The sequence below is a fragment of the Rhinolophus hipposideros genome (assembly GCF_964194185.1).
Source record: "Rhinolophus hipposideros genome assembly, chromosome: 21".
NCBI lineage: Eukaryota > Metazoa > Chordata > Mammalia > Chiroptera > Rhinolophidae > Rhinolophus > Rhinolophus hipposideros.
This window is the reverse complement of record NC_138067.1, coordinates 46,928,761-47,000,849: the sequence shown is the minus strand read 5'-3', so window position 1 is coordinate 47,000,849 and position 72,089 is coordinate 46,928,761. Positions and strand designations below refer to the sequence as shown.

The window sequence follows — 72,089 nt, the reverse complement described above, 5'->3', positions numbered from 1 at the left end:
GGCCTTTATTATGTTAAGGTATTTTTGGACGAGGTCTTTCTTTTGTTTTCCAGTACGTGTTGGTAGAATGTTTTATTTTGTCTCCGACTGCAGCCTTTTATTCTCTCTCAGGCTGTAGTGTTATATTTTCTCTGCACTATTCCAGCTTCTCACACAGAGGGGGGATTCCTTGGAAGGAGGGCTTCTCCTCTGTGAACAGTTCGCCGGGATCATAAGGCACCGCCTCCTTGGTGTGATGTGGAGAGATTCTGAAGTTTCAAAGCTCTTCCAGCACCAGATTCAGAGACAATGTGTTTCAGCAGCTCTGTTTATTCCTGCAGGGATTCGCCCAGATAGGTGGGACAGGGGCGTGGTGGGTTGTGAAATGTGGCCCAGAGCAATGGTAGCGACCACCACCACAGCCAGTCCTGTTTCCACAGCTCCCTCCCCTTTGCCCGAACTAGTTGGGCTGTGAATCTGTGTCTGTGGACCACAGTTCTCAGAACTGGAAATAATCTGTTCTTTTGATCTGACACTGCTTCTAGTACCGGGCAGGTGGTGGCGGGGTGAGCTCTGGGAGGGTGGGAGGGGTTGGCTAGGCTCAGTACCTAAGGCTTCCATTCTCTGCTTGGCAGTGAGGGCTTAAACCACCATTTTCAGCCTTCTTCCCTCAGTTTTGCTCCAAGGTCTCTGCCATGAGTGTTGGGTTCAGCCATGTTATATGCTGTCCCCTCAGACCTGTGGCCCATAAGTGAAGCACTAGCAGTCTGAATTCTTCCCTCTCCCACAGCTGCGGTAATTCCAGAATGCAGCGAGCATGGAGCCCCGAGCTAGGTCTGCATCCTGTGTCCACACCCCCAGTCTGTGCATTTTTTCCTTTCCTCCTCCCACACTCGGGCAATTTGCCCACCTTTAGGTGATTTCAGTAATGTGCCTCTTAGTCTTGCCTGTCTGCTGTGAGGGAGTTCTTTGTGGAGTTATAGTTGTTCAATTTGTCGTAAATTTCAAGAGGCTCACCTCACGACACTATTTTTATGTCGCTTCTTATTTATATTTTTTTATTGTAGGACTTTTGTTCAGCTAGACTTCAGATAGTTCTCTAGATTGATTGTTTTAAAATTTAGTTGTAATTTTAATGTGTTCACAGAAAGGTGCAGGCACCGTGTTTATCTACTCTGACACATTGGAATCTCTTGGAATGCATTTTTGTTTTGTTTTTAATTTTTGTTTGGAATGCATTTCTACTGTGTTCATTCTGTTGGATTTTTCATCTCTAATATTTCTAAATCACTTCAATAACTGCCTATTTTTCTGTAATTTAATCCATAGTCTTGTCTCCAAAATTCAGTATCCCCCTTTATTTTTTCAGATATTTAAACATGCTTAATTCTAAGTAATTCTCATATCTTCCTATTGATTATATTTTGTTGGATATGATGATCCCCATTATCAGTAGCTTGTTGTCTATAGCACTGTTTGTCATTATTAGGATTACTCTCTATGGTCCATTCTTTTTTTTAATTTATTGGGCTGACAATTGTTAGTAAAATTACATAGATTTCAGGTGTACAATTCTGTATTACATCATCTATAAATCCCATTGTATGTTCACCACCCAGAGTCAGTTCTCCTTCCATCACCATATATTTGATCCCCCTTACCCTCATCTCCCTCGCCCCAACCCCCTTACCCTCTGGTAACCACTAAAGTATTGTCCATTCTTATTGGAAGGCACTCCTCCCACACAACTGATCTTCCAAGAAAGGTTTCTTCCAGGGCTGTCCTGGAAGTCAGGCTGGCCAGGAGGGATAATTGCAGCTTCTCCTGCTCCGTGATGTCCACTCTCTCAGACTTAGCGCCTGCTCAGGGCTAGACAGGGATGTGTCACTGCTGGCCTCATGCTCACGTGTCAGCAGAAGTCACAATGAATCTGTTCCACACACACTCACAGAGAGGTGACTCAGTGCTGACCATGAGCCTGGAAGAGTGAGCAGAGATATTCCTGTGCCCACCCACAAACAGTAGGTAGGGGGTACCACAGCTTCCAACCTTCACTTGAGCCCTGACCCTCCTTTCCTGTGAGGATCTGAGGTCCCTCTCTGTGTCCACACAGCTGGAAACCTCCATTCTATGGCCCTTTGATGGTCCCGGGTACAGGCAGTTACTCAGCTTTTTGCTCTATTCTTTCTTGTGGTTTCCTGTCTATTTGGGGAAATTTCATTTCTCTTTTTCTGCAAATGACTATTTCTACATATTTCAGAAATACTGAGTAGCGTTTATTGGTATTTGAAGCAGACAAAAGCTCTGGAGTGAACACAACAAGCATCCATCTTGATTGAAGTCTGACACCATGACCTGGTCTAAAAGTCAACAGTGATTGAACCCCTGTCATGAACCAGGAACCAGTGACACCTGGAGTTGCTGAGGAATGGGATTTATGACGATGTGATCCAAGCAAGGAAACAGACAATGAAGTAAATAATGTGTTATTGTCCAGGTCACATAGGCAGTGGGTGACAGATAAATACTGACATGAAGACCATCTTTCTCTTTAAAATTAAAACTCTAAGCCAAATATAAGTCCCCTAAAGCTTACCTGTGGGACCACAGGATGAGGGGACAGCTCTGCCAAGGAACAAGGGACACTGAGGAGCAGGAATGACTCAGGGGTTTGTTCCAGGAAGGCAGGGTACATGCCGTCACTAAGAGAAGGGAGAAGTCCAGACGGGGTCTGTGATAGAAAGAGAGCCACACTCTGGGCCAGAAGAAAGGTCACGTTTCCTCCCATTATCTCCCTGTGTTTCCCTTTGTGCTCATTGTCACAGGGATGCTCCCTGCACTGCACAGTGAGATGTTTAATGTGTGTGTCTGCTGATCTGACTCCGCAGCAGGAACCCATGTCTTCTCAAAGCTTCTCCAGGGCCTGGGTGACCACGGTCCATGGTGAGGACCCACAGGGCGGTGCTGGTGGACAAGCTGAGGATGAAGGAGACCCCATGGGAGAGGCTATAACAAGAAAGGGACGTGCCCTGGGTTAGCTCACCTGGGAGAGGTGGCTCAGGAGCTCACTCGGTCTATTTGCTGTTCCATCCTAGAAATGGTAAAAGGCTCCTGAGGAGGGGTTGTTCCTCTTTCTGTGGAGCTGTTGCTGTGACAACCCCATGAGAGGGAGGGACAGCCTCTGAGTGATCACACCCTGTGCGTCTGTCTGTCCTGAGGGCTCTGTGCTTTCCTCCATCTGCACAGCCCAGACCAGAGGAAGAAGAGGCCATGATCCCCACCCTCACAGTGCTGCTTTGCCTAGGTGAGATTAACAAGGGGGAAGGAAGCCCTGGTCTGGGAGAAACTTGCCCCACAACCAGACCCTGCTCAGTAGGGGACCCCAGGGCTCAGGAGGCTCACAGGGAGGAGGGCTCTGCTCAGGACTCAGGGGTAAATCTCTCACAGGGACTCTCTTCCAGGACTGAGTGTGGGGCCGAGGACCCGAGTGCAGGCAGGTAAGTCTGTCCCCAGGTGTCGCAGGTCCCATCTTTTCACTGGGTACAAGGGGCCATCCCATGGGCAGCTGGAGATGGAGAACAGATCTGGGTTGACAGATGGGGAATATCTGGGAGGTTTGGGGTGGAGAGCTGGTAAAGTGGGATTAGGGAGTGTCTCTGACCCAGCCTCTGATTCCTTCCAGGGACCCTCTCCAAGCCCACCATCTGGGCTGAGCCAGGCTCTGTGATCCCCTGGGGGAGCCCTGTGACTATCTGGTGTCAGGGGAACCTGAAGGCCCAGGAATTCTGTGTAGATAAAGAGGGAAGCAGAGCACCCTGGTATACACGGAAGCCACTGGAGCCTGTGGACAAGGCCACACTCCCCATCACACACATGACAGAGCACACTGCAGGGAGATATCAGTGTTACTATTTCAGCTCCACCAGCTGGTCAGAGCGCAGTGACCCCCTGGAGCTGGTGGTGACAGGTGAGAGGATATTCAGGGTCCCAGTCTCAGCCTCTGCCCTCAGGAAGGGGGTCTGCTCTCAGTGTGTCTCCCCCTCACATCTAGCCGTGGGGGTGTGAGGAAGGGAGGTGTGAGCCCCATTTAATATGCTGCCTCCTCTTCTTCTAGGATTCTACAGCAAACCCTACCTCTCAGCCTTGCCGAGCCCTGTTGTGACCTCAGGAGGGAATGTGACCCTCCTGTGTGGCTCACAGCAGGGATTTGGCAGGTTCATTCTGACTAAGGAAGGAGAACATGGGCCCCCCTGGACACTGGACTCACAGCGACACCCCAGTGGGGATTCCCAGGCCCTGTTCCCTGTGGGCCCAGTGACCCCCAGCCACAGGTGGACATTCAGATGTTATGGCTATTACAGGAACACCCTCCAGGTGTGGTCACACCCTAGTGACACGCTGGAGCTCCTGGTCTCAGGTGGAGAAAACCTGTTTTCTTTGTGTTTGTACAGTCAGCTCAGGACCCTACCCAGATCAGCCCCCATCTAAGAAGAGAATGAGGGGGTGCTAAGGGGGTGTCATCCCAATGGGAATCTGCCCCTGAGAGGGATGGAGAACAACAGGGCCCTCCCACTCCTGCCCCTTCCACATACCTGTCACCAGAATTCTCCAGGTCTTGAAGTGATGGCCTCGTGGAGGCCACAGTGCAGGAGAAGAGTGTGAATAAATACAGGGTCTCTGTGGGAAGAGCCAGGCTCTCATCCTTCTCTTGTTCTTTGTCCAGGACCCTCAGGGGACCCCAATCCCTCATTCACTGGACCCACCTCCCCAGCTGCTGAGTCCATGGGTCCTCTTTACTCAGAGGGAGCACAGACCACCCCAGGTTAGTTCTGAGTCTCTCAGAAGATATAATGTCTCTCAGATATTCAAGGACCGGGTTGTCTCCTGGGAGGCTGCGAGTTGGGGAGAGATCCAGGGCAGGTGGCACCACAAGAGTCCAGGGGCTTTGAGGCTGACAGACGATGGGTGGGGCGGTCAAGGCAGAGGGAGCTATATGGGGTGACATCCACAGGGAGAGGGGATCTCAGTGCTCCCAGAAGTGGTGACGTTGCACAGGTCCCTTCTTATCTGGGTCTCAGTTTCTCCCTGTGTAGTGCAGTATATCTCAAAGGACATCTAGTCCAGTCCATGCAGGACACCACCTCAGCTGTGCAGAAGTGAAGAACGGGCAACGTTGGGTGTTTGAGGCGACAGGGCAGACCAGAGCAATGACACAGGTGATGTCCCAAGCACTTTCCTATCAGCCCTCTGGTGCTCAGCCTGTTCTTATCCAAGGAGAAACATCAAAATCAAACAAAAATAAACAAGGGCTTGGAGACCAGGCTCTACGGGATATTAAATCCCAGCTCTGCTGATTTCCGGCTGTGGGACTATGGACAGGCCACATTCTCTCTCTGAGTCCTAGTTTCATTGTCTGTGGAACGTGTCTCCTACCATCTCCCTCACAGGTTTGCTAAAAGATTTAGGTGAGACCCCAGAAGCGGAAGCCCTCAGCATGGTGCTCAAGAAATGGCAGATCCATCCTTGTGTCCCCTCCCAGATAAGCACATGGAAAAGCAGGTCCCATGTGGAAGTGTGAGGACAGCAGGACCGAGGAGAGATCCTGGCAAGACATGAGGTTTGGGAATGGCACAGTGTCCATCCCACACAGACCGCGGCTCTGAGTGGTCCTATTTAGGTCCCCAAAGTCTCTGATGGCTTACTGAGTGGGATTGACAGTGCAGAAGTGCATTCAGCTCTAGCTAAAGGAGAGAGCTGGAGCACACAGGGACCAGGGAACAGGCCATTACAGTCAGAGAAAAAGCCACCAGAGTATGAAGCTGGTGTCTGCCTGGTGGAGCAGCATGAGGAGAGCACAGTCCTGGGTTCAAATCCCAGCTCTGCCACTTCCAGGCTGGGTGACTTGGTCATCAGATTTATCTCTCTGAGCCTCAGTTTCCTCACCTGTGAAATTGGTGGAGGTTGGGGTGGCATTCCCATGTTGCTTGATTGTTGTGAGGTTTAGAAATGAATTCACTGACCCCAGAATGTGCCTGGCACACAGTAGGTGCTCAGTTAAATGGCATCGTTGGTTCATTCATGACATAACTTGTCCAAGGTCTTCAAATGTACCAGAAAGTTCTGATCGGGGTCTCGGTGACCTTCATCCTGCTGCTCTTCCTCCTCCTCTTCCTCTTCCTTCTCAAGCACCAACACAAATGCAGCAAGTCAGGTGAGTCGATGGGGACACCTGCTCTAACCGAGAGGTGACACCTTCTTGTAAAGACACATGAAGTGGCCTCTTGGGCACCAGCCAAAATATGGCACCAAAAAGATAGAAAAAAATGTTTGCTTTTGAAAATTCTCATCATTAAACAATTAAAATTTCTAGAAAACTCTTTCCATCCCAACTTGCACCTCAAATCTTGAGGTGGAGATGTGGGATTCCCATGGATTCCCTGCCTTGAGGGGCAGGGTCCTACATGGAGATAGCAGGGGTGGACTAAGCACTTGATGATGGGTGATGGGGAGGGGTGCCACGTGAAGGCATCATTGTCACAGGCAGTGGGGAGTGGGCATGGTGGTGAGTGGTGGGGGAAGAGGTGGAAGTGGTTGGGAGTTTAGTAGCTTTGAGAAAATATGTAAATATCTTGGGGATAAATGTCTGTGTAGGATTTATAAATGTGCAAAGGCAGTTGGCTAGAAAGAAGTGAGGTGTTTTATTGGAATTAGAAATGTCAGTATAACCTCATTAAAAAATTAATGTGTATAAATCAATTGACATAGAAATGTTTACAGGTGTAAGTGTTTGTACCGTGTCCCAGCTATGTCTACTACACAAAGTGACAGCCCAGTAGAAATAAGCACACTCATCATCTAGATCTTGGCTTCTAAGTACCATCCTCTATTAGAATAAAGAGGTTTAATAAGGACAGACTTAGACTTTTAAAACTTTTCTTTCCGTTTCATAAAAATTTATTGAAATCATCTATGCAAGTCTTGTGTGTTAACGTTTAGTCTTGTTTACATTGAATTCCAAATGGACCTGGGTGGGGATCAGAGTATCTGAGATCTTACTGCAGCCCTGGGGGCTAGGTTCTGGGGTATTTTAGAAGCTTATCTCTAACTTTGTGCAGATGTTTCACACCCTGGAGATCAGGCCAGAGCACTGCAGAAAAGGTAACTTCTCCCCAGAGACACTCCCCCAGCCTCCCTCCCCCACCTCTGGCTCTATCGCCACTGCCTAATGCCCTTCTGTTTCTCCCCTCAGTTCCAGGTCCAGCTCCATGGCTTGTGTCCAGGAGGAGAACCAGTGTCATAGGGGAGGAGGTGAGGTCCTGCTGGGAGACAAGGGCAGATGAGGGGTTGGGAGGAGTTAAGGTCTTAGGGGCGAGGAAACATGAAAATTTCCAAATCTGTGTGATGCTAGGCACATTCCTGCACCTTGATGGGCCTCAGTTTCCCCACCTAAGATCGGGAGGGGTGTGTGGGATAGCAGGATTGCAGCAATCTTGGCACGAGATAGAATCTTCTTGTTCTCCAGATGCTCCCATAAGAGACCCCCAGCCTGAAGAGGACAAAGAGATGGACAGTTGGGTAAGAATCCTGGCCTGTCCGGGACCCTGCACACGCTTGTTACTAAGCTATATCCATAGGACGCTTCTCTCTCTTCCTGGCACTCAACTCTCAACAGCATCTGACCTGGCCTTTCCTCCTGAGAGAGGGTACATTCAGGCTGCTAGGACACCACTTCTCAGCAGGTTTTACTGACACTACATGGGCCGCTCCTTCTGGGTTCTCCTACTTGGAGATATATTATATATATATATATAATCACTTTCATCAAGTTTATTGATATCTTACGCTGGGGAATTAGTTTCACTGAATGTTGCTTCATGGCATAGAAAACCCTTTTCCCCAAAACTCCCCAAATGCAATATATGGATTTAGTTCGTTATTATCGACTTGGGTCCTTTTTAATTGTTGTCCTTGTACTGGCAGTGCTGCCATGGAGAGTTGTATAGTTTGCGCACTGCACAATAAGACTCGTAGGGTTTGAGTCCCTAGCAGTGGGGTCTGAGTGGTGTGCTGTTTCTTGTTCACACAAAGGTCCCCTATAGACTAGCCCATTGATGCACATGGATCCTCTGCCTGCCTTTTTCTCTGTTTATGCTCCTGCCTCTGGTCCCATGGATTTAGACGCAGTGGAGCCTCACAATAATGTACCCTGGGTGTAGTAATTAGCATCTGGCTCCTACCCCCATGGGAAGTCCACCCAGCTGACCTCACAGTGAGAAAACACTATTTTCTGTTGTCAAATTTAATTAACCGCAGGTGTAGCAAGGCCCTCTCCATGCTCATGAATCCACAATTAATTCCAGCCCTGACCTCTTGCCTGAGCGCCAGCCTCATCCAGCCAGCTACCTGTGAGCCGTCTCTATTGTCCATCCAGCAGGCTTTGTAACATCACACGTGCAATTCTTAAATCCCCCCAAAGACTTGTTTCTCCCGCAATGCTCACTACCTCCATAAATGCAGAAGTCTTTCTCAGTTCTTTCCTTTGCCTTGTCCCCACACCGATGTCAAGAGACATTTTGTTTGTCACAGCTGGGAGTGGGTGCCAACAGCATCTAGTGGCCAAGGGGGCTGCTAAACCCCCTACACTTCACAGGACAGCCCCACCAGCAAACACTCGCCTGGCCAAACGTGTCCATTCTTCTGAGTGGAGGACACTGTCACAACTAAAGTACTTCTTTCAGTCACTCTTTATGGTATCACTATTTCATTTTCTCCCGAACACTTATCACCATCCCAAATTATCTGTTTCCTTGTTTATGAACTTTTCCCAACCCAGAGACTATGACTTCCTAGAGCACAGGGCCCTTGTCTGTCTTCTTTGATCCCTGGCAAGTGCCCTGTCTCTCCATCTTTTTCTATGTCTCTCTCTATAGATAGATAGATGTACATAGCATACAGCATATATGTATATAACATATATGTATATATACAGCATATATATATACATATATATATATATATATATATATATATATTTCCTCTATATATTCAGTGAGTCAACAAACACTTACTAGGAATCTATCTTTGCAAGGCTCTGTCACAGACTAGCTAACATAAACAAGAATGAAGATGCATCTGAATAAGCGATTCACATGATCTGATGTATGTTTTAAAGTCAGCTCTCTGGCTTCTGGGTAGAAACTTAACTAAAGAGGGATAAGTGAAAGCAAAGAGAGGAGTTTTACTCCCTTATTGTCTCCGCCTAGCAGAGGCCCGACCACAAAGACCCCCAGGGAATACTGTACACTCAGCTGAACCTCCCAGGGCTCAGGCAGGGGGTGGCCACTGTGCCTTCTGATCTGTCAGAGGAATTGCTGGACATAAATGCCAGACAAGTAGGAGAGGACAGGCAGAGGGACAGTCGGGTGGACCTTTTCTGCTCCCAGCGCCCGGCTTCTCCCCAATCCAGTTATGCACCTGACTCTCACTCTCACCCCTCCAGGATACTCCGTCTGATGCCCCCCAGGATGTGACCTACGCCCAGCTGAACCGCTTGACGCTCAGACGGGGGACAAGTGCACCCCCTTCCTCTCCATCAGAGGAGACCTTAGATGAGCCCAGCGTGTACGCTGCTCTGGCCATCCACTAGCCCAGGAAGGGCCCAGACCCCACTCCAGGGAGGGAGCCTGCAGGGACCCTGGAAAGCACAGGACCTGCCACCATGGAGATACAGCTCGTGACCCCAAGCCTGGGGACCTTGTGAAAGCAAACAGGATATCCCAAGACCTTAGGAGTGACCTAATTCTGCAAATTAAGATAATTATGAGTGCTACATTTTTAGAAATAGAGCAATACACTTCTACATAACCAATGGTAGAGAGAAGAAAACCCAAATGAAGATATAACTTTTTTTTTACTTAAAGATAAAGTGAATCTTTTAGATCAACACATATTTTTACCTACTGCTAATGCAAATGTTACATATCAAGGTCAAATGGGAGAATTAAGTGCCCAAACAAAATGATTAGAAAGAGAAAAAAGCCAGTCATGCCCATCCGGATGAGATTTCCCATTGTGTAGTCTGGGGGTGGGAGGCTGGGAATTGTGGACTCAGAAGTGAGCACAGACCAAAATCACCCCAGGTCCCCTGGATGTCCCCAGGGCACCTGCATTTCATAGACAGGACATGACCCTCAGAGCCCAGCCCCATGACTGAGGATTTCTCCCACTCACCACTTTTGGGGTCTGATGTGTTTTGTGATGGGCTGATGGTGTCAGCTGCTCCCGAGAATCACGAAATGAGAGTATGAGTGAGCTCTTGGGGAGACATGAGTTTCCCTTCTGTGTCTGTGCTCCCGGATGCCCTGGTTCTCTTATCATCTGTGACACAGTTCCTAATGAGCCCTGTCTCTACTCTGCCATGTTCCCTCTGCTTCCTCATTGGATTTTCATGCCATTCCAAGTCTTCATTTCGGAGCATGCAGTCTATTTTAATAAATCTGTAAGTTGGCATAACAAAGAGCTAGCCTGAGAGAGAGAAATCCAAAATGATGTCCTAACATTCTCTCGGAACTGCAAGCCTGTCATTTTCCTCAGATGCTACCTGTGTAGTTTCTTCAGAAATGTCTCCACTTGGAATAAAGACATTGTAGTTTGAAGGGATCACCTGGTCTGTACTGCTTCTGAGAACCCAGTTAGAAACACTGATTCTTGTGCAGTACAGAAAATACAGTCAACAATATTGTGATTACCACATATGGTGCCAGGTGGGGATAATTTTGTAAATTTGGGAGGATCATTTTGTAAATTATATAAATGTCTAACCACTATGCTGTACACCTGAAACTAATATAAAATAATATTGAATGTCAACTCTAATATGTAATAAACACATGTGTACATGCAAAAACAGACACCGGTTCGTGACTGTGCCACTTGCTCGGTTCATGGCCAACTTCACAGTGTCCATGTGTGGTCCTGATGCACAGAACTGACTCGCACAAAACAATGCAAGCCAATGTCGGACCCATTAGTTCTGCTCTGAGAACCCCAAAGTGCACCTAAATTGCCTTGCATTTTGTGGGTAATGATTATTTCCACTTCAGTTTCGTGGCACTCTTTCAGTGAAAACACAAAAGCACAATCCCAGTGCAGGCAGATGAGATGCAAATGAAAAATCCTAACGTCAGTGGTGAGAGGGAACAGTGAGCCCATAAAACGTGAGTGCGTTACGGGTAGGAGCGCAGATTACATGCTCGTCAATGTAAAGAGGAGATTACACTTTTCCAGTCACAGTGAGAGACACACAGCTACATCTTTGAGTCCATGACTTAGAGAAAACATGTACATATGCATACTCACATTGATAAGAGAGCATGGATGTGAGCCAAAGACCATGACAAAGTTACATGCACCAAAAAAGACGAGAGATAATTCGGTGTTCTATGTTAAAAAGTCAAATATTTTTTGTCAGTGAAAATGCACAAATTAAAATTCCACATGGTCATCTACACCCATCTTCAAATGTGATGCTGAATAAATAAGATGATTCAAAACTATGTGTTTAGTATTATTCCGTTTACCTAAAGTTAAAAAGGAGACACCATGCATTATTTAGGAATGTATACCTACGATAAACGCTGCAAATAAAGAATTCATGAAATCCATGATGGTAGTTACAAGTTGGGCAATGTTGGAACATTATCTTCAAGATGGAAACCACAGAATGTTCCAGAATACTGGTCAGGTTCTTCTCAACTGGAGTCTGATTGTCACTACTGGCGGACAGTGCTTTCCTGTTTGTCATGCAGAGTCTCTAGTCCCACTCCCCACACCAGAACACAGGATATGGTGAGGCCAAAAAGGAACATCAACGGAGCCATAGATGGCAGGGTCATACCACTATATCCTCCCTGGTGGCCAGGTTGGAGACACAGGAAGCAGGAGCCACACGATCTGCAATCCGCCCGCCACTTAGCTGCCAACCGACCCCACTTGCTCACTGCAATTCGCGCTTGCTGATTTAGCCACACAGTTACACCAGTGGCCAATGGCCAACCAGCCACAGCTGATGGCCATCTACTACCCGAGCCAGCATCCCTGCATGCGAGGCCGAGAGCCTGGAAACCACTCTCTGGGACTCTGTCCCCACACTGTTCCATAACCATCACTACTTTCCATACAATTTGGTGAGCGGAGGATGAACTAGGGAGGTGGAGTCCACGCCCTACCCGAGTGACCACATCTACAACAAACTGATGCTGACCACTTATAGCAGATACTTCACATGGGGGCTTTGTGTGTCCACCAAACATGCCCTCCCTTCCTGGTCAGCCCCACCTGAGTCCAATCAGACAATGAGCCACTTTCCAGGTCAGAAACTGAGGCTCTGAACAAAACACATGACTGATAGCATACAGTACACGATGCAGAATTTAAACTGGGTCCATGTGAGTTCTAACTCATAATGACCCAAGAATCTTAATTGTGATGGAGCCCAGCAGTATGGACTTGGAGGTGATTTCGAAGATTGGGTTCAACCCCATCTGGTGGTGGTTTGGGGTCACAGCCCAGGATTGGTTCCAGACCAGGCATGGTTCCAAATGAAACTGCTCTTCATGTCCTATTTAGTGGGTCTGTTCTCAAATTTTTGTATATAACTTCTTTGCTAGACATCTGGGTTTCCACAAAGGAACTCTCTCATCTGGGGTTGTCAGAATTGATGTTGAATGGGGGCCCAATGGCAGAAAATTCTTATCCACCATCCTGCTCACATCTCTCTGATGTCTGCTTTATTTCCTCTGGCATTCTCCAAGTTTGCATATGATATAACTTCATCATGCTCTTCCTTAATATTACACAAATTCAAGCAAATATTTCATGGTTTAGCATTTTACTTGTTTCATGCAGTATTGAGGTTTTTCATAATATCTTCTTATAGTTGACTGCTAATTAAATTGCAATCTACTCAGAGTATGTAAAGAGTAGGATAGCAATTTGAAAAGCTATGAACATACTAGCTTTTTCGTCTATTAAATGCTAAATATTATAGGTACAATATGAACCTTAAGTATGTGTGTCTTTTCCTTGTTGCTATATATATAAGACTGTGTTTATTTACCACAAATAATTTTATGCATGTTTATACAATATAAGTAATACAAAGCTTTATAATGTGTACACATTAGGCCAAGCATTTCTGTGGCACTTGCTCTCATAAAAATATCTCTTAATCGATCACCCACTTAATCGATATTATAAATGTTTCTTTCAATCTCCACTTATGTAATTCAAGGATATGTGATTAGATGAACATCTGGTTATGAGTGCTATATATTTAAGCAAAATATTCTTTCAAAAGATAAAATAATTTTTATAAACACTTTGCCCTACCCTCAATTTTTTGAATATTTATAAGCTATCAGCTACTTTTATTAAATAATAGCAACACATTTTTTAATTAAAGTTTATTGCATTGACAACGAATAGTAAACTTACATAGCTTTCAAGTGTACAATTCTGTAATGCATCATCTGCCAATATATCACATTGGCAACACATTCTTTATTCCTTTAAAATACTCTTTTTTTATGAGTTTCAGGTGCACAAGACAGAGTAATACTTAGATATTTATCATTTATATCCCTCACACTGTGGGCCCCCTTCCCCCATCCACTATCCCTCTGACATCGCACAGAGCCATCACATTTCCACTGTCTCCACTCCCAGTGCTGTACTCCGCCTCTTGTAAGTATATGCATGCATATATATACATATATATATAAAATTATAGTTGGCACTTATTATTGCTCAGCTTCAGGTGTACATTGCAGTGATCAGGCATCTACATCATCCCTGAGGTGGTCTCCCAAATGGGACACATGTCCATCGGATACCCTACAAAATCTTTACAATATTATTGATTACATTCCCCAAATTAATTTTCAAAACCCTGTGGCCATCTTGTGGTTACCGACTGTTTTCTAATCCTCTCACCTTCCCCCTGATCCCCCCCCTTCCCGCCCATCTAACAACTCTCAGTTTTTCCTCTTTGTCTCCAAAACTGTTTCTGATTAGTTCATTCACTTATTCTCTTATTTAGATTCCGCATATAAGTGAGATCATATGGTACTTGTCGTTCTCTGTCTGACTTATTTCACTTAACATAATGTTCTCTAGGTCCATCCATGTTGTTGCAAATGGTAAGATTTCTTTCTTCTTTATGGGTGTGTAATACTCTACTGTATAAATGTACCACAGTTTCTTACTGGATGAAAATACTCTTTAATGATTTTGTTTTAGATGAGATTTGTCATGCAGGGTCTCTGGTCCCGCTGTGGTGGATGGACACAGAATATGGTGAGGCCAAAAAGAAACAACAGTGGAGCCATAGATAGGGGAGTCATACTACTATATTTTCCTGGCAGCTGGGTTGGAGTTACCAAAGCAAACATCTGCCAGTACCCCAACCAGGGATCTTCCTGCACCACAGTCTCGCTGGCAGCCAGGTGAGACACAGGAAGTAGGATCAACACAATCCACCATCCGGTTCTCTGCCTGCCAACCAACAAACCAATCAATGCAGTCCCGGCAGTTATATCAGTGGCCAATTGGCTAACTGGTTACAGCTGTTGGCCAACTAGCCACAGCTGATTACCATCTACTACCCAAGCCAGCACCTTTCCACATGAGGCCGAGAGCCTGGAAACAGCTCTCTGGGACTCTGTCCCCACACTCCACCCCTACAGAGTCTCGCCTCACAATCTATGCGACAAGAGACTTCCACGAGGGGCCCTTTGCTGTATTAGCCTATAGGCACCTATAGGCAGAAAGAAATAGTAGTCTTAGGAACCAACAATGGCAAATCCCTTCCATCTGGGAGGATACATGCCAGCTTTTTATCCTGGGAAAGGAAGGTCGCTGCCACTGGCACTTTTCCCGGTTTGTACAGGAAAAACAGGCCTTTATGGCAGTGCTTGGGGTCCCTCGCATAGTTTCAACATGTAACAGAACAGGGGACCCTGTAATAGGCCATAGCGACAGCACATAGGTTCCCCACAAAATCATCCCGGCATCGGAACCTCCGTATACCGCAGTCACTTGCGGTGGCCACTGGGCCACCACCCCTGGCGTCACTTGCAAATCATGAGTCAAACCAGCCCCCCATGGGGCTATCAGTCCCAACCACCTACAGTGGGGGCTTTTGACCCACCAGGGCCAAGTCCATTGCTGCCGTTCCCCTGATTTCAAGCATGTGGGTGCTGGCAGCGAAATGTTTCCATTTCCGCCATAGCCTGGCATTAACCGTCTCACTTGTGGTAACTTGTAACTGAATGGGAGTGGCCATCCGATGTAGCAGAGCTTCTACTGGTGCAGGCCCTCATTTCTCATTCAGGATTCTCAAGACGTCCCATAGACGCGAGGCCCAGTCACACATCGTGAGAGGGTGTTTAGAAACCCAGAGGCCTCGCTTCAAAAGGCGTTGTAGCGTTCAATCATGCCAGCTGCTTGTGGATTGTGCGGAATATGAAACAACCATTGTAATTCCATCCTGGCAGCCCAGCACTGCACTTCTTGCCCAATAAAATGGGTACTCCTGTCACTTTCAATGATTTGAGGGTGACCATATAGGGCTCACAGTCACGTAAAAGCTACCACTGTATGCCGCTGATCCGCAGCGGGACACGGCCAAGCAAACATCAACCCCATAGCAGTGTCCATTGCTGTGAACGCATACATCGCATTGCGGGCCTTAGGTAGGGGTCCAATGTAATCCACTTGCCAGCGAGTGAGGGGCACCCTCCCTCACATAATCTGTTGTGTCTCCCAGGGGAGCCTCTGCCTTTGCAGGCTGTCCTGGGCACAGATGGCACAGTCAAGCAGGCATCTGCTATCTCCTGCCATTTCAAAGGCAGACCCCAGCGTCTGCTCACCTGCCACATGGTTCAGCTTCCATCCAGCGTGCTGCAATTTCCTATACAGCCAATGGGCCACATCAATGGCAGGGACCCGTTCTGACCACGGGACCCGTGCTAGGCCATCTGCTTCATCATTACTTGGGGACACTAAGGGGTAGTAACCTGTGACATGCATTAGGGTCACCTCCTTTCTCTGCTCTAGGTCCCAGAGGTCCTGCCACATGGCTTGACCCCACAGTGGACGGTGTCCTACCAACCAGTTTTGGTGTTTCCACATGGGGAGCCACAACATTAGGCCCCAGAACACCGCCCAGCTGTCAGTACAAATAACTAGGGGCCCGAGCTCATGGCTGATTATCATCCACACAGCCCGTAATTCAGCCCACTGGCTACTCTGGCCCGTCCCAGTATCAAACCAAATGGTGTCTGTTTCGGGCTGCACACCAATAACCGTCCAAACGGCTGCAGCTCCTTGGCTAGAACCATCAGTAAACCAGGCATCCTCAGGTACTGGGGACTGTCCTTCTCTGTAGGGCGAGGACTCCTAGTCCTCCCCTCTAGGCAGAGCGCTTGGCTCAGCCTCGGCTACAAGCTCCACAGGCCCCAGGACCTGTTGTAGCTCTGTGCTCAAAGGGCTTGAACTAAGGGTGCTACATTGCTCCAAGTAAGCACCCCACTTGGTGAGGTTGGTGGTCTGTGCCACCCCTGGTTTGGGTCCCTGAGTCCATGTAGAGACCCACCCCTAGACAAAACAGGTTGTTCGAACCAACACCCGTGCCCTTCGTGTGATGACTTCTGTGGCCACTAGGGCTATGTACACAGCAGCCTGCTGTTTCTCTATTAGAGAGTAACAGACACCACTCCTTTCCACAATTGGGACCAAAATCCCATTGGCAACTGTAGACGCTCCTGCTGTTGCCAGAGGCCCCATCCGTACCCCTCTTGGGTTACGTGAACATCAAATTCAAACGGACGACCAGGGTCTACTACTTGCAGAGCCTGTGCCTGCTGCACTGACCGTTTTGTAGCAACGAAGGCTTGCTCTATAGCCTCTGTCCAATCCCATGAGACCCCTTTTTTATCATGTTTTACAAGAGCCTTGTCATTTGTGCTAAATGGGGTACAAACTCCCTCCAATACCCTAGCAGACCCAAATACGTCTGCAGTTGGGAGACCTTGGTCAGCCAGGAAAAGGCTTCTATTTTGTCAATAATTGCCGCAGGTATGACCTTTGTCTTACCCAACCACACAACACCCAAAAACTTGGCAGATAAGTCAGGGTTTGGGACCTTTTCCTCATTCACTGCCCAGCCACATGACTTCAGGTGGCAGAGAAGAGGTGCTTGCTCTAAATCTGAAAGCGAATCAGATGTTAGTAAAATGTCATCAACATAGTGAAACAAGGCCACAGAGGACAGGTGATCCCACTGTGTCAAATTCTGGGTTACGAACCAGTGGCAGATAGTGGGGCTGTGCAATTACCCTTGCAGAAGGACTTGAAAAGTCCACTGCCTGAGGAGGGTCCTCAAAGAATTAAAAATAGAATTACCATGTAACCCAGCAATCCCTCTCCTGGGTATCTACCAAAAAAATCTGAAAACATTTATACATAAAGACACGTGTGCTCCAATGTTCATTGCAGCTTTGTTTACAGTGGCCAAGACATGGAAACAACCAAAATGTCCTTCAATAGATGAATGGATAAAGAAGTTGTGGTATATATACACAATGGAATACTATTCGGCGTTAAGGAAAGATGATATAGGAGCATTTGTGACAACATGGATGGATCTTGAGAGTATGATGCTAAGCGAAATAAGTCAGACAGAAAAAGCAGAGAACCCTATGATTTCACTGACATGTGGTATATAAACCAAAAACAACAAAAAAAACAAGACAAACAAATGAGAAACAAAAACTCATAGACACAGACAATAGTTTAGTGGTTACCAGAGGGTAAGTGGGGTGGGGGGAGGGAGATGAGGATAAGGGGGATCAAATATATGGTGATGGAAGGAGAACTGACTCTGGGTGGTGAATACACAGTGGGATTTATAGATGATGTAATACAGAATTGTACACCTGAAATTATGTAATTTCATTAACAATTGTCACCCCAATAAATAAATTTTAAAAAAAAGAAAAAGAAAAGAAAAGTCCACTGCCACCCATCCCAAGTAAAAGCAGACTGCTCTTGACACTCGGGTGCAATTTCATTGGAGAAAAAAGCATTTGCCAAGTCCACTACATAGTGATACGTTCCCAGGCGATAGTCGGACAATCCATCACATCGTGAATTGAAGGCTGTCGCTTCCAGCGCAACACGGGCAGTGATAGATGAAAAAAGGCGGTGAAGGGTTAAGAAAGAAACAGAAATCAAGAAAGTTTTGAAACAGGGGCCAAGGGTCTCACAGCCTCAAAGGACTGAGAGCCCCGAATCGGGCCACCTGGTGGCTTTTATTGACGCACATACAAGGAAGTAGCATTGTTGTCTCAAGGTCTGTGAGTCTCATACACCGTACCAGAAAACTGGTTCAAACCAATCACCTTTGCCTGCCGAAAGTCCCATGATGTATAAATAATTGTTGTCTGTACCTCGCCAGGGGACAAAACCTTTATATTGAAGACTCACTGAGATGGAGAACTGATGTTATCCCATCTAGAATCACTTCCCAAGCAGGTTGTGGGAAGGAATACAGCCACAGAGGCAGACACTCTCCTTAGACGGGGGTAGGTGGGGGTCAATGCCCACCTCTATCAACCCCGTGAATTCTCCTGGTGGTCCCCACTCAACTGTGCCTGTCTTAGGTTGTTCCTCTCTTGAGGAATCTTACCTATCATTGGCTAGCCAGCCATCCTCTGGGGCCAAATAAGGAGATGGCATAAATGTGAAGCAATGTCCCTGAAAGGAATAGTCTCACAGACTCTTCTTTCTTTTTAGGGGTAGGTACGAGGGGACAGATGGGAATGCCACTGTGTGACAACAGAAGGTACTGCAGCGTGCAAAGGTGATGTCACCTTATTTAACTCCCTATAGTCCACAGTCATTCGCCAGGCCCCATCTGGCTTCTTGACAGGCCATCCTGGGGAGTTAAAGGGACTGTGCGTCAGCCTCACAATATGTGCCTTCTCCAACTCCAATATTGTACGACCAATCTCCTCCTGTCCTCCTGGCAGGCGGTACTGTCGCACTGTAACCACGCGCCAGGGCTGCGGCAACACTTGAGGAGGGTGGTGAGCATGCCCGTGGGTCACTGCTTTCACCACCCGTATCCGGAAACAGAACTCTCCACCCAATGTCTGTAAGCGGAGGCCATGTAGCACGTCCACTCCTGGAATATATTTCGGAACGGAGGAGACATACACTTTGTAGGTAGAGGGTGAAGCCTTCATATACCCAGTGGTAAGGAAACAGCTTTTACTGTCACAATCTTTCCCCCATAGCCATCAATGCAGATTGCTTGTCCGGGGAACAGTTCTGGGTTCCCATAAATGAGACGGCAGTCTGCGCCAGTGTCAACTAGGGCCAGAACCCTCTGCACATCAGAAGGGGACCAATGTATGGACAGTTCCACATGGGGCCTCCATTCCCTGCTTGTCTCCTCTGACCGGGTACCTTGGCCCCAACCCCAGTCGAGCTGAAAGGAGTTGGCCTCAAGCGGCCACATTAAGTCCTGGAGGGACACAAGTCGCACTTTCCTGGACTTCTCCGTTAGGCTTCGCCAGAATTGCCGTTCCAGACACAACTGTTTCCAGAGTTCCAACAAGAGTGCATTGGGTTGTCAGTCTATTTTTTCCCGATTAACCCCTGCTGCCACAAGATCATGCCACATCTACGTGTGTGTTACTCTCTGAGGCCTGCGACCTTGCCCCCTTACTTTTGATTTGGGTTTCCAGGTCTCAACTTCTTGGACCTCCTGTCTTAACTTCCCTTGCTTCCAGCTTTCAACATCCCCTAGGGGGCCATGGCAGTTGTAACTTCATGGATCCACTGTCCCACATAGGGCGTAAGAATGGCAACCAAGGATCCAAAAGCACTCGCAGGGCAGTATCCAAAACCAGATCTCTCATGCTGGCTGTAAAAAGCTCGTCATCCTGCCCCCGCATATTAGGGTTGAAAATAGCATGTCTCATACCCATTTCATGGATGATTTGAGTAAGTTCCGTATACAACTGCCATTTAATCAAACTTATTATCACACAATCAACTCTCAGCCATGTAGCAGTAAAAAGAGTATGAACAAATCTGTAAATTAATTTGTGTTCAGGATCACATTTAAAATGTTCCTCTGGAAACTTTTCTCGTGTGAGTGGGTGTAATCTCTCATCAAATACATCCAGGCATCTATTTCCATGTCTGGCAGGAATCCTGTTTGCCGCGCCAGGTGTCTGAGTGGCTGGTGGCCCCAGCGCAAGATGTCCACAACTCTAGGAGCCCACGGCAGCAGTGGACCACCAAAAGGAAGGTGACGCCCTCCACAGCCAACAGGGCGGCATGCCATCCGGAGGCTCAAGAGGTCCACCAATTCACCGAGGGGTCACATTTCTCCCAAGCAGATAGAGCCTCTCGTTCCCAGCGCCACGCCTCATGGGCGTTCTGAAACTGAGCTTTCATTCGTATAAACTGCTCCATTACCTTTTGCAGAGTTTCAGCCGACACCACACCCTGCTCACTGCGCCTTGTGTCATGCCGGGTCTCTAGTCCTGCTGTTGGCGGATGGACACAGAATATGGTGAGGCCAAACAGGAACAACAATGGAGCCATAGATAGGGGAGTCATACCACTATATTCTCCTGGCAGCTAGGTTGGAGATACAAAAGCAAACATCCTCCCAGTACCCCAACAAGGGGTCTTCCTGCACCCAAGTCTCGCTGGCAGCCTGGCAAGAAACAGGAAATCAGATCAACATGATCCACAATGGGCCATCCGGTTCTCTGCCTGCCAACCAACCAACCAACCAACGTAACCACGGCAGTTATATCAGCGGCCAATTGGCTACCTGGTTACAGCTGATGGCCAACCAGTCACAGCCGATGACTATCCACTACCCAAGCCAGCACCTTTCCCCATGAGGCCGAGAGCCTGGAAACTGCTCTCTGGGACTCTGTCCCCACAAGATTTAATGCAGTATTAAATCTGTTTTTTTTTCTGAGCGGTGTCCTTTCATCTAATTCTTTTTTTTTTTTTTTTTGGTTTCAGGTGTACAAAACAATATAATAGATTAGAAAGCACAATCTAATTCTTGAGTTGGTCAATTAATCTTTTAATGTTTGGTAGAAAATGAAAAATTTTCAATTATTGCCACCTTTTATATAAGTAGTAATTGTCTTTTAAGCAGCTTTTTTTAATCATTATTCTCCAGTCCACTTTTGGTTATATTGAAATTTCTTTGTTTTGTGTAATTGTATTAGTCAGTTTGAACATTATACATTGCATTTCTATTTTAGTAGTTACTTTGTTAATGCATGTATTTACATTTATGATTTTGAACAATTATTAGAGGTAATACAGAATTTATCCTTTCCTTTAGATAAGAAGACCATTACACATTAGTTGAACTCTTAGCACTTACTTTCTTTCAGAAATTCTCACTCTCTCGATGTCACACACCAGAAATATTTGGATTCAGCTTCCTTAAATACAAATGTATATGTGCACCCTGTACAAATACAGTTTTCCAAACTCTTAGTGGGGGCATTTTTATTCTTCATTGTTGCATCTCACTTTCTCTATTTTTGATATATTTCTCCTTTTGCTTAATCACATATTTTAGGATTGCTTTTCAGTCAGTGTGTAAACAATAAAATATCTGAGACCTTGTATGTCTGCAAATGTCTTATTTTCACTCTTTTATTAAGATACTTAAAAACATTTTCTTACCTCAAGTAAAAAATATAATCCAAATACAAAGAGGAGAAATTATCTGAGGGTTAAGGACATACCTCCAAACGCTCCTCATCCTTCCTAAAGACGGAGCTTGCCATGGTGGGTTTAATACGTGAGACATGAATTCAAACAGGTCAGACGTGCCCCACTTACAAACTTATCCTTTCCTGCACTTGCACCTTGGCCCCTAATAATAATTTGGGTGTGTTTTATATTCTTCACTCTCAATTAATACCTTAAATATACTTTCCCCATATCTTGGACCTTTTTTTATGTTTCAAAGTGAGCTCCCATCAATTTCATCCATTTGCCAAGACATATGAAGACACACATTTTATTTATACAGTCATGCGTCCTGACACTGCATGTTCTGACTGCTTCTCTGCAAAATGTCCAACCGTAGCAATGTCATGCTCACTGCTTTCCTCCTGAATCAGCCGTCTCCTTCTATTCCCCATGTGCCTTAGTTTTCTAAATCTAGTCTCTCTGTACTGCATCCTACAAAATTTCTTCAATATTATATTCCAGTTCCATAATACTATCTTTAGCTTGTTCTTGATGGGAAAAAATTTGGAAAGTGTTTAATAAAACTTGTTTTCATTTTTATTATTTTTACCTCTATGAGATTTATGTAATTCATGTCTAAAATCCTTTATACTTTTAAAATATAACCCATGTGTTTGGTCCAATTATTCAATTTCCTCCTTTAATTTTGCAGACATGTCAACAATCTTGAGTTACAATGAGTTTCATATATTTCTAGTGTTGTTTTCTTAAATATGATAACCCCTATTCATTAATACTGTAGACAGTATTTAATAGCACTATTTGTCACTATGAGGCTTTCACCTTGATGCCCATTCCTGTTAGGAGCTCACCTTCCATACACCTGATTGTCCATACAGCATTTCTCCCAGGGCTGTCCTGATGTCCAGGCCTGAAAGGGGTGGACAGTTACAGCTGCTCTGCCCCGTGGCATCCACTCTCCCAAAGCTAGCATGTCACAGTGATGTGCCCGGCAGGGACGGCTCCAATGTGAACCTCATACTCATACCTGGATGGATGCCTGAGTGGGAATAGACAGGATTGAATATGTTTCACATACAGAGAGAGCACACAGCTCAGTGCTGTGTCCATAGGCTGGGTCAGTGTGCAGAGATGTCCCAGTGCTCATCCCCAAAACATGAGGAGGGGGCGACACCACTTCCAAATTTCACCTTGATCCCTGCTCTTCTCCTGGGGAGGGGCTGTTCCCCTTCCTGTGGGGCCACTGATGTGACAACCCCATGACAGGGAGGGACAGCCTCTGAGTGGCCACACCCCATCCATCTATCTGAGGGCTCCATGATTTCCTCCACCTACACATCAGGGACTGGAGGAAGGAGACATCATGACCCCCACCCTCACGGCCCTGCTCTGCCTCAGTGAGATTGGGGAAGAGAGGGAGCCCTGGTCTGGGAGGGTCACCACCCCACAGCCAGGCCCTGGTCAGTCAGGAGACCTCAGGGCTCAGGAGGCTCACGGGGAGGAGGGCTCTGCTCAGGACTCAGGGGCAAATCTCTCACAGGGACTCTCTTCCAGGACTGAGTGTGGGGCCGAGGACCTGAGTGCAGGCAGGTGAGTCTGTCCCCAGGTGTCCCATGTCCCATCTCCTCACTGGGGATAAGGGCAGCTGGGGATGGAGAATTGCAGTTCTGGTCTGACAGATGGGTCATCTGGCAGGTTTGAGGCTGACATCTGAGGCTAGGTATTGGGAATGTCTGTGACCCAGCCTCTGATTCCTTCCAGGGACCCTCCCCAAACCTACCACATGGGCTGAGCCAGGCTCTGTGATCCCCTGGGAGAGCCCTGTGACCATCTGGTGTCAGGGGGCCCTGGGGGCCAAGGATTTCCACCTGGATAGAAAGGGCATCCTAGGATCCTGGGACAGACAGAAGCCATTGGAGCACAGGGACAAGGCTGCGTTCTCCGTCCCACACATGACAGAGCACACTGCAGGGAGATATCGCTGTTACTATCTCAGCCCTGCGGGCTGGTCAGAGAGCATTGACCCCCTGGAGCTGCTGGTGACAGGTGAGAGGACACCCAGGGTCCCAGCCTCAGCCTCTGCCCTCAGGAAGGGGAGAAGGGGGGTTATTTGAGGAACACAAAGAATGAGAGACAGTGAGGCCTGGGGTTCAGGATGGAAGAAGGGGGTGTATGGGAGGAACCAGCTGCATGATCCACACTGGTCTCTGTCCCAGGTGTGTCTGGGAAGCCCTCCCTCCTGACCCAGCAGGGCCCTGTCAGGGCCTCTGAACAGAACCGGACCCTCCAGTGTCACTCTGATGTTGGCTATGATTCACTCTGTCCAGGACAGGGGGACGTGACCCTCTCTAGAGCCTTGGCCGGCAGCTCCAAACTGGGCTCTCTCAGGCCGGCTTCTCCCTGAACACTGTGGGCAGGGATCTTTGTAATTAGGATTGGTCGATAATTGTTTTTCTTTTATTTTACCATCTAGGTTTTTATATCAAAACTGGGTAATAGATTTGCCTCACTTCCTATTTTTTGTAGTCACTCAATATTATGACTTTGCTGATTTTCTCTGTTCCTTAAAGTTTGAAAAGTAAACTGTGGACTTATTTGCTTCTCACCTTTGACAAAGAGAGATAAGAGGTTCTCTTTTGGGATAAAAATCAGATGATTAGCAATCCATCCATGAAAGCTTACCAGACTGTATACAGCTTGTCCAACATGGAGAGATGCTGACAGTGCGTCGCCCCTGGACAGTAGCCCTGACCTGTCGCCAATTGACCAGGCCCCAGAGTCTCAGCTCCCCCTCTCCTGTTCCCTGCCCCCAACTTACAGACATGACTTTATTCCTTACTGAAGACCAGACTCTGACTTTTCTGGGGACCTGCCTCCTTGTCACATGTTTATTTCAAGTAACTGACCTTCCCCGTATGTATAGATGAATTCACATATGTAATACATGTACATATATAGTACACATAGGTACAGCACAAATATATGTAGATGTACATGTGGGCCTATAATTTTTATATTTAGGTAATAGTAGATATATGTGCAACTATACGTACAGATATATATTTTATAATATATTACACACAAAATGTATATGTAATATTTATCTGTATGTGTAGTTACATATTTATCTATTATTATGCAAATACTAAATTTATATATCTACAAGTATAACCACAAATATCCATCTATATACCCATATTTTTCACCTGCTAAATCTATCAACCGTTGCATTTCTTCCTAATTATATGAAAAATGAATTAATGAAAAAAATAAATGGATAAAAAAGCTCCAGATTTTTCTGTGTAAAAAGATATGATAGAATAGCTGAAGGCATCTGAGAGCACACAACCCAGGAGGAAGACTCGTGTCTCCCCAAGTGCTCACTCACACTCTCATTTCATGATTCTCGGGAGCAGCTGACACCATCAGCCCATCACAAAACACATCAGACCCCGAGAGTGGTGAGTGGGAGAAATCCTCAGTCATGGGGCTGGGCTCTGTGGGTCATGTCCTGTCGATGAAATGCAGGTGCCTTAGGGACATCCAGAGGACCTGGGGTGATTTTGGTCTGCGCTCACCTTTGTGACATCTTTGTCCACAATTCCTAGCCTCCCACCCCCAGGCCTACACACTGGGGAATCTCCTCAGGATTGGCATGGCTGGTGTGATCCTGGTGGCCCTCGAGGTGCTGCTGTTTCAGGTTCCACGTGGCCCATTAAAGACCCACATGCAGCCAGGAGGTGACCCCAGGAAGGAACAATGCACTGTTCAGAATGGTGGAGACTTGGAACTCATCTGATGACCCACGAGGTGTGAAAGAACATCTGGACCCTAAGTCAGGAAATTGTCTGTGGAGAGTGCATTTTGGGACACGGGGGAGATGTGGTTTGGAGAAGGGAATGTGTGCACGTTATTGTAGAGGACTCTTCCTCGATTAAACATGGCGGTTTCCCTCTCTACCGTCACTGACTCTTCTTGACTGCCCTTCGAATCTCACCCTGTGACATGAGGGTCCATCCCACATGGCAGTTTGGATCCACATCTATACGCACCTTCCTCTTGGACCACTTTCATATAAACAGAATGTGGTGTCTGCACAACACTGGGCTTCTATCCAGCCATGAAGAACAAAGCACTGATATCTACTACAATGTGGGTGAACATCAAGAACATGAGGCTACCTGACAGAAGTCAGACATAAAAGATCACATTTTGTGTGACTCCATTTATATAAATTATTCAGAAGGAAATCACTGAAACAGGAAGTAGGTTTGTGTTTGCCTGGGGTTGAATTGCAGTGGGGAACGGAGACTAACTGGGGTCATGAAAATTTCTTAGAACTAGACAGAAGTGGTGGTGCAACATTGTGAATTCACTAAATTCCAGTTCATTATATACATTAAAAGGGTCAGTTTTATGTTATGTGGATTTTACGATAATAAGAAATGCAAGTAAAAAAGACATGGCTTCCTATAGGTCCTTGTTATGCAGGATGTCATGCGGTGTCTCAGCTCCCGCTCCCCACATAATAACACAGGACATGGTGAGGCCAAAAAGGAACACCCAAGGAGCCATAGATAGGGGAGTCATACCACTATATTCTCGCTGGTGGCTGGGTTGGAGACACAGGAAGCAGGAGCCACACAATCCGCAACCCGCTGTCCACTTCTCTGCAATCCACACTCCTCTGCCTGCTAACTTAGCCACCATCTTCTTGCCAGCCCCCCATCTACTGCTAGCGTAGCCACAGCAGTTATATTAGTGGTCAGTGGCTCACTGGTTACAGCTGACGACCAACTAGCCACAGCTGATGACCATCCAATCACAGTTGATGGCCATCTACTACCCAAGCCAGCACCTTTCCAGGAGAGCCTGAAAACTGCACTCCTGGCTCTGTCCCCACAGTCCCCTATAATTTAGAAATTGAACCAGGTACCTGTGGAGTTTTACGGGAGGCTAGACTCTCACCAGGTCAGAGATGCCCTAAGTGCCTTAATGCTTAGCAATTAGCCACTGATGAAATTTTCACCTTCACTACTAAATTAGACAGAGTGTAGGATCCAGGATGAGCGCCATCTTTTCTGCATCCTTTAATTCTGGAGTCATCTGCCATTAGACCTAGGATATGTTACAGCTTCTGTTTTAACTTCTTGGCTAGGAGGGCAGATTCGGGTCTTCCAAGTAGCCCCTCTTACCATATGCCTCTTATACCCATGTCTTCATTGAGTCACCAGATTGTCTCAGGCACTACTGAGTCTAACAACCCTAACAGGTAAGGTTTCATTATTTTCTACAATGAGGAAAATGGGAGAGGGCACGTTACTGGCTCAAACTAAACAATCGATAAATGTTTCTCCTATGTTTTAAATTAAAACCCGTAAATGGTCTCCAACTAGTGTTTTGCCCAAAGCATGGAGACAGAATGCACAGTATCAGATGAAGAGTTCTTGTCTGCAGAAGAAGGGCCAGTGAGGAGGCAGCATTGACTCAGAGGTTTTGGTGGAGAGTGATGAACAAAAGGTTCTGCTGCTTAGAGAAATGAGGAAGTTCGAGAGAGGAAGCATTAGGGGAAAACGAGCCATACACCCAGGCTATGAGGAAGGTGGTGGTTTCCTCTGTGAGTCAGTTTTCCATTTTATAAACAAGTTTCCAAGCCTCCTTCTCCTCTTGGGGTCATCTGTCCTGTGATGACCCCATTGGCTCTTCCAGCCAACCAAGGCTGAGAGTGGAAGAGCTCTCATTCTTCACTCCCTTTCCTCCTCACACACAATGAACAAATTCAACAGTTCTTTCACTGAGCCCTACTTTCCATGACCCAGTTTATCACAGCAGTCAAGTTCATTTGAAGACTCAAGACGTGTTGGTGCAGCCCCACCAGCCTCCTCCAGGCCCTCACTCCCTTGTTTGCAGAAGAGGGGCCAGTGAGGAGGCAGAAATGGCTCAGAGGTTTTGGGGGAGAGTGATGAACAGAAGGTTCTACTGCTTAGAGAAACAAGGAAGTTTGAGAGAGGAAACATTAGGGGCAAACGAGCCATACACCCAGGATAGGTAAGTTCTTTAGAATGAGGAAAACAGAGGACAGAGAGAAAAGCTCCCAGGAGAAGGCACAATGTGGTGATAACTCAGGTGATGACTCAGTGACAAAGAAGTTTGGGGTTGTGAGAGTAAAACAGGTCCTCTCACAGCCCCAAACTTCTTTGTCACTGACCATCCTCTGCGCAAAACCTTTCCACAGGTCTCCATCTTACTGCAGTAACATCAAAGTCTCTCCAGCTGACATCGTGTTATTGAAGTTCAGCCTGAGCTAAACTCTCCCACTGAGTCAGCTCCTCCCTTTTTCCCTGCAAACCAAACTTCTCTTCCCAGACTCACAACCTGAGTCATCACCACATTGTGCCTTCTCATGGGTGCTTTTTGAGCCAATTTGAACATAACAGAGTGCTTTCCAAACCTAGACTTTGTTATGACAAAGAAGTCTTCCTCCCTCTTTCCACTTAGCTGTGAATGTATTTGTGTCATAGGATTTGTGTAAGTTTCATGAGAAATTCTCATAAACCACTTAGAATACTGATCAGCTCATCACCTAGGGGTTGGATTAATGTTGGAGTTTTATTGCAGTTTATTATCCATGTCGTCCTCCTACAAGCCATTCTCTACACAGTGGTATCTTCTCAAAATAGCAATCTGTTCATACCTTCTTTCACTGAATTTTTTTTGTTACTTTAAAGATAAAAACCAAGAGTACCTTCAGGGAGACAAGAGCCTATGTGACCAGGACACAGCACTCCCTGGTGACTCACAGTCTTAGAATGGAGACACCCTCCTCCTGGTTGAGAATAACAACCCCTCATCACACCTATCGTGTCCTGCTGCCCTTCTCCAGACGGTCACCACACTCCATGACTAAGGTTGCTACATGTCCACCTGTCATTCTCTCTGTCCTCTGTTTTTCTTATTCTAAAGAACTTATCTACCTAAAGCCAAATTATCCATTGTCTAAATGTTTGTGCTGTCTGTTGTCACTAATCGCAGCTCCACGCATCCAGGAAAGGTGATCCAGGAAAGGATAACCTTCACCAATGATTCTCACACCTGGATAGGTTGACTGCTCAGTAAACATCAATTGTTTTCTAGGATGGTGAGAAAAAGGAAGAAAATTTGCATTTACACAGTCTCAGGAAAGGGAAGTGACTTACCAGCAAAACACAGCTTCTATAAAAGGATTGGAACATAATGTTCTCTAGGTCCATCCATATTGTTGCAAATGGTAAGATTTCATTCTTCTTTATGGCCCACTAATATTCCACTGTATAAATGTACCACAGTTTCTTAATCCAGGCATCTACCGATGGGCATTTCGGTTGTTTCCATGTCTTGGCTATTGTGTATAGTGCTGCAATAAACATAGGAGTGCAGAAACTGAAAATAATAATAATAATAATCATAATAATTATAATAAAGGATTGAAACAGAAATTGGTCTGCTGCTAGGTCCTACCCTGCGTCCTTTAACCTAGTGTCTGGGGCCAGTATCACCCTCTGGATTTAGCATGACGTGGAGGCAGAATGTGGGGTCCAGTGTGTCCCATATCTGGTCTGAAAAGTCCCAGAGCCTGTTGTCCTCTCAGCCCCATTCTTCAGGTAGAGTAGAGAGGGTTGATGAGGAACCTGTGATGTGTTACTTGGAGCCTGGACTTTGTCACACCCCATTCGTTCATCTGTCCTGTTGGGCTCTTTGGATATTATATCACCTGAACCACTGTGGACAATGGGAGGAAGCAGAAGAACCCAGTCCCTCGTTGTCCTTCCTGGCTCAATGAGATGTATGGGAAGGAGAGAAACAGGGTCTCCTCTCCTTCCAGGTCTGGGTCCCTGAGAGACCCCAGGACTCAGGAAGATCAGTGTGGACAGAACTTCTAGGGGGAGGAGAGATATGCTCAGACCCAGTTCTGACCCCAAACCTCAGGGGCCCACACCAGGCCTGGAGCTTCCCTGTGTGGGTGGGGGGATGGCTCTCACAGGGAATCTCTTTCAGGGCTTTGTCAGGTCCCACAGGACCTGGTACAGGCAGGCGAGTACTCCCCCAGGTCTCCTGATTCAGTCCCCAAACCCCCTAGTCACCTAGGGGAAAAAGGGGCTGTGCGGATGCTGACAAGTCTGGGAGGGGCCTTGGAGTGACCGGTGGTGACACAGGGGAGAAGGGCACCCTGACCTTCAGGTCTGATTCCTTTCCAGGGGTCCTCCCCAAACCCTCCATCTGGGCTGACCCAGGCCCCGTGGTCACCAAGGGGAGCCGTGTGACCATCTGGTGTCAGGGTTCCCTGCAGGCTGAGGCCTATGGTCTGTATAAAGATCTTGGTTCTCAAGTCTTGGATATGAAGATCCCACAGGACTCCAGCAACAAGACCGGTTTCCTCATTAAATCCATGAATTCACACACTGGTACCAGTGTGCATATTACACCTTTAGGAATGGCTGGTCAGAGCTGAGTGACCCCTCTCCCTGGTGGTGACAGGTAAGAGCTGGGTCCCCTCAACACTGTGGGTTCTTCCTCACATGCAGAAGGAAATGGAGTGTGGACTCGGGGGGGGCCTCACCCCTCACAGCCCACACTGGGGTATGTGGGGTGACTGTCCCCCTTCAACACAGCTCTCTCTTCCTCCCTCAGGCATATACGTTGTACCCTCCCTCTCAGCCCAGCCAAGCCCTGTGGTGGCCTCAGAAGAGTACGTGTCCCTCTCGTGTAGCTCACAGACTACATTGGGCACTTTCCACCTGCTGAAGGAAGGAGGAGCTGACCCGCCCATACATGTGGATTCAAGGACCAGTGATGGGAGGTGGCCGGCCCAGGCCCTCTTCCCTGTGGGCCCCGTGAACATTTCCCACGGGGGGACCTACAGATGCTATGGTTCCCCCAGCTACTACCCTAATGTGTGGTCACACCCCAGTAAGCCTCTGCATCTCAAGGTCACAGGTGAGGACATACCTGCTCAGCCCCATCTCTTCCCTGGGTCCTAAAGGATTGACCTAAACCTTGTGCCCAGTGGAGCCCAGGGGCCATGGAGGGTCGGTGACACTGGCCTCCTGGGGTCAAAACCACAGGCAGGATGTTTAGGAAGAGACCAGTGAGAACTCTCACGGCAGCTCAGTGGGCAATGTGGGGTGTGTCCCCTTGGTACCACTGTCCCCTTCTCCCCAGGGGAGTACAGGAGGCCCACCCTCTCGGCCCAGCCAGGCCCATTGGTGCTGCCTGGAGACAACTTGACCCTCCAGTGTCACTCAGAGGCTGGCTTTGACAGATTCGCTCTGACCAAGGACGTGGGGCTCACACACCCCCAGCACCTTGATGGGCAGCACAGCCCCGACTTCCCCCGGGGCCGTGTGACCCGTGCCCATGGGGGCCGGTACAGATGCTACACTGGACACAACCTGTCGTATGCATGGTCGGCCCCCAGCGCCCCCCTGGACATCCTGATCACAGGTGGGAGCCCTGCCCTGCCCCAGGTCCTGAGAGTCGGCTCAGGGCGCTGCTGGGCTCAGGGTCACCCTGGTGGTGATGGGGTGCAGGGAGAGGGTCCAGGAGCGGAGGCTGAGATGCGGTGTGCTCTAGGGAGAGTGTCGTGCGGGGTGTCCAGCAGGGCGGCCTGCGGGGTCTCTGCTCCTGCTCCCCACATAAGAACGCAGGACATGGTGAGGCCAAAAAGGAACACCCACGGAGCCATAGGTAGGGGAGTCATACCACTGTGGTCTCACTGGAGGCTGGGTTTACACAACGTGCGACCTGCTGTCCGCTATGCTGCCAACCGACCAACTCTCCTCAACTCTCCTTACTCTCCTTCAGTCTCCTCCTTCACTCTCCTTGGCTCCCCTCCGTAGCCACGGCAGTTATATCAGTGACCAATGGCTTAATGGCTACCGCTGATGGCCAACCAGCCACAGCTGACGGCCATCCACTATCTGAGCCAGCACCTCTCCACATGAGGCCGAGAGCCTGGAAACTGCTTTCTGGGGCTCTGTCCCCACTGAGAGGGACTGAGAAAAGGGGAGTGAGGGACATGGAGATAAGAGTCCCACCCAGAGGGATTGAGAGGAGCTGAGATGGGCTCACAACCAGAAACCCTGGAGAAGGACCTGGTCCCGCAATGCAGGATCAAGGGCATGTGGGAGAGGGCAGCTCTCTACACCTGAGGGCCTTCCTCTCCCTCAGGCATGTACGGTGCACCTACCCTCTCGGCCCAGCCAGGACCCTCAGTGTCCTGGGGAGAGAATGTGACCCTGCAGTGTCGCTCTGAGGTCTGGTTTGATAACTTCCACCTGCACAAGGAGAAGTCACCTGCTCCTCCCCAGCACCTGCATCTGCGGGATAGGGCTGCACCCTCTCAGGCGAACTTCCCCATCAGTCCTGTTACCTCAGCCCACAGGGGCACTTACAGGTGCTACGGTTCACGCAGCACCTCTCCCTACCTGCTGTCACACACCAGTGACCCCCTGCAGTTTGTGGTCTCAGGTGAGGAGCCCCAACCCCTGTCCATTGAGGGACCAGATTCTCAGCTCACAGCGTGGCCCCAGTAGAGTTCTGCGCTGGGTGGGAAGAAAGGAAAAACAGGGAAGTCATGACAAAGGGTCCCTCCCCATGGAGAGATGGAAAAGATGGGGAGTCTCTTGCCTTACCATGCCTCTCCACACCTAAGGTCCAGTCTGTACTGGGTGTGTACAGGGAATTCACTGAAGAGCCGAAGGGCCTTCTTTGGGAAGAAGAAATGGGACTAAAGATGAAATGAACAGGCAGCCACAGCCAATACCTCTCTCCTGTTCCTGTTTCATGAAGCATTTGCAGTCTGCACACTCTCACCCACATGGACAAATGTCATGTCTCTTGGGTGACAGAGTCCTCTTAGCCTAGAGGAGACAGATTCTACCAGGCTTTAGCTAGTTTCTCAGGTTATCCTGCAAACATCAAATATTTACAGAAGGGTTTGTTTCCTAAAGAGTTAGGGAGAAAGGTGGAGATTTGGAATTCAGAAAAAATGGCGGCGTGAGGTGAGCCTCTGTAGCGCTCCTCTGGAATTTACAACGAATCGGACAACAATAACTCCACAAAGGACTCCCTGCACAGCAGACAGGCAGGACGAAGAGGCCCACTACTGAATTCACATCCAGGTGGGTGAATCGCGCGAGTTGGGGAGGAGGGAGAGGAGAACTGCTAAGACGGAGCCGCGCGGGGCAGGACGCAGACCTAGCTCAGTGCTCCATGCTCGCTGCATCCTGGAACTACCGCAGCTGCAGCTGCGAGAGAGGGAAGGACTCGGACTGCTAGGGCTCCGCTTACGGCCCACAAGGCTGAGGGGGCAGCATACAAAACAGCTGAACCCAACGCTCATGGCAGCAAAGACTGAGGGAAGAGGGCTGAAATCGGTGGTTTAAGCCCTCACTGCCGAGCAGAGAACGGAAGCCTTAGGCACTGAGACTAGCCGCCGCCTCCCTACCCTCCCAGAGCTCGCCCCACCCCCACCTGCCCGGTACTAGAAGCAATAAAGTAGCAGTATCAGATCAAAGGACAGAATATTTGCTGCTCTGAGAACTGTGGACCGCAGACACAGATTCGCAGCTCAACTAGTTCCGGCAAGGGGGACGGAGCTGTGGAAGCAGTACCGGATGTGGTGGTGGTCGCTACCATTGCTCTGGGCCACCTCTCACAACTCACCCCACCCCTGGCCCCACCTATCTGGGCGGATCCATGCAGGAGTAAACAGAACTGCTGAAACAAACGGGCTCTGAATCTGGTGCAGAAAGAGCTTTGGAACTTCAAAAGCTCTTCGCATACCTATCAACCTGTTGCAGAAGCCACTCCTGTAGATGCCTAGGAAGAGAAATAGTAAATCAGTGATTGCCATGAATAACCAAGGCAACAAGATAGCTCAGAAAGAAAGTGAAAAGTCTCCAGAAAAGGAACTTAGAGATATGGAAATATTTGATTTAAATGACAGAGAATTCAAGATTGCAATTCTGAAAAAACTGAACGAGATGCAAGAAAACACAGAAAGGCAGTTTAATGAACTCAGAAACACAATCAAAGAACACCATGAGCATTTTACAAAAGAGATTGAAATTTTGAAAAAGAACCAAATAGAATTTCTGGAGATTAAGAACTCAGTACAAGAAATTAACAATAAAATATCCAGCTTAGGTAGTAGAGTTGACCAGATGGAGGAAAGAATCAGTGACATCGAAGATAGGAACCTGGAATTTACACAGATAGAAGAAGAAAGAGACTTGAGACTTAAAAGAAATGAAAGAATTCTAAAGAACTTTCTGACTCCATCAGAAAGAGCAATATAAGAATAATGGGCATACCAGAAGGAGAAGAAAGAGAGAAGGAAACAGGGAATATATTGAAACAAATCTTCGATGAGAACTTCCTAAACTTGTAAAAAGAACTGAATCCTCGAATCCAAGAAGCAAATAGAACACCTAATTACCTCAATCACAACAGGCCTTCACCAAGGCACATTGTATTGAAGCTGTCTAAAATCAATGACAAGGTAGGAATCCTCAAGGCAGCCAGGGAAAAGAAGACGGTAACTTACAAAGGAAAGCCCATTAGATTATCATCAGATTTTTCAGCAGAAACTCTACAAGCTAGGAGGAACCAATTATTCAAACTATTGAAAGAGAGAAATTATGAGCCAAGAATAATATATCCAGCAAAGATCTCCTTTAGAAAGGAAGGAGGAATAAAGACCTTTCCAGACTTACAGAAGCTGAAGGAATTTTCTAATACACGACCTGCACTACAAGAAATACTAAAGGAGGCTATTAGACCACCATCAACAGAGACAACTTGTGGCAACCAAAACATAAAAAGTGGGAGAGTAAAGGCCTGAACTGGAATATGGGAATAGAGAAAGTAAGCGTGCTGAAGAAACTGGAAGACTCTAAATATCAAACTTTCTTTTACATAAATTTAAGGGTAACCACTTAAATATATACTGTATACTGTATACTGTATACTGAAATATATACTGTAATAAAAGAAGAAACAGAGGAAAACATCATAGAATACCACCACACAGAAATAATAGACAACAACAAAAAGGCAAAGAAACAATGGAGACACAGCCTTACCAGGAAACTAAAGATAGAATGACAGGAAATGCTCATATATCAATAGTCACCCTAAATGTAAATGGACTGAACTCACCAATAAAGAGACACAGAGTAGATCAAAAAATTGGATCAAAAAACTAAACCCAACCATATGCAGATTGGATCAAAAAACTAAACCCAACCATATGCTGTCTACAAGAGACACATTTCAGCTTCAAGGACAAGCATAGACTCAAAGTGAAAGGGTGGAAATTGACACTCCAAGCAAATGGTACCCAGAGAAAATCAGGTGTAGCCATAATGATATCAGATGAAACAGACTTCAGGGTGAAAAAGATAACAAGAGACAAAGTGGACATTTCATAATGGTAAAGGGGACTATACAACAAGAAGACATAACAGTCATCAATATTTATGCCCCCAATCAGGGAGCACCGAAATATACTAAGCAACTACTAACAGAACTAAAGGGAGAAATTGACCAAAACACAATTATACTAGGGGACTTAAATACATCATTGCCAGCTATGGATAGATCATCCAAACAGAAGATAAATAACGAAATAGCAGCCCTAAATGACACATTAGATGAAATGGACATAATTGACATATATAGAGCACTTCATCCTAAAACTTCAGACTATACATTCTTTTCAAGTGTACATGGAACATTCTCACGTATAGACCATATATTGGGACATAAAATCAGCCTCAGCAAATTTAAGAAGATTGAAATCATACCAAGCATATTCTCTGATCACAGGCTTTGAAATTGGATATCAACTGCAAAAAGTAAGCAGGAAAAAACACAAGTACATGGAGATTAAACAATATATATATATATTTTTAAACAATATACTTTTAAAGAACGAGTGGGTCAAAGAAGAAATTAGAGGAGAGATCAAAAGATACATAGAAACAAATGACAATGAAAATACATCCTACCAAAATTTTTGGGATGCCGCGAAAGCAGTTTTAAGAGGGAAATTTATATCATTACAGGCCTATCTCAAGAAACAACAAAAATCCTAAATAAATAATCTCATATTACACCTTAAAGAACTAGAAAAAGAAGAACAAGCGAAACCCAAGGTCAGCAGAAGAAAGGAGATAACAAATATCAGAGCAGAACTAAATGAAAGAGAGAACAAAAAGACAATAGAAAAAATGAATGTGAAAAGCGCTGGTTCTTTGAAAAGATTAACAAAGTTGACAAACCATTGGCTAGATTCACTAAGATAAAAAGAGAGAAGACACTAATCAACAAAATCAGAAATGAAAAAGGGGAAGTTAACACGGACACCACAGAAATACAAAGGATTATTCAAGAATACTATGAAGGACTATATGCCACCAAATTCAATAACTTAGAAGAAATGGACAAGTTCTTAGAAAGATATAGCCTTCCAAGGCTGAATCATGAAGAACTGGAAAATCTAAACAAGCCGATCACCAGTAACAAAATTGAATAAGTCATCAAAAACCTTCCCAAAATCAAAAGTCCTGGACCAGATGGCTTCACTAGTGAATTCTATCAAACCTTCAAAGAGAATCTAATACCAATCCTGCTCAAACTCTTCCAAAAAATTGAAGAAGAGTCAGTACTCCCTAACTCATTTTATGAGGCCAACATTACCCTGATACCAAAACCTTGTAAGGACAACACAAAAAAAGAAAACTACAGACCAATATCTCTGATGAATACAGATGCTAAAATCCTAAACAAAATTTTAGCAAATAGAATACAACAATGCATTAAAAAGATTATTCATCACGACCAAGTGGGGTTCATCCCTGGGGCACAAGGATGGTTCAACATTCGCAAATCCATCAATGTGATACATCACATAAACAAAATAAAGGACAAAAATCATATGATTCTATCAATTAATGCAGAAAAAGCATTTGATAAGATACAACATCCATTTATGATTAAAACACTTACTAAAATTGGTATAGAAGGAAAATACCTCAACATAATAAAGGCCATATACGACAAGCCCTCAGCTAATCTCATAATTAATGGTGAAAAGCTGAAGCCCTTTGCTCTACGTTCAGGAACACGACAAGGTTGTCCCCTATCACCTCTGCTTTTCAACATAGTATTGGAAGTCCTTGCCAGAGCAATCAGGCAAGAGAAAGAAATAAAAGGCATCCAAATTGGGAATGAAGAAGTTTAATTGTCACTCTTTGCAGATGACATGATGCTATATATAGAAAACCCTAAAGACTCCACCAGAAAGCTATAAGAAACAATCAATGAATACAGTAAAGTTGCTGGCTACAAAATCAACGTACAAAAGTCCATTGCTTTCCTATATACCAACAATGAAATCTCAGAAAAAGAAATAGAAAAAACAATTCCTTTTGCAATTGCAGCAAAAAGAATAAAATACCTAGGAATAAACTTAACCAAGGATGTGAATGATTTATATGCTGAAAACTATAAGACATTTTTGACAGAAATTCAAGAAGACACAAAGAAATGGAAAGACATTCCGTGCTCATGGATTAGAAGAATCAACATAGTTAAAATAGCCATATTACCCAAAGCCATATACAGATTTAATGCAATCCCCATCAAAATCCCAATGGCATTTTTTAAAGAAATAGAACAAAAAATCATCAGATTTGTTTGGAACCACAAAAGAACCCGAATAGCCAAAGCAATATTTTAAAAAAAGAACAATACTGGAGGTGTCACACTCCCTGATTTTTGCTTGTACTACAGGGCTACAATAATCAAAACAGCTTGGTATTGGTGCAAAAACAGACACATAGACCAGTGAAATAGAATTCAAAACCCAGAAATAAAACCACATACATATGGACAGATAATTTTTGACAAAGAAGCTAAAAACATACAATGGAGGAAAGACAGCCTCTTCAATAAATGGTGCTGGCAGAATTGGATAGCTACGTGCAAAAGAATGATACTGGACTGCTATCTGTCACCATGTACCAAAATTAATTCAAAATGGATCAAAGACTTAAGCATAAGACCTGACACAATAAACTGCATTGAAGAAAACATAGGTACTAAACTTATGGACCTTGGGTTCAAAGAGCATTTTATGAATTTGACTCCAAAGGCAATGGAAGTAAAAACTAAAATAAACAAATGGGATTATATGAAACTGAAAAGCTTCTGCACAGCAAAAGAAACTATTGACAAAATAATGAGGCAACCAACTGAATGGGAGAAGATTTTCGCAAACAGTTCCTCTGATAAGGGGCTAATATCCAAAATATACAAGGAACTCATGAAACTCAACAACAAAAAAACAAACAACCCAATTGAAAAATGGACAGAGGACCTGAAGAGACATTTCTCCAAAGAGGATATACAAATGGCAAATAGACATATGAAAAAATGCTCAACATCGCTAATCATCAGAGAAATGCAAATGAAAACCACAATGAGATATCACCTCACCCCAGTCAGAATGGCTTTCATCAACAAAACAAATAGTAACAAGTGTTGGAGAGGCTGTGGAGAAAAAGGAACTCTCATACACTGTTGGTGGGAATGCAGACTGGTGCAGCCGCTATGGAAGGCAGTGTGGAGGTTCCTCAAGAAATTACGAATAGAATTACCATATGACCCAGCAATCGCTCTCCTGGGTATCTACCCCAAAAATATAAAAGCATTTCTCTATAGAGACACGTGTACGCCAATGTTCATTGCAGCTTTGTTTACGGTGGCCAAGACATGGAAACAACCAAAATGTCCTTCGATAGATGAATGGATAAAGAAGTTGTGGTACATATACACAATGGAATACTATTCGGCGTTAAGGAAAGATGATATAGGAGCATTTGTGACAACATGGATGGATCTCGAGAGAATAATGCTAAGTGAAATAAGTCAGACAGAAAAAGCAGAGAACCCTATGATTTCACTGATATGTGGTATATAAACCAAAAAGAACAAGACAAACAAATGAGAAACAAAAACTCATAGACACAGACAATAGTTTAGTGGTTACCAGAGGGTAAGGGGGTGGGGGGTGGGTGATGAGGGTAAAGGGGATCAAATATATGGTGATGGAAGGAGAACTGACTCTGGGTGGTGAACACACAAAGGGATTTATAGACGATGTAATACAGAATTGTACACCTGAAATCTATGTAAATTTACTAACAATTGTCACCCCAATAAAATTAATAAAAAATAAAAAATAAAAAAAAAATAAAAAAAAATAAAAACTCTACCTACAAACTTTAAAAAAAAAAAAATTAATTCAAAATGGATCAAAGACTTAAGCATAAGACCTGACACAATAAACTGCATCGAAGAAAACATAGGTACTAAACTTATGGACCTTGGGTTCAAAGAGCATTTTATGAATTTGACTCTAAAGGCAATGAAAGTAAAAACTAAAATAAATGAATGGGATTGTATGAAACTTAAAAGCTTCTGCACAGCAAAAGAAACTATTGACAAAACAAAGAGGCAACCAACTGAATGGGAGAAGATTTTTGCAAACATTGCCTGCCTCTGAAAAGGGGCTAACATCCAAAATATACAAGGAACTCATGAAACTCAACAGCAAAAAAAACAAACAACCCAATTGAAAAATGGACAGAGGACCTGAAGAGACATTTCTCCAAACAGGACTTACAAATGGCAAATAGACATATGAAAAAATGCTCAACATCACTAATCATCAGAGAAATGCAAATAAAAACCACAATGAGATATCACCTCACCCCAGTCAGAATGGCTTTCATCAACAAGACAAATAGTAACAAGTGTTGGAGAGAGGCTGTGGACAAAAAGGAACCCTCATACACTGTTGGTGGGAATGCAGACTGGTGCAGCCGTTATGGAAGGCAGTGTGGAGGTTCCTGAAAAAATTACGAATAGAATTACCATACGACCCAGCAATCGCTCTCCTGGGTATCTACCCAAAAAATCTGAAAACATTTCTCTATAAAGACACGTGTGCTCCAATGTTCATTGCAGCTTTGTTTACAGTGGCCAAGACATGGAAACAACCAAAATGTCCTTTGATAGACGAATGGATAAAGAAGTTGTGGTACATATACACAATGGAATACTATTGGGCGTTAAGGAAAGATGATATAGGAGCATTTGTGACAACATGGATGGATCTTGAGAGTATAATGATAAGTGAAAAAGTCAGACAAAAAAAGCAGAGAACCCTATGATTTCACTGATATGTGGTATATAAACCAAAAACAACAAAGGAACAAGACAAACAAATGAGAAACAAAAACTCATAGACACAGACAATAATTTAGTGGTTACCGGAGGGTAAGGGGGTGGGGGGAAGGAGATGAGGGTAAGGGGGATCAAATATATGGTGATGGAAGGAGAACTGACTCTGGGTGGTGAACACACAATGGGATTTATAGATGATGTAATACAGAATTGTACACCTGAAATCTATGTAAATTTACTAACAATTGTCACCCCAATAAATTTAATTTAAAAAAAAAAAAGAAAAAACAAAAGAAGGCCAGGGGTCTCTCAGTCTCAGAGGACTGGAGCCCCGAATAAAGCCGACTGGAGGCTTTTATTGATAAGTATGCAAGGGAGTAACAGTGTTTTTTGGCACAGTCTGTGAGACTCACTTATCACGTTATAGAAACATCCCAAACCAATTATGTTGATTTTCAAACAGCCGAAGCACAAGGTCCCATGATGTCTTACCTAAGGTATATACCTTCTCAGGGTCAAGTCGCTCATATAGTAACAGCTCCATAGAGATAACTGATCTTTGTTCTCCTCATTATTTCTCTAACAAACAGGTACGAGGGAAAAGCCAGAGCCAGCAACAGACTTTCCCAGGCAGGGGCAAGGGGAGGCAAGGCCCCTTCCCATATTTGTCTAAGGCAGCTCATTGGGGGTCCCCACTCGGTTCCGCCTGGCTTAGGTTGTATCTCCCGTGAGATATCTTACCCGTCTTTGGATGCAAACCATCTTTTGGGGATCAGACAGAGAGACATAAGGTGTAAACACAAGGATGGAACAGAGTCCCAGAAAGGCACAAAATCACAGACTCTTCTTTCCTTAAGGAAAGACACAGGGGGACAGTTGGCTAGGCTGTTGTGTGACTACATCAAGAGAAGAAAATTATGATATAACATTTACTTAAATAGTTACCATTTTTTCTCTTCCTTTATTCTTGACTTTCCAAGTCTTCCTCTAGAATTATTTCCTTCTTCCCTGAAGAACTTACTTCTTTTAAGTAGGTCTGCTGGCAACAAATTTACTCAGTGTCCTTTCCTCTCAGAATGACTATTTAGCTACCATTCCTAAAGAAAATGTCCAGAATTTCAGGTTGGCTCTTCTTGACTCCAAAGACTTTAAAATCTTCTGGCCATAATGGTTTCTGATGGGGAAATCTGTAATCGCAGAAATCATTTTTCCTCTGTATGCAACGTGACTTTTTCTCTAGATGCAATTTTAATTTCTTGCTTTGGTATCACTACTTTATGACCATGATGTTTGTGGGCATGCTCTTTAAAGACTTATATCTGATTATCTTGGACATGTAAATTTATGCGTTTCAACAAATTTGTGAAATGGTCAGCTATTTACTTTTTCAAATATAATTTTATTCATTACTATCATTCTTTTCTGGGAGATCAATGACATGAATTGTCTCACAGATCCCTGAGTCGGTTCATTTCTAAATGACTGAATTGCCTCCCATGCGGGCTTTTACCAGAGCTGGAGAAAGAACCCACAATGTGAGAAAAAGAGCTCCACCCAGGGCAGCAGGGGCCACTGAGGAGCAAAAATGATTCAGGGGATTTGAAGGAAAGACAGTGCTGACTCAGAAACAAGGAAGTCAGTGAAGGGAAGTGTTTAGAGGAAGGACAATCCGCAGTCCCAGGTCACGAGGCATGGCCGTGCTTTCCTCTGAGAAATGGTGATCAGTCTTCTAAGCGTCTCCTCATGCCTCCCTCACCACCGGGGTCGTCCTCCCCGTGATGGTCCCATTAGCTCCTCCAGGCACCAAGAAGAGATTGGAACAGACTTCAGTTTTAATCTTGCACTTCACATCCCATCATCAAATCCACACATTATGCCCGACCCCCTCTTAACCGTGTCCCCAGCCCAACTCAAGACTCCAGACGTCTGTGTCATCACATCAGCCCCCTTCCTCATCCTCCAGTCCAGGCCCCACTGCTTTCTCCAGTTCACTCCTCTCTGCACTTCCAAGGGACTCTTCCTATAACCCTATCTGGGCTGAGCGCCAACCATTCCATCAATTTCCATCTTCAAAAAAAAAACCCTAAGTAGCACCATCTGACATTCAAGGCTGGGAATGATCAGGCCTGAGCTAAACACACCAGCTCCAGAGAACACACTCTCCTTCCACAACCAAACCCCTCCACCCCAAGCCACACACAGAAACTGAGCTTTTAACAATTCTGTGCCTCCCACGGCTGCTACCCCTGTCCATTAGAACCTAGCCAACCGGCTGAACCGAGTAGCCATCCTGTCTTGTGCCACTCAACTGTGAATGTACTTTGAGTTACAAGTTTGTGTCAGGGCTGTACGAGAAAACCACATGAACGACTTCAAATACTGACCAACACGCCATCTTGCTAGAGTTACCAATAGAGCCCTCCTGCATTACATTTCACACAGTGGTTGCCTTTTTAAAACAGAACTCTGTTCGTACTGTCTGTTGCAGAACTTTCCCACTGACTTCAGCATAAAACCCAAAGTACTTGCACGGTGCTGGAGACCTGAGTGAGCGGGCCCAGCCTTCTCCTGGCTGCTCTCACATCTGACAACAGCTCAGGACCTTTCTGGTCACAAAGCCACCCAGCCACCACCACCAGGCTAACCCACTCATGCCCAGGGTCACTCCATCCCCAAGAAGGATCCAGGTTACATAACGTATACATGTTACTGGATCTCATCGTTCATTTTTTTCTTCCAACATGTAATAATCTCACAACAAAACTGTAACTGAATTGTCTGCTATCTAAATAGCTGTAATGTCTGCCTTCGTTCATCTGAGCCCATGAGTGCAAGGAAAGGATCTGTCTTCGGCCATCAATGTCCAGTGTCTGGCACCATGGCTGGCCATGGTGACTACTCAGTAAATTCTGCCTGATTGCCTGGCCAGTGAGAGAAAGGAAGAAAAATTGCATTTACAGAGTCTCAGGAAAGGGAAGTGACTTACCCAAGCCCACACAGGTCGTCGGAATTGGAGCAGAAGTTGGGCTGGCTCACCTCCTGCCCTGCCTCCTCTCCCCTCATGTTCTGGGACCAGCGTCACCCTCTGGATTTGGGTTTGGCATGAGGTGGAGGCGGAGAGTGTGGGTCTGGTGAGTCTCAGGTCTGGTCCAAAAGGTGCCACAGCCTGCTGTCTCCTCAGCCCCATCCCTCCAGGTGAGCAGAGCGAGGCCGTGGAAGGGGCTGTTCCCCTCCCTTGAGGCCACTGAAGAGGAACTCGTGACATGTTACATGGAGCCTGGACCTCGTCACACCCTGTGCATCTGTCCTGCTGGGCTCTAGGGACCATGAGAGGCAGCACCACGACCCTGACCCTCACTGCCCTTCTCTGCCTCGGTGAGCTTTAGGGGAAATGGAGGGATGGGGTCCCCTCGCCTTCCAGGTCCTGGTCCCTAAAAGACCCCAGGACTCAGGAGGGTCAGTGGGGACAGGATTTCCAGGGGAAAACTAGTCGTTGTCAGCCCCAGGTCTGACCCTGTGTTTAGGGACCCATCCCAGGCCTGGAGCCGCTGTGGGTGGGGGAGCGGATGGTTCTCACAGAAAATCTCTTTCAGGGCTGTGTCGGGGCCCGCAGGACCTGGTACAGGCAGGTGAGTCCTCCCCCAGGTCTCCTGCTTCAGTCCCCCAACCCCCTGGGCACCTATGAGAAACAGGGTCTGGGCAGATGGTAACCAGTCTGGGAAGGGCCTTGGAGTGACCGGTGGTGACACAGGGGAGAAGGGCACCCCTGACCTCCAGGTCTGATTTCTTTCCAGAGGTCCTCCCCAAACCCTCCATCTGGGCTGACCCAGGCCCCGTGGTCACCAAGGGGAGCCGTGTGACCATCTGGTGTCAGGGTTCCCTGCAGGCTGAGGCCTACAGTCTGTATAAAGAGCCTGGTTCTCAAGTCTTGGATACAAAGATCCCACAGGACTCCAGCAACAAGACCGGTTTCCTTATTGAATCCATGAGCTCAACCACTGTAGGACAGTACCAGTGTGCATATTACACCAGAAGGAACAGCTGGTCAGAGCTGAGTGACCCCCTGTCCTTGGTGGTGACAGGTAAGAGCTGGGTCCCCTCAACACTGTGGGCTCCCCCTCACAGGCAGAAGGAAATGGAGTGTGGACTCGGGGGGGACCTCACCCCTCACAGCCCACACTGGGGTATGTGGGGTGACTGTCCCCCTTCAACACAGCTCTCTCTTCCTCCCTCAGGCATATACGTTGCACCCTCCCTCTCAGCCCAGCCAAGCCCTGTGGTGGCCTCAGGAGAGTACGTGTCCCTCTCGTGTAGCTCACAGACTACATGGGGCACTTTCCACCTGCTGAAGGGCGGAGGAGCTGACCCGCCCATACATGTGGATTCAAGGACCAGTGATGGGAGGTGGCCGGCCCAGGCCCTCTTCCCTGTGGGCCCCGTGAACATTTCCCACGGGGGGACCTACAGATGCTATGGTTCCCCCAGCTACTACCCTAATGTGTGGTCACACCCCAGTAAGCCTCTGCATCTCAAGGTCACAGGTGAGGACATACCTGCTCAGCCCCATCTCTTTCCTGGGTCCTAAAGGATTGACCTAAACCTTGTGCCCAGTGGAGCCCAGGGGCCATGGAGGGTCGGTGACACTGGCCTCCTGGGGACAAAACCACAGGCAGGAAGCTAGGAAGGGACCAGTGAGAACTCTCACGGCAGCCCAGTGGGCAATGTGGGGTGTGTCCCCTTGGTACCACTGTCCCCTTCTCCCAGGCGTGTACAGGAGGCCCACCCTCTCGGTCTAGCCAGGCCCATTGGTGCTTCCTGGAGACAATTTAATGCTCCAGTGTCACTCAGAGGCTGGCTTTGACAGATTCGCTCTGACCAAGGACGTGGGTCTCACACACCCCCAGCGCCTTGATGGGCAGCACAGCCCCGACTTCCCCCTGGGCCATGTGACCCGCACCCACGGGGGCCGGTACAGATGCTACACTGGACACAACCTGTCGTATGCATGGTCGGCCCCCAGCGCCCCCCTGGACATCCTGATCACAGGTGGGAGCCCTGCCCTGCCCCAGGTCCTGAGAGTCGGCTCAGGGCGCTGGGCTCAGGGTCACCCTAGTGGTAATGGGGTGCAGGGAGAGGGTCCAGGAGCGGAGGCTGAGATGCGGTGTGCTCCATGGAGAGGGAGTGAGGGACATGGAGATAAGAGCCCCACCCAGAGGGACTGAGAGGTGCTGAGAAGGGCTCACAACCAGAATCCCTGGAGAAGGACCTGGTCCCGCAATGCAGGGTCACGGGCATGTGGGAGAGGGCAGCTCTCTACACCTCAGGTCCTTCCTCTCCCTCAGGCATGTACAGTGCACCCTCCCTCTTGGCCCAGCCAGGACCCTCAGTGTCCCGGGGAGAGAATGTGACCCTGCAGTGTCGCTCTGAGGTCTGGTTTGATAACTTCCACCTGCACAAGGAGAAGTCACCTGCTCCTCCCCAGCACCTGCATCTGCGGGATAGGGCTGCACCCTCTCAGGCGAACTTCCCCATCAGTCCTGTTACCTCAGCCCACAGGGGCACTTACAGGTGCTACGGTTCACGCAGCACCTCCCCCTCCCTGCTGTCACACATCAGTGACCCCCTGCAGCTTGTGGTCTCAGGTGAGGAGCCCCAGCCTCTGTCCATTGAGGGACCAGATTCAGCTCACAGCACTGCCCCAGGAGAGCTCTGTGCTGGGTGGGAAGAAAGGAGAAACAGGGAGGTCATGACAAAGGGTCCCTCCCCATGGAGAGATGGAAAAGATGGGGAGTCTCTTGCCTTACCATGCCTCTCCACACCTAAGGTCCAGTCTGTACTGGGTGTGTACAGGGAATTCACTGAAGAGCCGAAGGGCCTTCTTTGGGAAGAAGAAATGGGACTAAAGATGAAATGAACAGGCAGCCACAGCCAATACCTCTCTCCTGTTCCTGTTTCATGAAGCATTTGCAGTCTGCACACTCTCACCCACATGGACAAACGTCATGTCTGTTGGGTGACAGAGTCCTCTTAGCCTAGAGGAGACAGATTCTACCAGGCTTTAGCTAGTTTCTCAGGTTATCCTGCAAACATCAAATATTTACAGAAGGGTTTGTTTCCTAAAGACTCAGGGAGAAAGGTGGAGATTTAAAAAAGCGGCCTCGAGTTTCAGGTAGCATGGAGGGCACTGATGCCTGTCTGGTGAGCAGTGTGAGAGGAAAGGCACGAAGGGAACATGCCCAGCGGTGGTGGGGAGAACAGCACGTGCCCTGCCAGCCGCTGTCTGTGGTGCTGATTATAGGCCCCTGAGAGTCATTTTGGCACCTGTGGGATCAGGCCCACATATGATGTGTACAATAAATAAGGGGCTCCCATTTTCAGGTCACGGTACTTGGGGTTCAATGGGAATCTAAGCTGAAACTATGTTGCCTCAGTCTCCAACTCCCCTCCCGAGAGATGGAGCCAACTACAAAATTCTACGCATATCTGGAACGTGGTTCTTCCCTCTGTGAAGGCAGAATCCTATCCTGGATTTCAAAAGGCTCATTCAGTTCTGAGCTTTGGTGCCAGTGAATCCCTGTGGCAGAAGGTACAGGACTTACTCTTACTTGGAACATCAGTCCGCTCTCAGCTTGTCCTGTGTCCACTAACAACTGTGATTATCCGGGAGGACAGAGAGAAAGGCAGGATTTCTGCACAATTGCCATGAGCACCAGGTTGTCAGTCAGTTAAGTCCGCCCTGCAAAACATCTCCCGTAAGAATGTGTGTTAGTGTTCGCTTCCCTCGCCCAACTTCCCCGGTATTTCCTGCAATTATGTTTGCCAAACTACCTTATACCTACTGTGTTTCCCAGAAAATAAGACTTAGCCATGCTATCAGCTCTAAAGCATCTTTTGGAGCCAAAATTAATATAAGACCTGGTATTTATTACATTATATTATATTACATTATATTATGTTATATTATATTAAGGACCTAGGCTTATACTAAAATAAGACCGGGTCCTATAATAATTTTTGCTCCAAAAGATGCATTAGAGCTGTTTGCCTGGCTACGTCTTATTTTCTCAGAAAGACGGTATAGATATCTGTGTTTTTGTCTACTTGTCCACTTAAATATTTTATTTTATTATTTAACTTTTTGCTCGTTTCTTATTACTCTTCCTATTAGACTAGAAATGGAATGATAATTAGAGGTTTGTTAATTGTGGTAATCCTTGATACTAAAACATTGCCTGGTATGTTCTGCATATTGCATCATTTATCAGCAAAAAGATTAATAAACAGAAGAAAGGAATGTGACAGGGAAATTGTATTCCCAAGTCAGAGACAAAAGGAGCTGGCTGAGGTGGAAGAATAGAAAAGTAGACCAGCCCTTCACTTCTTCCTGTCCCTGACGTGAAGACAAATCAGAGCCCCACATGTTCACCTTTGCTTCCTAATTAGGTGTAAGAAGAGGCACCAAAATGTTCACCTAAAGGGATTGAGATGGGCATTATTAGTTGCAGAGACAAACTGGAGATCAGAGGAGCGATTACCAAGCATTCCTATATCGCCTCTCCCACACCCTATCTGTTTTTGCTTCCTAGGAGCAGCTGATATCCTGGAGCCCTCGAAAAACAATTCAGATACCAAGACTGGTGAGTAAGGAGAAATCCACAGTTCAGGGACTGAGCACACAGGGCCAAAAGCCGTCAGAGGAAGGCAGGTGCCCAGCTCCACATGCAGGGACCCTGGTGTAATTACAGTCTGCCCTGACCTCTTTGCCCACAACCTCCAGCCTCAGACACCCAAGAATACACAATGGGGAATCTCACCCGGATGGGCGTGGCGGGCTTGATCCTGGTGGTCCTTGCAATGCTGCTCTTTGAAGCCTGGCACAGTCAGAGAAGGACCCACAGTGCAGCCAGGACGGGAACACAGAGACACCCCACCATCAAGGTAGAACCTCAGAAATGAATTTGATGATCCAACAGGTTCTGGAAAGAAATCTGGGGATTACATGTGGGGGCTGTCTGCTAAGAGTATCAAAGGTGTAGCCATGCTTCACGTGCAGGAAAAGGCTACAGAGACTTTTCAATAATTAAAAAGTAGCAAGTTCACTTCACACCACTATTGATTTTCCTTGATTGGACCTTTCTCTTTTTCCAACCCTATGGCATGAGTCTACGAACCACACTATCGGTTTGGATCCACAGCTGTACTCACCTTCAATCTCTGGCCCACATTCCCTGATGTGTTCATCTCTTCAGCTCATAACACAGAACCTGCTTCCTAACTGAATAAATGGTTGGATATCAAGTCCAACTTGATATAAATCCAAATCAGTCCAAATAAATCCAAAATCAGTCTGGAAAATAAACCCTCTCTGGACCCAGCGAGCACTTGCCTCTATCAGATGATACCTGGTGTAGTTTCTCCAGAAATGAATGAGCACACTGGTGTTTACAATGACTGTCGGGTGGTAAACCAGCTCTCAGAAAATACTGTTTTTTCAAAAGCCCTGATACATGGCATTTGCCGATTTCCTGGGTGTAAATACTCACTTCGTGGTCAGCCTCCAGATGCCAGTGTGAGAGGACTGTAGGCGTAGTTGGAATGGAATGGGTAGAATCATCTGTGCAAGTGAACACGAGCCAACTGCAGCACCTCCCTGATGACCCTCATGTGCATCTATGTTTCCTTCTGTTTTAAAGGTCCTGGGAATCTCCACCTCAGTCTGATATCACATTTTCAAAGAAATCATGATGTGAAAATCTTTATTCTCAATTAAAGTTTATTGGGCTCACAATCTTAATACATCCACATGAGGAACAAAAGGAAAAAAACAATGGCAAAATCAGTTGTGGGGGAAAACAGAGTGCCTAGAATCCTGTTACATTTCTGGGAGGAATATAATCTCTACCCTCCACCTTGACTGTGGGCTCTGACACCATGAACCTTTCACGTACAAACTCCCGTATGTCTTAACCTGGTTGGAAATTAACAATGATTGAGACGCGCCCATGAACCTCGCACCACTAACCCCACACCCACGCTGAGCAGCTGGTTCATGACACATTGTTCCAAGTGAGGAAAATGAGGCTCAGGGACTTTCTGTTACTGCCCGAGGTCATCACACAGTCAGTGGAAGATTGCTCAATATTTAAATAAAGGTCCACTTTCCTTTCCAATTCAGAACACTCCCCCAACTCACTGACCCCTAAAACTTGAAGGCAGGACCACAGGGTGAGGAGGAGAGTTCAGTTCTGAGAAAGGAGCGCGGGAGCACCGTGGAGGCTGGAATGACGCAGCTTCGTTTCAGGGAAGGTGTGGTGGGTGCTGTTGCAAGAATGTCCCGCAAGGACATGACGGGGAGCGTTTGGTAGGAAACACCGACAGTCCAGGGCAAAGAGAATAGTCGTTTTTGCTCCTTATAGTGCCCTGTTTTTCTTCTTTGTGCTCATTGTCACAATGACGCTGAACTTGACCTGTAGTGTTACATGTTGAATCTGTTGTGCTGACCTCAGCTCTCCAGGGCACCCAACACGACAGGTCTGCTGCTGTATTTTTCTGCTGGTGGAAGGAGGAAGGTAAGACACGGACATGCACAACTCATGACCAACACTTCCTCCTCATAAATGTATTTTGATATAGAACAATTCATGTCAAAAGGTAAAATCCTTACTCCTATACAGATGTGAAATAAACACAAGCTAATATTTTTATTTACATCATAGCTGAGGAGGGAACTGGAAATGTGTCACAGCCAATTTACAGAAGAAGACAAAGAGCACACGTTAAAAGATGAAGACCATATAACGGAATTCCCACATGGAGTGTGAAGGCTTCTTCTATGTGCCACTGTCTCCACCTGGAATTCTCTAACACATTCCCTGTTACCTTAGGAAGGAAGTCTCTCTCAGCCTTCAGCTCTGTGCTCAAAGGTCACCTCACCAAAACGTCTTCCATCTCATCCCAGTCAAGTTTTGGTCCCGTCATCTCCTGTCCTAGCTCCAGGGGGTTGTCCTGCCTGACACATATCCTAATATATCGTAGATTCGTTAGTGATTGGTTTATCTCTGGATCTTCACCAAAACTAATCATTCCTCGAGAGCAGAGCAACACGATGTTATCACATATTTCTGCTTTTTCTTTAAATGTTATTTTACTGTGCTAAGAACATTTACCTCCCAGTATTATTCATCCTGAGTACTTGAAACTTTATGCCCATTTAGTCACCATATTTCAGTATTTCTGTTTTTTAATCTTAGCAATATGTGTGAGATGGAGTTGACTTTCCTTAGATAGAACTTTACAGAATAAATGGATGATGGATAGATGTGTGGGAAGGTGGATAGATGGGTGCCTGGTTGGATGGATGGATGTGAAAATGGAGAGATGAACAAGTGTATTAATAATGTTATTTTTAAGTTCCAAACATCATAAGCCAAGGGTACAAGCTTCCGATTATAAGATGACTAAGTTCTGGGGATATAATGTACCTGTCCTAACAGTATTCTGTGCTATATTTCAACATTACTATGAGAGTAGATCACTCCTGTTCTCACCATCACAACAACAAAACAGTAATCCTCTGAGATGAAGGATGTGTTACCTAACTTTACTGTGCTAAACACCCATGTATTTCTGCTTCTGGCACCAAAGCCTTGGATGTAGTAGGTGATCAGCAAATATTTCTTTATGGACTAGCCAAAGACAGAAAGTAAATTCCACTCATGGAGAGCTGAGGAAATAAGAGGTGTGTCCCATTAAGAGCCAGGCTGTCAGAGGCTGACTCAGGAGGAGAACCTGGCTCCTGCTTTCCCTAAGTCGGAGTTCAGGACAGGCAGAAAGAATATAGGGAATCAGGTGAGACCTCAGTTCTAAGCTGACGTGTCTCCAGGGTCCCTGAGTCCTGCCCCAAACCAAGCAAACACACAAGGTAGAGTTTGGCTTCCATGCTGAGGGGGGACAGAAACACTGAGAGAGTGACGTCACTATCGTGGTGACAAAAAAAGCCCCTCCTAATTGGGCCTCTTTTAAAGTTTTAAATTCAGCATCTATCCCAAAATAAAGTGCCTGTGTGGGAGCTGTGGGATACAGCACCACACACCACGGGACCTGGGAGGTGTTTCCCTTCCAGTGCATTGGGAAATGGGCAGACAGGTCCTGGCACAAGCAGGAGACTGTGGAGTGACTCCAACCCCTCCTGGCCAGGGTCTGGCGGAACCGCAAAACAAGGAAATGGGCCGATAGCCATGGCCAAGAGAGCCTTTGTAGAAGTCCAGGCAGAGAGCAACTTTCAACAGATGGGGAGCATGTGCTGAAAACAAACCTGTGTCGACCGGCAGGGAAACCACCACAAACTTGAGCTACATATAGCGCCCTCTTTCGGAAAACAAGAGAGAGGTTCCTAAGTGCTGGCCACATGCATTGTAAGATCAAGAGCAGACATGCAAGCTAAGAATCCTGCCACAAGAGGGAGCAAGAAGCATGAAGCTAGTGTGTGTTCCATACAAGGTCAGAAAGCACCAAAGAATAAGCAAAACAAACAAAAGCACCTCTCACCTGAAGGCAGCTGGTAAAGCTGGAAGGAGGTGACTGCCACTACTTCAAATGCAAAAACAAGAACAGAAAACTCTAAAGAACATGAAGAATCACAAACAATGACATCACCAAAGATCATATAACTGTCAATAACTGAACCCAAAGACACAAAGATCTGAAATGCACCCAATACGTAATTCAAAAGACCTGTTTTCAGGAAATTCAAAGTCACAAGAAAACATGGAATAGCAATTCAATGAAATCAGGAAAACTATACATGGACTAAGTGGGAAATTTAACAGAGACAGAAATTAGTATTATTTTTCTAAAGTGGTAGATAAGGGTAAATGAGGTCAAATATATTGTGATGGAAGGAGAACTGACAGAACACACACACACACAATAATAATAAAACATAACTTCTGGAGCTGAAGAACTCAATGAATGAAATGAACAATGCAATAGTGGGCATCAACAGCAAAATAGATCAAAGAAAGAAAACTACAATATGCTAGTTGAATATAGATACAAACATACTCAACAAATACTAGCAAACTGAATTCAACCATACAGTAAAGGTTTCATAAACCATAATCAGATGAGATTTACTCTTAGCTACAAGAATGTTTCAACATATGCAAATTGATAAATGTTTTACCACCTTAATACAGTGAAAGATATAAATCATACGATCATTCCACCAGATAAAGAAAAAGCATTTGAAAAAAGACTTCATGATTTTTTACCCATTTAAATTGATGGCATTTTCCTTTTTTTATTGTGATATAATTGAATATGATATTATATTACATTCAGGTGTGCAATATAGTGATTTAAAATTTGTATACATTGCGAAATGGTGACCATAATAAATCTAGTTACCATCTGTGACTACCTTAAAAGTTAATATATTATTGACTATATTCCCCATGCTGTACATTACATTTATTTAATCTGCTTTCAGTTTCTGAACAAAAGTTTTACATAATATATCCTCATTTAAATATGCAGTAGTTGTGTTTGTCTCAAGTCAAATGAAAAAAGTTTTTCAATGTTAATACTTAACAGGCACTTTTCTATGAGATAAAAATGAGACGTAAGAAGGGAAGAAAAAAAAAAAGAAAAAGCATTTGGAAAAAATATAGCATTCTTTCCTGATAAAAACTATCAACAAATAGGGTATACAATGAACGTACCTCAAGAAAATAAAGGTAGCATATGACAAGCCCACAGTTAATATCAAACTCAATATTGAAAAGCTGAAAGTTTTTTTTCGTAGATCAGGAACAACATGAAAATAATTGCTCTCACCACTCTATTCAATATAGTACTGCAAGTCCTAGCCTGAGCAATCAAGCAAGTAAAAGAAATAAAGGACATCTAACTCAGAAAGGAAGAAGTAAAATTTCCTGTTTGCAGATGATATGACTTTATATATAGAAAATCCTAAAGACTCCACCAAAAAAATGTTCCAATAAACAAATTCAGTAAACTGCCTGGATACAAAATCATTATACAAAATTCAGTTGCATTTGTATACACTAACCATGGTATACCTAAAAAAAAAAATAAAGCAATTCAATTTACAACACTATCTAAAACATAAGATTCTTACAAATAATATTAACCATGGATGTGAACGTTTTGTGCATTGAAAACTATAAGATTTTTATGAAAGAAATTGAAAAAGACATAGATAAATGGAAAGATATCCCATATTTACAGCTTCAAATAATTAATTAAAACATGCATACTACACAATGTGATCTACAGATTCAATGCAATCCTTATTAAAATTCCAATGACATTTTTCACAGAAGTAGAAAACACAATTCTAGAACACCTAATTACCTCAATCCCAATAGATCTTCTCCAAGGCACATTGTATTGAAGGTGTCAAAAATTAATGACAAAGAAGAGGAGTAGTAGATGACAAAGAAGAGGGGTAGTAGATTGGGATAGGGAGGTTATCACTTTGTGAGGGGTGTAAATGATAAATGTTTATTACATTGGTTTGTACAGCTGAAACTTTAAAAAAAATTAATGACAAAGAAAAAATCCTCAAGGCAGAGAAGGAAAAGGAGACAGTAACATACAAAGGAAAACCATTAGATTATCATCTCATTTTTTAGAGGAAACTCTATAAGCAGGAAGGAGTGGAATCAAACATTTAAACTATTGAAAGAGAGAAATTGTAAGTCAAGAAATATATATTCAGCAAAGATATCTTTTTGATATAAAGGAGGAATAAAGCCCTTTCCAGATATACAGAAGCTGAGGGGATTTTGAACACATGACCTATGCACAAGAAATACTGAAGGAAGCTATTCAACCTGTAACAAAAAAGCAAAAGAATACAAAACCATGAGTAGTATTACGAACAGACAGACAGAAGCAGGAAATGGCAAACCTTACACCAAATAGGACACTATACACTAAAACATAACATACAGGGTAAGAAGAAAAAAAACACTTATAAAAAAAGAGGAAAAAGACAACTTGTTACTGCAGAGCAGAAATCAACTCGCAGCATAAATAGGGATAATTTGTGACAACAAAAACATAAAACAGGAGAGAGTAAGGGTTTGAATTGGCAAAAGGGAACGGAGAAAGGACAGGAGAAAATGGAATACTCTAAATATAAAAATTTCTTCTACATAAACTTAATGATAACCACTCAAAAAAAGTCCAGAACTGTAATATGTAACATAAAAAAAGAAGAAACAGAGGGAAAAATCATAGAATACCACCACACTGAAATAATAGACAGCAACAAAAAGGCAAAGAATCAGTGGGGACTCTGTTCTACCAGAAAACCAAAGACAGAATGACAGGAAATCCTCATATATCAGTAATCACCCTAAAAGTAATTGGACTAAACTCACCAATAAAAAGGAACAGAGTAGCAGATTGGATCAAGAAACTAAATCCAACCATATGCTGCCTCCAAGAGACACATCTCAGCTACAAGGACAAATATAGATTCAAAGAGAAACGGTGGAAATTGCCATTCCAAGCAAATGGTATTCAGAATAAAGTAGGTGTAGCCATACTGACATCAGATGAAACAGACTTTGGGATAAAAAAGGCAACAAGAGACAAAGATGGACATTTCATAATGGTATAGGGGAGTATACAACAAGAAGACATAACAGTCATCAATATTTATGTCCCAAATCAGGCCTATCTCAAGAAAAAAGAAAAATCCTAGATAAATAACCTCATGTTACACCTTAAAGAACTAGAAAAAAAGAACAAATGAAACTCAAAGTCAGCAGAAGGAAGAAAATAATAAAAATCAGAGTAGAACTAAATGAAATAGAGAACAGAAAGACAACAGAAAAAAATAATACAGCAATTAGCTGGTTCTTTGAAAAGATTAATATGATTGACAAACTCTTGGCTAGACTCACTAAGATAAAAAGAGAAAACACACAAATAAACAAAATCAGAAATGAAAGATATGAAGTTATCACTGATGCCATAGAAACACAAAGGATGATCCAAGAATACTATGAAGGACTATATGCCACCAAATTCAATAACCTAGAAGAAAAGGACATGTTCTTAGAAACATATAGCCTTCCTAGACTGAATCACAAAAAAAATGGAAAATCTAAATAGACTGATCAACAGTAAGGAAATTGAATCAGTCATCCGAAACCTTCCCAAAAGCAAAAGTCCGGGACAAGATGGCTTCACTATTGAATTCTACCAAACATTCGGAGAGGATCTCATACCTGTCCTACTCAAAGTCTTCAAAAAAATTGAAGAAGAGACAATACTCCTTAACTCATTTCATGAGGCCAACATTATCCTGATACCAAAACATGGTAAGGTTAACACAAGAAAAGAAAATTACACACCAATATCTGTGATGGACACAATTGCAAAAATCCTGAACAAAATTCTACCAAATTGAATTCAACAATGCGTTAAAAAGATCATACACCATGACCAAGTGGGGTTCATCCCAGGGCACAAGGATACTTCAACATACGCAAATCAATCAATGTGATAAACCACATACACCAATAAAGAACAAAAAAAACATATAATTATATCAATAGAGGCAGAAAAATCATTTGACAAGATACAACATCCACTTATGACTAAAATACTTAATAAAATGGGTATAGAAGGAAAATACCTTAACACAATAAAGGCCATATATGACAAACCCTCAGCTAATATCATAATTAACGGTGAAAAACTGAAGCCCCCTGAATCTGGTGCAGAAAGAGCTTCGGAACTTCAAAAGCTCTCCGCATTCCCACAGGGACGTGGCGCCCTATGACCCAGGCAAACTGTTAACAGAGGAGGAGTCTGTTTCCCAGGGAATCCCCCAATTCTGGGAGAAGCTGGAATAGTTCAGAGAAAACGTAGCACTACTGTGTGAGAGAGGAAAAAAAAGGCTGCAGTGTAAGAAAAAATAAAACATTCTACCAACAAGTATTGGAAAACAAAAGAAAGACCTCTTCCTATCAACCTGTTGCACAAGCCACTCCTGTAGATGTCTAGAAAGAGAAATAATAAATCAGATAATAAATCAGAAATAATAAATTGCCATGAATAACCAAGGCAACAAGACAGCTCAGAAAGAAAGTGAAAAGTCTCCAGAAAAGGAACTTAAAGATATGGTACTATGTGACTTAAATGACAGAGAATTCAAGATTGCAGTTCTGAAAAACCTCAACGAGATGCAAGAAAACACACAAAGGCAATTTAATGAACTCAGAAATACAATCAAAGAACAACATGAGCATTTTACGAAAGAGATTGAAATTTTAAAAAAGCAAAAAATGGAATTTCTGGACATTAAGAACTCAATAGAAGAAATTAAGAATGAAATAACCAGCTTAGGTAGTAGAGTTGACCAGATGGAGGAAAGAATCAGTGACATCGAAGATAGAAACCTGGAAATTACACAGATGGAAGAAGAAAGAGACTTGAGACTTAAAAAAAAATGAAAGAACTCTACAAGAACTTTCTGACTCTATTAGAAAGAGCAATATAAGAATAATGAGCATACCAGAAGGAGACGAAAGAGAGAAGGGAACAGACAATATATTCAAACAAATTGTTGATGAGAACTTCCCAAACTTGTGGACAGAACTGGATCCTCGAATCCAAGAAGCAAATAGAACCTCAATGCCAGCAGGGCTTCTCCAGGGCACATTGTATTGAAGCTGTCTAAAATCAACGACAAAGAAAGAATCCTGAAGGCAGCCAGGAAAAAGAAGACGATAACCTACAAAGGAAAGCCCATTAGTTTATCATCAGATTTTTCAGCAGAAACTCTACAAGCCAGGAGGGAGTGGAACCAAATATTGAAACTATTGAAAGAGAGAAATTATGAGCCAAGAATAATATATCCAGCAAAGATATCCTTTAGATATGAAGGAGGAATAAAGACCTTTCCAGATTTACAGAAGCTGAGGAAATTTTCTAATACACGACCTGCACTACAAGAAATACTAAAGGAGGCTATTCGACCATCATCAACAGGGACAATTTGTGGCAAACAAAACATAAAAAGGGGGAGACTAAAGGCCTGAACCAGAACATAGGAATGGAGAAAGTAAGCGTGCTGAAGAAAATGGAATACTCTAAATATCAAACTTTCTTTTACATAATCTTAAGGGTAACCACTCAAAAAACATCCAGAACTGAAATATATACTGTAATAAAAGAAGAAACAGAGGGAAACATCATAGAATACCACCACACAGAAATAATAAACAACAACAAAAAGGCAAAGAAACAATGGAGACACGGCCTTACCTGAAAACTAAGATAGAATGACAGAAAATCGCCACATATCAACAATCACCCTAAATGTAAATAGACTGAACTCACTAATAAAAAGGCACAGAGTAGCAGATTGGATCAAAAAACTAAACCCAACCATATGCTGTCTCCAAGAGACACATCTCAGCTACAAGGACAAGCAGAGACTCAAAGTGAAAGGGTGGAAATTGACACTCCAAGCAAATGGTACCCAGAGAAAATCAGGTGTAGCCATAATGATATCAGAAGAAACAGACTTCAGAGTGAAAAAGATAACAAGAGACAAAGATGGACATTTCATAATGGTGAAGGGGACTATACAACAAGAAGACATAACAGTCATCAATATTTATACCCCCAATCAGGGAGCACCGAAATATACCAAGCAACTACTAACAGAACTAAAGGGAGAAATTGACCAAAACACAATTATACTAGGGGACTTAATTACATCATTGACAGCTATGGATAGATCATCCAAACAGAAGATAAACAACGAAAGAGCAGCCCTAAATGACACATTAGATGAAATAGACATAACTGACATATATAGAGCACTTCATCCTAAAACATCAGACTATGCGTTCTTTTCTAGTGTGCATGGAACATTCTCAAGTATAGACCATATACTGGGACATAAAATCAGCCTCAGCAAATTTAAGAAGATTGAAATCAGACCAAGCATATTCTCTGAGCACAAGGCTTTGAAATTGGATATCAACTGCAAAAAGAAAGCAGGAAAAAACACAAGTACATGGAGATTAAACAACATACTTTTAAAGAACGACTGGGTCAAAGAGGAAATAGAGGCAAGATCAAAAGATACGTAGAAACAAATGACAATGAAAATACATCCTAGCAAATTTTGGGGATGCAGCAAAAGCAGTTTTAAGAGGGAAATTTATATCATTACAGGCCTATCTCAAGAAACAAGAAAAATCTCAAATAAATAACCTCATATTACATCTTAAAGAACTAGAAAAAGAAGAACAAGTGAAACCCAAGGTCAGCAGAAGAAAGGAGATAACAAAAATTAGAGCAGAACTAAATGAAATAGAGAACAAAAAGACAATTGAAAAAATTAATGTGACAAAGAGCTGGTTCTTTGAAAAGATTAACAAAATTGAAAAACCCTTGGCTAAACTCACTAAGATAAGAAGAGAGAAGACACTAATTAACAAAATCAGAAATGAGAAAGGGGAAGTTATCACGGACACCACAGAAATACAAAGGATCATGCAAGAATACTATGAAGGACTATATACCACCAACTTCAATAACCTAGAAGAAATGGACAAATTCTTAGAAACATATAGCCTTCCAAGGCTGAATCATGAAGAACTGGAGAATCTAAACAGACAGATCACCAGTAACGAAATTGAATCAGTCATCAAAAACCTTCCCAAAAGCAAAAGTCTGGGACCAGATGGCTTCACTAGTGAATTCTGTCAAACCTCCGAAGAGGATCTAATACCAATCCTGCTCAAACTCTTCCAAAAAATTGAAGAAGAGTCAGTACTCCCTAACTCATTTTATGAGGCCAACATTACCCTGATACCAAAACCTGGTAAAGACAACACAAAAAAAGAAAACTACAGACCAATATCTCTGATGAATACAGATGCTAAAATCCTAAACAAAATTTTAGCAAATCAAATACAACAATGCATTAAAAAGATTATTCATCACAACCAAGTGGGGTTCATCCCCCGGGCACAAGGATGGTTCAACATTCGCAAATCCATCAATGTGATACATCACATAAACAAAATAAAGGACAAAAATCATATGATTCTATCAATTGATGCAGAAAAAGCATTTGATAAGATACAACATCCATTTATGATTAAAACACTTACTAAAATTGGTATAGAAGGAAAATACCTCAACATAATAAAAGCCATATACGACAAGCCCTCAGCTAATCTCATAATTAATGGTGAAAACCTGAAGCCCTTTGCTCTACGTTCAGGAACATGACAAGGTTGTCCCCTATCACCTCTGCTTTTCAACATAGTGTTGGAAGTCCTTGCCAGAGCCATCAGGCAAGAGAAAGAAATAAAAGGCATCCAAATTGGGAATGAAGAAGTTAAATTGTCACTCTTTGCAGATGACATGATGCTATATATAGAAAACCCTAAAAACTCCACCAAAAAGCTATTAGAAACAATCAATGAATACAGTAAAGTTGCTGGCTACAAAATCAACGTACAAAAGTCCATTGCTTTCCTGCATACCAACAATGAACTCTCAGAAAAAGAAATAGAAAAAACAATTCCTTTTGCAATTGCAGCAAAAAGAATAAAATACCTAGGAATAAACTTAACCAAGGATGTGAATGATTTATATGCTGAAAACTATAAGACATTTTTGAAAGAAATTGAAGAAGACACAAAGAAATGAAAAGACATTTCGTGCTCATGGATTGGAAGAATCAACATAGCTAAAATGGCCATATTACCCAAAGCCATATACAGATTTAATGCAATCCCCATCAAAATCCCAATGGCATTTTTTAAAGAAATAGAACAAAAAATCATCAGATTTGTTTGGAACCACAAAAGACCCCGAATAGCAAAAGCAATATTTAAAAAAAAGAACAATACTGGAGGTATCACACTGCCTGACTTTAGCTTGTACTACAGGGCTACAATAATCAAAACAGCTTGGTATTGGTGGAAAAACAGGCACATAGACCAATGGAATAGAATTGAGGACCCAGAAATAAAACCACATAAATATGGACAGATAATTTTGAACAAAGAAGCTAAAAGCATACAATGGAGGAAAGACAGCCTCTTCAATAAATGGTGCTGGCAGAATTAGATAGCCAAGTGCCAAAGAATGAAACTGGACTGCTAGCTGTCACCATGTACCAAAATTAATTCAAAATGGATCAAAGACTTAAGCATAAGACCTGACACAATAAACTGCATCGAAGAAAACATAGGTACTAAACTTATGGACCTTGGGTTCAAAGAGCATTTTATGAATTTGACTCCAAAGGCAATGGAAGTAAAAACTAAAATAAATGAATGGGATTATATGAAACTGAAAAGCTTCTGCACAGCAAAAGAAACTATTGACAAAATAATGAGGCAACCAACTGAATGGGAGAAGATTTTTGCAAACAGTGCCTCTGATAAGGGGCTAATATCCAAAATATACAAGGAACTCATGAAACTCAACAACAAAAAAACAAACAACCCAATTGAAAAATGGACAGAGAACCGGAAGAGACATTTCTCTAAAGAGGACATACAAATGGCAAATAGACATATGAAAAAATGCTCAACATCGCTAATCATCAGAGAAATGCAAATGAAAACCACAATGAGATATCACCTCACCCCAGTCAGAATGGCTTTCATCAACAAGACAAATAGTAACAAGTGTTGGAGAGGCTGTGGAGAAAAAGGAACCCTCATACACTGTTGGTGGGAATGCAGACTGGTGCAGCCGCTATGGAAGGCAGTGTGGAGGTTCCTCAAGAAATTACGAATAGAATTACCATACGACCCAGCAATCGCTCTCCTGGGTATCTACCCAAAAAATCTGAAAACATTTCTCTATAAAGACAGGTGTACTCCAATGTTCATTGCAGCTTTGTGTACGGTGGCCAAGACATGGAAACAACCAAAATGTCCTTCGATAGATGAAATCTATGTAAATTTACTAACAATTTTCACACCAATAAATTTAATAATAAAAAAAAAGAAGTTGTGGTATATATACACAATGGAATACTATTCGGCGTTAAGGAAAGATGATATAGGAACATTTGTGACAACATGGATGGATCTTGAGAGTGTAATGCTAAATGAAATAAGTCAGACAGAAAAAGCAGAGAACCCTATGATTTCACTGATATGTGGTATATAAACCAAAAACAACAAAAGAACAAGACAAACAAATGAGAAACAAAAACTCATAGACACAGACAATAGTTTAGTGGTTACCAGAGGGTAAGGGGGTGGGGGGTGGGAGATGAGGGTAAGGGGGATCAAATATATGGTGATGGAAGGAGAACTGACTCTGGGTGGTGAACACACAATGGGATTTATAGATGATGTAATACAGAATTGTACACCTGAAATCTATGTAAATATACTAACAAGTATCACCCCAATAAATTTAATTAAAAAAAAATTTTAAAAAGGGAATATGAATAACTTAGTGGCAAGTGAGGACCTCAGAATTAGAGAAGTACATGGAGAAGAACTTAGCTAATTGTATTTCTTGATGAAAATAACTTAAGTAACTTATGTTCAAGGTATTTTGAAGGGATAGAGATGTAGAAATACCACTTAAGAACATGTCCATAGGAAAGTAGTAGGAAATGGAAATCCAAGGCTCCATAATTAATTGAGTTCAAGCTATTTCACTTTTACTATGCTTTCAAGGAGAGGATCTTATATAAGAAAGAGGAGCTTAGTGAATTTGGGGTTTTGCAAGGAATGAACAGATTTATGTGTTGGGAGCCTCAGTAAATGCAAGGTAAACAGGACCATAAAGGGATGGTACATTCCCTGAAGGCATACTTTTCTTTGAAAGAATTTCTAATATGACTCTAACTAATGGAAAAGAATATATCATTGACAATGTCCTCAAGAAGATCCCTACAATAAATATAGTATCTGTTTTATAGCCTCTAGTCTGCCACTTGATCATATAAGAAAAGCCAGATCTGAAGCCTAGACAAAGAAAAGACATAATTGCTAAAGACAATTGTCAAACAACTCTGATAAAGAGACAAAATAGGGAAAAGGTATAATAGGTCCTTCCACACATAAAAATGGTCACTGTTCTTCCAAAGACTTCTCCAGCTCCTGGTGGCCAGGGCCACAGATTTCTTATCTACAGTCTTTGTCCCACTTTTGTTTCTGTGTCAGTTTCCACTGCGGCAAGTGCCGCATTAATATCTCTGTCCCAATTCATCTTCCTAAGCCCAGCGTTGACCACTCCTATTTTACTTCCCACATCTTCGTCCTTACCAGTCCCTGGGGGCATGTGGCCAGCCCTCCCACCACCCTTCTTCCCCGTCAGGTTAGCACAGGCCATCAGCAGGGTCTCTGTTGGTTCCCAGGCCTAGCTGCCGAACAGATCACTCATCTAGGATCTAGACCTAGGGCTCACCCTGAATCCCAAATAGGCAGATGAAATTCTGCTGCATGTGGATAGACAGCCGAGGTAACAATCATCTGCCCCAGGGAATCTGTGGTCTTGAAAATAACAACGAGGATAATCTTCATGGATGAACATCTCCTTCTCCCCAGAAATGCCATTGCAAGCCATGGACTGACTCACATCTTCATTTGCCATGTTTTTTATACACTTCACTTGCCACACTGAGCTGAACTTCCAGAGTCCTCTTGGGATGGTCTCCTTATATCAAGAACTTACCCACTGTTGTTTTCTAATTACATCTGACATACTCTGCAAGTTACATGAAGAATTCTTTGAAGACTCTAGAGAAGTGAGATCTGTACCAGATTCCATCTCTTCTACGATCAGCTGTAGTTGCTAATCACCTTCACCAACAGGGAACCTGTATATCTTCTGCTCTGTTTAAAACTGGACAAAATGGTCCAGCTGCCCATGTAATTCCTGATTCAGCCAAACAGGTCTCAATTGATAGTCTTTAAAATAAGGCCTCCTTGTTTGACAATTGTCATTCTGTGTGGTTTCTATATATTAAAAAATCTGTCCACCCCACTTACTTCTTATTCATAATTACAATAAAATTAAAAAGGAATGTAAAAAGTAAAAAAAAAAAATTGAACCTCATCTCATTAAAAAATGAAAACGCCTAAAAAAATCCATGACCTATTATATCAAGAATTTAGAAAAACAATAGCAAACTATTCAAAGAAAGGTAGGAGGGAAACAATGATGACAGTAGCTACAGAGGACATACAAAAAGTAGAGAAAACTCAAGAAAGCCAAAATATTTCACTCTTGAAAACATGAATCACACTTACAAATCCTATCCACAAAGGATTAAGTAAAAAAAGAGAAGGTACATATTGTCACAGTTCCTACACTCTAAATAGGTTAAAAAACTATATTATCAAGTTAGTACACCTGAAACTCACATAATATTCTATGTCAACTCTACTTAAGTAAAACAATATAAATTTTTTAAAAGATTATGAACAATTTTTTGTCACTATATTAGAAAACGTAGATGAAATGGACAAAATCCTTAGAAATACATTTTTTTTAAATGATGCACATAAGAAGAAATAGAAAATCTGAATTTTCATATATGTTAAATATATTAAATTGGTAATTTAAACTTTTCCCGGGGGCTGGCCAGATGGCTCAGTTGGTTGGAGCGCATCCTCTCAACCACAAGGTTGCCGTTTCAACTCCCACAAGGGATTGTGGGCTGTGCCCCCTGCAACTAAGATTGAACAACAGCAACTGGACTTGGAGCTGAGCTGCACCCTCCACAACTAAGATTGAAAAGACAACAACTTGACTTGGAAAAAAAAAATCCTGGAAGTCCACACTGTTCCCCAAAAAAGTCCTGTTCCCCTTCCCCAATAAAATCTTTAAAAAAATTTTTTTTTCCCCAAAATGTTACTTCTGAGTCCAGAAAACTTCACTGGTGAATGCTTCCCGGCACTTATTCATGTATGAAACACACACACACACAAACACAGATGTATACATACACATACAAACACACACCAAACTCACACAACCTTCTCCTGAAAATAGAGAAGACAGGCATATCTCCCCAACACAGTTTATCAGCCCCAAAATAAATTGATATCAAAATCCAACAAGGAAGCTACAAATGGGAACATCACAGGAAGCTCTCTCGTGTGAAATTAGGTATAGAGTCCCAAACAAAATATCTACAAACAAGACACATCAATATATAAAATAGATAATCTATCATGACCATGATGGTATGCGTTTATCATGAACCTGTGGCTGATTTCATATTAAAAAATCAATCAATACAATTCAAACAAAAAGTGAAGAAATATGTCTATTGCCCATCTGTATGCCTTCTTTGGAAAAACGTCTATTCAGATCCTCTGCCAATTTTTTAATTGGATTGTTTGTTTTTCTCTTCTTGAGTTGTAAGAGTTCCTGATATATTTTGGACATTAGCCTCTTATCAGAAGCATTGTTTGCAAATATCTTCTCCCATTTTGTTGGTTGCCTCTTTATTTTGTCGCTGGTTTCTTTTGGTGTTCAGAAGCTTTTTAGTTTGATATAATCCCTTCATTTATTTTAGCTTTTACTTTTCTTGCTTTGAGGTCAAATTCGTAAATTCCTCTTTGAACCCAAGGTCCATGAGTTTAGTACCTAAGTTTTCTTCTGTGCAATTTATTGTTTCAGGTCTTATGGCATACAGATGGCCTATAAACATATGAAAAGATGCTCAACATCACTAATCATCAGAGAATGCAAATACAAACCACAATGAGCTATCACCTCACACCAGTTAGAATGGCTATCATCAACAAGACAAATAATAATAAGTGTTGGAGAGGCTGAGGAGAAAAAGGAACCTTCGTACACTGTTGGTGGGAATGCAGATTAGTGCAGGCGCTACAGGAGGCAGTGTGGACGTTCCTCAAAAAATTAAGAATAGAATTACCGGGCTGGCTCAGTGGCTCAGGCAGTTGGAGCTCAGTGCTCCTAACTCCAAGGGCTGCCGGTTCGATTCCCACATGGGCCAGTGGGCTCTCAACCACAAGGTTGCCAGTTCAATTCCTTGAGTCCTGCAAGAGATGGTGGGCTCTGCCCTCTGCAACTAAGATTGAACACGGCACCTTGAGTTGAACTGCCTCCCGGATGGCTCAGTTGGTTGGAGAGCGTCCTCTCAACCACAAGGTTGCCAGTTCGATTCCTCGACTACCACAAGGGATGGTGGGCTGTGTCCCCTGCAACTAGAAATGGCAACTGGACCTGGAGCTGAGCTGCACCCTCCACAACTAAGACTGAAAGGACAACAACTTGAAGCTGAATGGTGCCCTCCACGGCTGAGATTGAAAGGACAACTTGACTTGGAGGGAAGTTGGAAGTGCACAGTGTTCCCCAGTAGAGTCCTATTCCCCTTCCCCAATAAAATCTTTAAAAAAAAAAAATCACTGATTGCCTCTGCACACTTTCTTTAAAAAAAAAAAAAAGAATAGAATTACCATATAATCCAGCAATCCCTCTCCTGGGTATCAACCCCAAATATAAATGCATATGAACTCCAATGTTTGTTGCAGCTTTATTTATGGTGGCCAAGATATGGAAAGAACCAAAGTGTCCTTGAATAGATTCATTAGATAAAGAAGATATGGTATTTATACACAATGGAATACTATTCTGCCATAAGATGAAATAGTGCCATTTACAACAACATGGATGGATCTTGAGATAATTATGCTAAGCGAAATAAGTCAGACAGAAAAAGTAGAGAACCATATTATTTCACTGATATGTGGTATATAAAACTGAAAACAATAAAGGACCAAGACAAACATATGAAGAAACAAAAACTCATAGAAACATAAACTCATAGACAAAAACTCATAGACAATAGTTTAGTGGTTACCAGAGGGTAAGGGGGTGGGGGGTGGTAGATGAGGGTAAAGGGGATCAAATATATGGTGATGGAAGGAGATCTGATTCTGGATGGTGAACACACAATGTGACATATAATGATGTATTACAGAATTGTACACTTGAAACCTATATAATTCTACAAACCCTTGTCACCCCCAATAAATTTTAATTTAAAAAGGAAGAAGAAATAGAAAAACTGGTATCCACCGAGGAAAATCTTTTAATAAAATACATCACCAATTCACAATGAAAAAAAATACTCCTCAGGAAAAAAAAGGGAATTTTTTGTCATTTATCCATGCACCTTTAAAAATCTATAAAAGCAACAATTTTTAAAGGCAAATGCTTGAAATCTTTCTGCCTGTGACTGAGATTCTGACAAGACTGTTCACGCTGACCACTTACTTCTATTCAGCACTGGAAAAATCAACCAATTAAATAAAGCAAAAAAAAACCAAAAACATGAGAAGCATGAATGGATGGAATAAACTGTGTTACTCACAGATTACAAATTGTATGCATGACAATTTCAAATAATATAAAGATCTATTATTCTAATTTGAAAATAATTTATCCAATGTCACTGGATACATCACCAATATACAAAAATCAATTGTATTTCAGACTTCCAGTTTTGGACCAAGGGAAAGTAGATATATCAGCAGATGGGCTAAGACTGTTAAGACCCCAGGAATGACACTGTGGTGTCAAAGGGGACCACGTGGGGCCCATGGACTGTCCTTTCCACCTGGCAGGAATGAGTCAGTACCCAGCCATGTGTCAGAAAAGGCCATCTAAACACAAGCTTTAAATAAGATCCAGACTCTCACAACATAATACTCAAAACATCCAGGTTTCAATTTTACAAAGTAGCTTGTCATAACAAGAACCAGGAAAATCTCATCCTGAGTGAGAAAAGACCATTATTAACAGAGGCTGACACCAGGACGACACAGATACTGGAATTATATGACAAGGATTGTAAAACAGCCATAATAAAACTGCTTTGATGAGCAATTACAAAGGCGCTTAAAATGAATCTTAAAAAAAAAAAAAAATAGAAAGTCTTGGCAGAGAAATAGAAGATATAAAGAACACAATAGAACTTTTAGATCTGAAAAATACAACAATCAAAATGAAAGGCTTCACGGATGGGCTCAATAGCAGAAAGGAGAGGCCACAGGAAATAATGAACATGAAGACATAACAATAGGAATTACTCAGTCTCAACAAGAGGGAGTAAATAAACCGGGAAAGAAAATGAAGAGAGCCTGCAGGACCTGTGGGACTATAACAAAAGATCTATCAACCATGTGATCAGAGTCCTAGAAGCAGAGGAGGAAGAAGACGAGACTGAAAAACTATTCAAGGAATATGGTTGACATTTCCCCAAACTGGGCAAAAATCATAACCCTACATAGTCACGAAACTCAGTGAACCCCAAACAAGCCCAAAGAAATCCATGCCAAGATGCATCGCAACACAACTAAGGGGAAAAAAATGACAAAGACAAAGAATGCAGTGAGATAGAATTGCCACCTCACCTACAGAGGGAAAGCCCACTCAAATGACAACAGGCTTCTCCTCAGAAACTATGAGGGCAGGAGGAAAGTGGCACAACATTTTTCAAGTGCTGAACAAAAATGAACTGTCAATTGTGAATTCTATAGCTGGTTAAATTATCATTTAAAATGAAGGGGAAATAAAACATTCTCAGGTGAGGATTTATCACAAGTAGACCTCCCCTGAATGAACAGGCAAAGGAATTCTTCATCCAGAAAGGAAATGATAAAGGGGAGATTTTTTGGACATCAGGAAGTAAAGAAGGATGGGAAGAGTGACATGCGGGCACTAGTACAGTGCAGAGGGCAGAACATCAAATCTGCCCAAATTTTCTCCCTCCATGAACACTCGCCTCACATTATTTTCAAATTTGGGGGCAACAAAAACAAGCATACATGCATTAGCATCCAATGATGTTTGTTAATATGTTGTTATACAGTAACAGCTTAAGAAATACGGAAAAGGTTTACTTTAATGCCCAGAGCTCAAACTGTGACAGGAAGTGTTTGAATTCTGTAAAGAACTGTGGAAGACTTGGAGCAATGAAGACAGTCCGAAAAAGCCTTGCCTTAGGAGTGAGGCCAAACTAGCACTAAACAATTACTTTCATTTAACGCTTGGAAAGATGAGCTGAACCACAAAGTAATTTAATTGACTTCCAAAGCATAGTTACATACTCTTTTTAAAAAGGGAAGCAGATTCTGTTACTCAACAGTGTCATTTTCCTAGTGCCTGGCATGATAAACCAAACACAGTCCTGATTCATGTGGAAATGCAGAGGTTACTGCCACCCTCACAGATTTAAAGGTGGTGGGGGGGCCCATGGTGTCCCCAACACACCAGCCTGGTCCCTGCAAACACTGGATGGACCATGGGTGGTCACCCAGCGCTACTGCCTGTCACAGCTGCTGTGCTGGGTGGAGGCGTCTACTAGAACAGAACTACACAGCCTTCAGTCATTTCTAGGCACTATGGTCTGGTGACTAAGAAGCAGTCCTTCTCCTGGGCTCAAAGTTAGCCCCGGGATAAATTCACCTCCCTTTTTCACAGCACAGTCCAAAGGAACCCTCAGCATCTTAACAGTGATGAAAAGACATTTGTTTACAATATGGAGGACGTCTTCTCAGTTGGACCTGATGAGCAGAGGGTGAAGAGCAGAGGGTGGCCAGCCCTGGTGTGCACTCCAGATGGCGGGAGATTTATTTTTTATCAAAAAAGAGGAAGAGGGGTTTCCAGTTAGCTCAGTTGGTTAGACAGAGTGCTCATAACACCAAGCTTGCCCATTCGATCCCTGCACGGGCCACTGGGAGCTGCACCCTCCACAACTAGATTGAAACAACTACTTGACTTGGAGATGATGGGTCCTGGAAAAACACTTTTAAAAATTTAATTTAAAAAGGGGGGGAGGGACAGATAAAAGAAATTCAAAGATTCAGGGCCTGCCAAAGCAATGGAGATACAGAGGGCCTGCCCCGACATGCCCTGTGCCATGTGTACCACCAAGAAAGAAGCACAATCCTGGGTGTGCACTTTCCATTGTGAAAGCAGCACATATCGTGCTTGAGAAAATGATTTCTTGCTGATCAGGTGGCTGAGAAGGCTGAGGGTTTGAGTGAAGCCCAGAGGAAAGGAGGGCCCTGCAGTCTGAGGCCTCTGAAGCCATGGCCATGCGACCTGCCAGACCCCATGCTGCTAGCAGTGTCTGCGTGTACTGGGAAGCTGTGTGAATTCTCTGCCTAGAACAAGTGGCAGAGGAGAGGCTGAGCCACTCTGGGCTCATGTCATCACATCACCTACAACAGAGAGCTAGATGCCATTCAGAAAACTGCCTCTGATTTCCACTGTTTCCCAATAGCCGCTGATTGACTGACGAGGAGACATCATTGCAACTGGAAATACTGAGAGGAGCGGGGGTTTTGTCCTCCCCACCAAGTCATGAGGTTGCAGTTCATTGTGGGATGAGAGTGGTAAACCTGGGGCCATGAACAGAGGTACTGGAGGACAAAGGTAAGTCTCACAAAGATGTGGCTTAGATGCACATGACACCTACCCATCCCAGTGAAGCCTCTCCCTCAGCCGTCAACCACAGCCTCATGACCTGGGTCACGTCTGAGCGGTGTGATGTTTTAGAGAAGTGATGCGCCACGGCCCCATGGGGACTCTGAGACATACTATTGAGAGAAAATGCCTTCCAGGAGAAGACGTGGGAAATGGATAGGATAATACACCTTGTTGTGGAATGAGAACCAGCTAGATGTAAAGCTACACACACAGACTCCTCAAGGGTAGTAGCAAATGTCCGCCTATGTGGTCAGCGGACAGGAAGGACAAAAACTGAATGGGAGGAGATGAGGACACCCAGAAAGGAGGCATGTGTATGGACAGATGTACAGGAGTGGGCACGAAGCACCTGCACCTTTGACTCAGATATTAATGTCCCCTGAGAGGGCAGTTACAAATCAGTCACAGGCATGTAAAGTCAGCACAAGGAACATGAGGTCTGACACTTAAGTTCACAAACTTGCCACCATGCGCTTACATTGGCAGCACTGTACAAACAGCTCGGTAAGGTTTCATAACCTTGGTATATCAGAGTCTCACAGCTGTGTTCGTGTGGACATGTGGCGGTGTCTGGCTGAGTGGTGTTCATTGTTGGTGTTGCGTGGTTTTGTGTGCTGTCATGAGAATGTCTGAGCTTGAATTAGAGCAATGAATAAACATTAAATTTCTTGTTAAACTTGGCAAGAGTGGAAGTGAAATCAGGGACATGTTAGTCCAAGTTTATGGGGATAATGCCAAGAAGAAAACGGCAGTGTACAAATAGATTAAATGTTTTTTCTGAGGGGAGAGAACATGTCACTGATGAAGAGATGTCAGCACGGCCAGTAACAAGCAGAACTGACAAAAACATTGCAAAAATTTATTGAATTTTATGTCAAAATCATAAGCTGACTGTGAGAAGCATAGCAGACCAAGTAAACATCAATAGAGAAACAGTTAGGAAAATCTTAACTGAAAATCTGGACACGAGAAAGGTGTGTGCAAAAATGGTCCTAAAGGAGCTCACCGATGAACAAAAGCAAAGGAGAGTCAAAGTTTCCCAAGGCCTTTTGGAGAGGCAAGACGATGTTTTGGGCTGTGTTATCACTGGTGATGAAACATGGGTGTACCAATACGATCCTGAAACAAAGTATCAAAGTGCACAATGGAAGTCAGCCAATTCTCCTCAACCAACAAAGTTCCATCAGTCTAAATCAAGACTCAAAAACCATGTTGCTAAACTTTTTTGATTTCAGAGGGATTATTCATTATGAATTTGTACTAGCAGGACAGTTAACCAAGTTTACTGTTTGGAAGTGCTGAAAAGGCTGTGTGAAAAAGTTAGACAAAAATGACCTGAACTTTTCGCCAACAATTCATGGCTCTTGCATCACGACAATGCACCAGCTCACACGGCACTGTCTGTGAGGGAGTTTTTAGCAAGTAAACAAAAACTGTATTTGAACATCCTTCCAACTCACTTGATCTGGCCCCCAGTGACTTCTTTCTTAACCTGAAGATAAAGGAAATATTGAAAAGAAAACTTTTGGATGACTTTCAGGACATCAAGGGCAGTACGACGACAGCTCTGATGAGCACTGCAGAAAAAGAGTTCCAAAATTGCTTTGAAGGGTGGACTAGGTACTGGCGTCAGTGCGTAGCTTCCTAAGGGGAGTACTTCGAATGTGACCGTAGTGATATTCAGCAATGAGGTATGTAGCGCTTGTTCTAGAATGAGTTCATGAACTTAATTGCAGACCTCGTATAACCAACAATACAGTAATAATTAAGGATGGTGTCAGGAGGGTAGTAGACTCGTTGGGGGATCACTTCATAAGGTGATCTAATGTCTAATCACTATCCTGCACACCTGAAACCAATATTGTATGTCAACTGTCATTGAAAAATAATTTTTGTCGTCACAAATTGTCCCTATTTTTGCTGTGAGTTGATTTCTGCATTGCAGTAGCAGGTAGTCCTTTTCTTCTTTTTAAATATTTTTTTTTTTACCCTGTATGTAATGTTTAAGTGTACGATGTCCTATTTGGTGTAAGGGCTGCCATTTCCTGTTTCTGTCTGTTTGTACTACTACTCATGGTGGTGAACACACAATGTGATATACAGATGAAGTATTACAGAATTGTACACTTGAAACCTATGTGACTTTACTTACCATTGTCACACCAATAAACTTTAACTAAAAAAAAAAAGAAGAAAAAGAAAAAGAATTTTTTTAAGATATCCCCTCAGAGCCCCACCCTAGACAATTCCTTAACAACCAAGGAGCAGGAAGTCTCGTTCCGTAGGTACGAGCCAGCCTCTGTTCCTCGTCGTCCCAGTGTTCCCACAGTGGGCCTATGAGGCTAGCCTCGGTGACAAAAATGGAGGCTATTCTTGCTCCTGATGTCAGGAACAGCCTTTCCCACACAGTGATCTAACTGCAGGCACAGCTGGAAGTCCAGAGACCAACACTGAGTCCTTAATACTAT

At 43.9% G+C, this 72,089-nt stretch overlaps 2 protein-coding genes across 3 annotated transcripts; both read left to right on the top strand.

Annotated features, from left to right (window-relative positions):
• The first annotated feature begins 3,140 nt into the window (after positions 1 to 3,140).
• LOC308490370 (leukocyte immunoglobulin-like receptor subfamily A member 5) lies at positions 3,141 to 11,533 on the top strand. Of its 2 annotated transcripts, XM_081032480.1 has the most exons (10): positions 3,141 to 3,283; positions 3,441 to 3,476; positions 3,662 to 3,946; positions 4,094 to 4,396; positions 4,703 to 4,801; positions 6,077 to 6,190; positions 7,095 to 7,137; positions 7,229 to 7,287; positions 7,502 to 7,554; positions 9,479 to 11,533. In XM_081032480.1, the coding sequence occupies exons 1-10, from the start codon at positions 3,250 to 3,252 to the stop codon at positions 9,623 to 9,625; spliced, it is 1,173 nt and encodes a 390-aa protein (XP_080888606.1). In that variant the 5' UTR covers positions 3,141 to 3,249; the 3' UTR covers positions 9,626 to 11,533. The 2 variants fall into 2 exon arrangements, with proteins under 2 accessions (XP_080888606.1, XP_080888607.1); XM_081032481.1 differs by lacking the exon at positions 4,094 to 4,396 and having other exon boundaries at positions 3,190 to 3,283.
• Positions 11,534 to 23,170: 11,637 nt separating this feature from the next.
• On the top strand, positions 23,171 to 48,057 carry LOC308489935 (paired immunoglobulin-like receptor B; the record flags this gene model as incomplete). Its single annotated transcript, XM_081031550.1, is given in 19 exon segments — positions 23,171 to 23,204; positions 23,362 to 23,384; positions 23,388 to 23,397; positions 23,569 to 23,853; positions 25,416 to 25,547; positions 29,842 to 29,877; positions 30,042 to 30,245; positions 30,248 to 30,301; positions 30,304 to 30,321; positions 30,475 to 30,780; positions 31,006 to 31,287; positions 32,014 to 32,313; positions 43,423 to 43,476; positions 43,896 to 44,183; positions 44,337 to 44,394; positions 44,966 to 45,147; positions 45,444 to 45,743; positions 47,688 to 47,738; positions 47,879 to 48,057. Coding segments are annotated over 19 exon segments (2,796 nt in total).
• Positions 48,058 to 72,089: the final 24,032 nt, after the last annotated feature.

What these genes read in the sequence shown, in the direction of transcription:
- LOC308490370 (XM_081032480.1), top strand. Translation starts at nt 3,250, where the DNA reads ATGATCCCCACCCTCACAGTGCTGCTTTGCCTAG. An exon ending in GCTGGAGCTCCTGGTCTCAG is followed by an intron (nt 4,397 to 4,702) that starts GTGGAGAAAACC and finishes TTCTTTGTCCAG; the next exon opens with GACCCTCAGGGGACCCCAAT. An exon ending in ACACAAATGCAGCAAGTCAG is followed by an intron (nt 6,191 to 7,094) that starts GTGAGTCGATGG and finishes AACTTTGTGCAG; the next exon opens with ATGTTTCACACCCTGGAGAT.